General features: G+C 47.4%; 1 protein-coding gene and 1 non-coding gene across 2 annotated transcripts; one reads left to right on the forward strand and one right to left on the reverse strand.

Moving 5' to 3' along the window:
* Positions 1 to 4308: 4308 nt before the first annotated feature.
* CHRNA5 (cholinergic receptor nicotinic alpha 5 subunit) lies at positions 4309 to 31206 on the forward strand. The gene is made up of 6 exons (XM_056135386.1): positions 4309 to 4555; positions 20429 to 20580; positions 23395 to 23439; positions 26388 to 26497; positions 28481 to 29312; positions 30522 to 31206. The coding sequence occupies exons 1-6, from the start codon at positions 4453 to 4455 to the stop codon at positions 30681 to 30683; spliced, it is 1404 nt and encodes a 467-aa protein (XP_055991361.1). The 5' UTR covers positions 4309 to 4452; the 3' UTR covers positions 30684 to 31206.
* On the reverse strand, positions 25723 to 25939 carry LOC130043117 (small nucleolar RNA U3). Its single transcript, XR_008795315.1, has one exon. It is a non-coding gene; the product is annotated as a small nucleolar RNA U3 (small nucleolar RNA).
* Positions 31207 to 71828: the final 40622 nt, after the last annotated feature.

Below are 71828 nucleotides of genomic sequence, written 5' to 3' on the forward strand. Positions count from 1 at the left end.
AAAAACATTTACTTAAAGAGTTCTATCAATCCCAATATTTGTTACAGCTTTAGTTATTTACAGTAGCTCTATTTAGTAGCTAATTTTTCCTTAGTTTACAATAGCTCAAATATGAATGCCCATAAATGTTAGGATAAGGATGTGAGGCACTTAGGAAGTAGATACCCATTTACACACACAGCGGTAGGGCGTTTGCCTTGCATGCAGCCAACATGGCTGACCCGAGTTCGATTCCTCCGCCCCTCTCGGAGAGCCCGGCAAGCTACCAAGAGTATCTCGCCCGCAGGGCAGAGCCTGGCAAGCTACCCGTGATGTATTCGATATGCCAAACACAGTAACAACAAAGTCTCCAATAGAGACGTTACAGGGCCCGCTCGAGCAAATCGATGACCAACGGGAGGGCCTTTACCTTTACCTTACCTTACCATTTGCAACAAAATGAAAGAAGCTGAAGGAAATTCCATGAAGTAAAGTCACAAGGAAAAAGTTGGATGGTTTTATGTATCATTTTGAGGATATAAAATTGATGAAGAGATAAAACAAAAAGACAAAACAGTGGGCACTGATAATGGAATTAAAGTTATGCCAGAAGGAGTGCGAGAGTGATATGTATGTGTTTTAATGTACTAAGTATAACAGGCAGGGCATTTGCCTTGCACATGGCCAACCTGGGTTTGATTTCCCAGCATCCCATATTCCCCTGAGCACCTCTAGGAGTAATTCCTGATTGCAGAGCCAGGAGTAACCCCTGAGCATTGCTGGGTGTAATCCATCATGATCATGATCATCCTGTTGTTCGTTGATTTCCTTGAGCAGGCACCAGTAACGTCTCCTTCTTCCTAGCCCTGAGATTTTAAAAGAGCCATTTCAATGCTCTTTCAGGATTAGGAGAATGAGACCCATCATTGTTACTGGTATTTGGCATATTGAATACAACACGGAAAGTTTGCCAGACTCTGCTGTGTGGGCAGGATACTTTTGGTAGCCTGCCAGGTTCTCCAAAGGAAAATAAGATTATAAGATGTCGCGTGGCTGAGAATGCGGGTTTTATAGTCTCTGCGTCTTGGGAGCTGGGTTTTATAGTCTCTGAGTCTTGGCCGTTGATGGGACCAACCTGGTGCTGGTGGCAGCTAGTGGGTGTGACGCCTACCTACTGGAAGATGGAGGGTCTAGGTGGAGAAGGCCCAGTCCCAATCCGAGCAGGCTTGGAGACATCAGCCCCGGGATCTGCATGCCTGGGTTCCTCTGCCAGTTCTTTCATGCATGAGGCCTCTCCGGATGTGTGGAGAGTGGTCCCAGCATGGCCGTGGCTGGCTCCGGAGGTCCTCAGCTGCTGGGGCTCTGCTTGGGGCGGGGGGGGGGGGGAGAGAAGCTCAACCCTCCCCCCTCCAAGGGGCCCTGGTGAGGACAGCCAGGCGCGGGGGCAGGAGACTCTTTATGGGTGTAATCCATAAAGCCAAAAACAAAATTCTACCAACTACATACAGAAAGAGTTATAGAAAAAATTAAGGAAGTGATGGGATTCTGAGTTCAGAGGAGGTTGTGCCTGGTGTATAACCTGAGGACAAAGCTATATACCTTGTGGAGCAAGTAACATTTGAATGGATCTTAAAAAAAGAGTTACTTTGGGTATTCAGAGACAGGGAGAAGGAGTAGAATGTGTGAAGATTAAAAAAGTGACAAAAATCACAATTTTCAGTTACTGAAGAGAGGGCTTGATCAAAGGGCTGGAGTACTTGTTTTGTATGCAAGAGCCCCAGCTTTGATCCCTGACCCTGCTCATACACCCTGAGCATTCCAGGGAGTGATCCCTGAGTACCTCTTGATCCCTGAGTACCACTGGGTGTGACCCCCAAACAACAAGGTCACAGATTTCAAGGGAAGACACAGTGTTTGGGATACAGGTGCACTGTAAAGACTATATTGCACGATTGTCTCTTTGGTCAAGTCTCAAAATTGGTACTTTCATGGGCTTTATAAGCCATCACCCAGGGCTTATGCAAATGTCTTCCCCTGTGAGGGGCAGGTGTGGCCACCACATTCGGGAGAATAATTGGAATATCTTCTAGGAAAAAAAAGAAAAAGTATTTAACATACATGCACTATATCCAATAAATTATTTGCTTGGATTATAAGTGCCTAACAAATTACACACTTTGCCATTCCTGTGAAAACAATAAGAACAACTAGTGCATTTCACAGAATATGTAAATCGCTGTTGACCTCATAGTTATTGATAGAGGACTCTAGGGAGGTGTTGGGGTTCCAATTTTGTTTGCTGTGACTAAGCAAAGAACCATTTAATCCCATTTATTCCACTGACAAGTACTGTGACCTTCAACTATTATTTAACCACTCTACTTCAAATCCCTTAGCTGTGAAAGAGGAATAACACTTTCCTTTCTCCAGACACTGTTAAGGGTGAAATTGCATAATTGTCTATATGTCTCATAAATTTTTCAGAGAAAAATGTAAATTTGCCACAAACAGGTGGCAAGTACTATTTTTTCTTCCTGTGCAGAACTATGATTAATGACTGATCTGGTAATCCCATGTCTTATATGATATGATATGTCAGGTAACATATGTATTATTATTATTATTATTATTTTGGCTTTTGAGTCATACCAAATGATGCTCAGGGGTCACTCTGGCACCATGACAGGATCAAACCTGGGTCTCCAGCATAATTCCAACCCTTTAAGCATCTTTCCTGCCTGTAAAGAATCTCATGTTTTTGTTTGTTTGTTTGTGGGATACACCCAGTGGTGGTCAGGGGTTACTCCTGACTCAGGACTCAGGAATCACTCCTGACAGTGCTTTGCGAACCACATGGGATGCCAGGGATTGAGGCTGAGTGGGCCATATTCAAGGCAAGCACCCTATCACTACCACTGTACTGTCTCTCCAGCCCTGTATTTCATCCTTTTAAAAAATTTATTTTAATGAATCACCTTGAAATACATGCATGTCATCCTTTCTTCCTTTTATGGAATATTGTTTCTCTAGTCTAAGAAATACCTTAGTCTAAGAAAAAGATACTTAACTGAATATTACTGTTTAGATTCAATTAATTTTGTCTTGTTTTGTTGTCACCCCTGCCTTTAGATAGTGCTTACTCCTGAGTCTGTGCTCAGGGATCATTCCTGGCCAGCTTGGGGTATTATATGGGGTGCCTGGAATTGAAGTACAGTCAACCATGTGCAAGGCCTGTGTCTTACCCTCTGTACTATCGCTCTGGCCCCTTTTTGCAACCAATTTTAAGGTTTTTGATTTGTTTTTTTTTAAACAGATTTTGTTAATCTGGAGCTTGGAGAGAAATTTCTGCTCATAAGAAGTCTTAAAGGTGTTACTTGCATAAAGCTTTCTGTGAAGAATCAGTGAAATGCTCTACCTCTAAAGTTTAAAGATAATTCGACTCTCTTCAACCAAATTAACTTTAAAATCAATTATTACTGTGAGATTGAAATTCCAGGGCCTGAGGCATGTGAGACAGGATTCTATCCACCGGGCATCAATCACTTGTAGGTATTGCAAGTGTCTGTGGCAGCGGAAGAAATAGTATTCATAGATGTTAACTGATGCCAACACAGAGGGCATTTCAATGAGTGTATGTCAGAGCGGGGCATTCCAAGACCTTTAGGAAGGAAAGAAACGAACGCAGAGAAGGAAGGTGCTCTGTCCCAGGTCGCCTCACAGGTCCAGGAGAAGGCACATCTCTTCTTGAGACTCTTACAACCACTCCAGGAGACATCCTGCCTTTTACAGTTCTGGCGTGGAAGTTTTCAGAGCTCAGCTGAGAGGAAAGCGACTGCAGCCAGGAGTCCAGGAGCAAGCCCCTTCCACCGGCTTTATTTCAGCCTCCCTTCTCAGCTCTGATGACAACTATCCTCTGATTTCCTATCTGCTGGGAGCAGCCTGTCCTCGGGCTTCCCTCTTCGTGCTGAACACAAGACACTAATGAACGGTAATTTTAGGTCGCCAGTGGTTAGGCTTGGGTCCCGTCTTCGAAGCCGGCCTCGCACCTTTCTTCGGCTGGGACCGGATATGCGGCAGGGACGGTCTAGAAGAATTGCCCGGAGGTGGGGCGGGCCCAGGGCGGGGCTAGATATGAAAAAAGGCGGGCCTAGACGCAGATGGGGCGGGGCCAAAACCGGGAATGGAAAAGGCTCGCCGGAAAGGAGGCGGGGCTAGGCGCCGAGGGGCGTGGTCAGGGGGGACGAGTCCGGGTCGGGGGCGGAGCAAGCAGCAGAGGGGCGTGATCTGGGCGGGGCCAGGCGCCGGCGCTTTCTCCAAGCTCTCCGCGAGCCGGTCCGAATCCCGGAGGCTGCGGTGGCTGCCCTGGGGCCCGGAGCCGAGTTGCTGCAGGCTCCCGTAACCGCAGCTCGTCTTCCCTTCACGCCCGCCCAGACTGCCCGCTCCATCCGCAGAAAGCCGCGCGGGTGCCGGACGATGGCAGCGCGGGGGTCGGGGATCGCGCTGCGCCTCCAGCTCCTCTTCCAGCTGGTGGCCGGGCTCTGGGGTCCGGCGGGCGCGGGGCGCGGCGCGGCCAGAGGTGAGCGGGGGTGCGCGGGGGGCTGGCGGGGGGCAGGTTTCCGCGGGAGACGGTCAACACAGAGGAAGAGGCCGCGCTGAAATCTGTGCTAGAGCCTGCGGCTTGGGCACCGCGGGGCCACCCGGGCACAACTTTTCCAAGAAAAGGTGCGCTTGATGCGGGTGCGGCTCTCGTGTCCTGGTCGCGGCCGGGCTGCTCGCAAGCTAGCTCGAGTCCCCGGGAAGTATGCAGGCTCTTGGGGTTCATTTTAAACGAGGGCTCGAGGCGTCCTCTCCTCCCCTTTGTTCCCTCCAGCCCCACGCCCCTGCCCCCTCGCGGAGCCTTTGGAAATTTGCACGTGTCCGGCGGAGCGCGTAGGGGCAGTGGACACCCGGGTGATTGAATTCTTCGTTTGCACCTTGAGCTTTTCGAAATGTCAAGATGTCTCAGACGGGAGTAGAAACTAGGAAAGATGCTTTAGCGCCTCCGAATTATACACGCCCCCCCCCCCCGGTGGGGGGTGCCTCACTCCTGGCTCTGTGGTTTTCTTATAAAACTTTGTGGCTCAGGGATCAATCACTCCTGGAGGACTCGGGCAGCCTTATGGGATGCTGGGGATCAAACCCGAGCTAGCCTGGCAAGGCAAGCGCCTACTACCCCCTGTACTATCTCTCTGGCCTTGCTCCTGAGTTTTAAGTGCTCCTGAAACTTTCATAAACCAGTACTCTCAATATCTTGCAGAAAAGTAGCAATATAGGATCCTTTAATCAGAAGATGAACTCGAAGTTTGCTGCATCAGTATTTCACTTTCTACCTCTGGTTTTTTTTTTAGGGAACCTTTAAATAAGAACCTTTCTAAGATATAAGAACTACAAGTTCCGAATTCCTGGAGGTAATCGTCTTTAAAGCCAACTTATTGCAGGGATGCATTGCTTAATATATCAGGAAGAGCAATAATGTGGAGAAGTAATGTAATCAAACAGAGAGAATCCCAGGCAGATTGTCCCAATTTAACAGAAAGAGAAGAATGTTATTTTGCAGTCAGACAAACCTGGGTTAGACCAATGACTTCCAGGGTATCTAGACTTCAATAGACTTGTCTTAGCTGGTTTCCATTTTTGAAAATTGGGATTACTGCTTACCTCTGAGTCATTCCCAGGATGAAATAATATATTGCAAATGCCAGGCCCTCAGTTTGAAACTCTGTTAAACAGTAGTGCTCTACCCACTTTGGAGAAAATGGAACTTTCTCATACGTTTTCTTATGAAATATTGTGGCCAAGCTGAAATGGCTTTCAGAGTTCTTTATTCTCGCTTGTATTCAGGATTCTTAGCAGACAATCACAACTGATTAATTCTCCTTTCTGCCGGCACTCTATTTTAGAGTGAATGAATATCTCTAATAATAACGATTAGATTTTATTACATTTGCTTTATTTTTGTCCACAGAGCTCCTAAGAACTGCCTTGTATCCTGTTTATTTTTGTATTTCCAAGCCCGCCAATATTATAGGAGCCAGTGTTTGTGGATGGAACGAATGGAACCGTAATCTCTCTGTTTCATCTGCAAAGCGCGGGTCTCAGAAAAGGTTTCCCTCCAGCTCGAACACTCCAGTATTCTGTGTTCTTTGCAAGGAGTCGTTTGAAGAACAAATTAACATGGAATGGATTATGAACTTGGACGCTCGCTCCTAAATGTTAAGCTGTGGCGGAATGGCTGAGGCTCTCTGTAGTCAGAAACCCTGCCAGGACCTTGCTGAGTTTCCTTAGGGCTGATACTTGACCTTGCTGATCCTTTACTTCTTCTATACAATGGGAGGGGCAATAGCACTTTTTTTTTCAGTCCCTTCCTACCATTTATATTTCAGAGTTTTTATATTCATCTTAGTCTTAATGACTCCTCTTACTGTTTTTGTGAGCCAGTTCCCAGAAAAAGAAAATGTCTAGTCTGCCAGCAGCCATACCTACTTGGCTGAGGGAAGGTCATGGAGCTTTAAAAGGGACTCAGGAGCCAATTTAGCCCAGATTAAAGAATAGGTAATTAACTAGCACAGGGAGATAATGCAAGCCTTCTCAGCTGATCTGCCCGCGACTGTCCAGTGATTTATGGAAACGAGCTTATTTCCCAACTGTGCTTTTTGGTGACTGACTTTGTTCTTAGTAACTATAATCACTAAGCTCTTTTTCATTCAAACAAAAAAATAGTTCTTTATAGAAAATGTGAATTAAGAAAAGTTTTTCTTCTCATTTCTGTTAACATTTTCAGTAGCTAACAGAAGTGCGAATGTAGTGACCTTTATACCTCAGAGTACTCACATGCCTCATGTCCTTAATTTCACACAACTTAATTTTTTTAAATGTAGGAGTATTGCTATTTATTCAGCCATTGGCTAGGCTGATTGAATTGGGTGTGAACTCCACCTTACTTTTTTCTTCTTTTTATAAATTTATTGAATCACTGTGAGAGCAGTTACAAAGTCTTTGGGTTTAAGTCTCAGTCATACAATGATGAAACACCTGTCTCTTCACCAGTGCCCAATTTCCACCACCAAAAACCCCAGTATGCACCCCGTCCCACACCCTCCTACCTGTGGGGCAGATGATTTCCACATTACTCTCTCTCCACGTTGATTTCATTCAATATTTCAACCCCATACCCACCATTATTATTTGGGATTTTACACCAGCACTCAGATCTGCCGAAAAGGCAACCGTAGACAATTTGTTTTCTATTACTGGTTCTGAATAACATATGATGCTGCACCGCCACAGTAGTGGCTGCACGATTTTGGAATTCCGAAATTTTAACAATTAAATCTGGAGGGATTTCTGTCAAAATCTGCAGGTTCCAAGATTTGTTTCTGAGTCTTTGGGATTATGGCTGTTAAGCAGCTTGATCAGGAGCCAGAGAGGCCGTTCATCGGTGGCGACTCGGGGTCTAGTTGGGGCGGGGAGGAAAGGGCCCAGCTCCACTCCCATCCCATGAGGCCCCACGTGTTTCATCCCTGCGGGCCCAAACCTGACTGTCCAATGGCCTCTGGATGGTGGTGGCCATCAAGCCGCCAGGGGGAACAGGCCAAGGCACGAAACCTATTCCCATCTGGGGTGGCCTGGTGCCGGTAACCTACTGCAGGGACCGGATGCATTTCTGCCAAAAGCCGCTGGATTCCGAGATTTGTTTCCGAGTCTCTGGGATCATGGCCATTAAGCAGTTTGATCAGGAACCAGAGAGGCCTTGCCTCTAATTATATAGTTGAGCCGGAGGTGGTTTGTAGGTGTGTCTCCCACATGCCTAACTTTTGGACGTTTACTTTCTTGGTAAACTTGGTCCCAAGTTGTTGGGGTCTGGCCAAAGGCGCACAGCAGCAATTTTGGAGTATCTAGAAGTCTGAAGGCACCATCAGGCTGCTGATGCACTTGCCTCACAGGTATAGATTGACCTGCTGCTGGCATCATACCCCCAGACTGTTAATTTTTTTAAATTAAAAATGACTCTGGTTTGGGATGGAAACATCTGAAATATGACGGTGGGAAGATGTAATGGTGGTGGGATTGCTGTTTGAATATTAAATAACACCGTAGCACTGCCCTCCCTTTGTTCATTGATTTGCATGAGGGAGCACCAGCAATGTCTCCATTGTGTGACTTGTTACTGTTTTTGGCATATTGAATACATCAAGGGGAGTTTGCCAGGCTCTGCCATGTGGGCTGGATACTCTTGGGAGCTTGCCGGGCTCTCCGAGAGGGTTAAATATTAAATGTAATCAAATATTGTGAACTACTTTATAAAATACAATTAAATTTAAAATAAATGAAAATATAAGAAATATGCAACATAAAGAACTCAGTAAAAGAAGTGAATAATAGAATTGAAAAATTGGAACTGGAAAAAAACAGTTTCTCTCCTGTTTCCTTTCTTTGTGGCCAGTATGGAGTGTGAAAGACTATCTTTTTTCCCCCTCCAGATCAGGGATTCTCGGGGCTGGAGCAATAACACAGTGGGTAGGGCATTTGCCTTGCACGCAGCCGACCCAGGTTCGATTCTCAGCATCCCATATTGTCCCCTGAGTAATTCCTGAGTGTGAAGCCAGGAGTAACACTTGTGCATTGCTGGTTGTGACTCAAAAGGCAAAAACAAAAACAAACAAGACTTCTCAACCTCTGACATTCAGAACCTGATGACTCTTTCTTGTGGGAGACTGTCCGGTGTCTCATGGAGTTATCTGGCCTCTAGCCATGAGATGCCATTAGCGCCTGCCCCCAAGATGTCTACAGACATGGGGCAGGGATATGGCTCAGTGAAAAGCACCTGCTCTGTGTGTGTGTGAGGCCTCAGGTTTGATCTCAGCACCAAAAAGCCAACCAACAAAACCAGACAAACCAAAAACAAACCAAAAACAACCCGTCGAGGTGTTGTCAAAGGGGGTGTTGTTAGAATGTGGATGTTAGTTCAGTAGGTGAGTGGTGAGCCTGTAATTCTGCATATCTAACAAGTGCCCATGATACAAATGTTGAAGGTCAGATTACCACAGCTTCTCTAGCCACTGTGTGCAGTTTCCCACTCATATTAATTGGGTCACTTTTCAAGAGGTTCCAGTGGGAGTAATTATGGAAAGTGTGCATTTACAATGAATTGTATAGCCTGAATGACATTAGATTTGTAGAAACTAAGGAAACAAATCCTTTCCCATCATCCTAATGAAGAAGCATTTTCTGCATACTTCTGTATTTCCTTCCAGTATTCAGTATTCTCTCATGACTGAATAATCCTGAAAGAGAACTTTGCGAGTCCTCATACAGGTCACAGCAAACTGAGACAAGTTCATGTACCACCAGGTGTTTTGGTTGATCAATATAGGAAGTGGACTAGCTCGTAATCTGCATTTATTGGCTGTTGAGAGGTATTTATAATGTCAAATTAAGATAATAAATTCTGCATTTGATCTGTTAATGCTATGTATTTTTTTCGAGTGTGAAAGTTGTTCCCTCTCTTTGGGGACTCTAGACTGGGCCTAAAATTAACATCTGCCTTAAGGTTTCTTTTCTTATGTAAATGTTGAGAGGGTTCAAGGTGAGGTATTAGGATTACTAAAGCATATCCATTAGAGACTTTGTCCTATAATTCTGTGATAAAAATCAATAGAAAATATAATGAAATTTCTGGAGTTTAAATGAAAAGTCCTCCGTATTTCATTTGTAGCACTTCAAAAATGATTGCTAAGCATTTTTGTCACTCTGAAATTGTTGGATATAGTACATATTTTTTATTTTAAAAATAGTTGATTGTGTCTGCTGCTTTATCTTGCTTTGGCTTAAAATAGCTCTTCTAGGACTGCTGCAAAGGGAATTTTGAAAAAAGAGATACAAGTCATTTTTTGTAATTTAGGAAACAATACAAGGAAAATTGGGGGAGAGATTAACTAGTCTAGCATGCCTTAATTAGAACTGGGGCATATAATATATGGCACTTCTACAACCCTTTCTAGATCTATTTTTTATTGTTATCACAATCTTGGAAGAGAAAAGGAAGGCTGTTGGTAGTATCTAGCAAATTTAAAACATGTATACCCTTGAATCCTCAGCTCTGCTTCTAAGAGTCAGTACAATAGAAATCCTTGTGTAAGTGTAGACAAAAAACTGATGGGCAGAGATGTTAACTATAGCATTTTTTACTTAGTCATATAAAAAATAAGTAGAAACTAAAGAATATATAAATACCCATCAGTAGTGAAAGCTTAAATTTTTATACATCCATCATGCAGACCACTTTGTAACTTAAAAAGAAAGGGTAGAGATAGATATGTATGGACATATTGTACTGCACAAAAGCACTGTAGCACTGTCCTCCCATTGTTTGTCGATTTGCTTGAGTGGGCACCAGTAACGTCTCCATTGTGAGACTTGTTGTCACTGTTTTTGGCATATTGAATACACCACAGGGAGCTTGCCAGTCTCTGCCGTGCAGGTGGGATACTCTTGGTAGCTTGCCGGGATCTCCCAGAGGGAGGAATCAAACCCTGAATGACCACGTGCAAGGCAAACGCCCTACCCGAAGGGGAAGACATTCTGTATATGTATGTATTTCAAAGGTACTTTAAAAAGTGCTACACACCAAACTTAACAGTAGTAACCCCTGAAGGAAGATGATTGGAGTGGAGGAGAGGGAAAATTCCTACACTCTTCCAATTCCGTGCTTGGGTTGCTCATGGTGATGCTGAGGATTGAACCCCGGGCCTCTTGCCTGTGCTCACAGCCTATTGAGTTATCTTTCTGGTGCCCTCACCCCCCAGAAATTTTTTTGGTACAAGAAATATAACCCAGGACCTCACATATGCAAGGCAAGTGCTTTACTACTGAGTCACATCTTGATTCCTTACTTGAATCTTGACAGTGATCAAATAACACTTTTGTAATTTAAGGTATTATTTTGAGGGGAAATAAATCTGAGGTCTTGGTTCCACCTCTGTTACTTACAAGCTACTCTTATTAGACTAGTGATTCTCAAGCAGAGGAGATTTGCAATTTTGCAGTGTTTGGAGACATTTTTAGTGGTCACATAGAGGTTTTGGTGGGGGATTATATATGCAGTGGTAGCAGTCAGAATATGAAGCATTCTGGACAACCCCACAATAAAGTATTGTCCAGCCCAAATACCAACAGTGCTGATTTGAGAAATTCTGTGTCAGATTCCAGGACTGAAGCCATCAGAGGTGCCGTTACCATTTTACCATTACGGGGTATTCTCTATACACCATAATACATGTTTATGATTATGATATTAAATAAAAGTATAAATTTGAGGGCTGGGTTAAGGAGTTTACCTTGCGTACAGTTACTCCTGTCCAACCATATGGTGCCGGGGATTGAACCTGGGCCTTCTGCACGCAAAGCACGTGCTCCAGCTTGCTGAGCTATTTCTCTAGCCCAGTCTATGAGCACACTCTGAGAGCTACACCACCGTGTTGAATGCTGGGTCGTTTGGCATCACTGATGTTTCTCCCAGGGGAGGGATCATGCCCATGACTAAGGAAGTAAAGGTGTCCTTTTGTGTTATTTGAGATATTAGAGTTTAACATTTAACTATGCAGAATCCCTTATTCTTATTTTTCATCCCCTCGAGATCCTCTCTGTGTTTCAGGATGTTGTTCTGAGCTGCAGTCACCACTCTGATGCACTGGCACATAATCAAACAAGGTGGGATCAGTTGATAAGGAAAAAACGTGGGCTTTGGTGGCAAACCTGGTTTCAAAGCTTGGTGACAACTCAGCTTTGCAGCCTTCTACTGGATAACCCTGGACAGATGACAACCTCATGGAAAATTTTGTTTCTTTACCTAAAAGAAGCAAAGACCTAAAAGTCTGCATAGTTGCTGTTTCCATTTTAAGAATGTACAATCGCATCCTTATTACTCAGTGCTGCCTCAGTTCATTGGGACTTCTAGAATAGCAGCCATTGGGTGGCTTTTAAGTTGGAGAAATTTATTTCTCCTGGTTCTGGGGGCTGGATGTCGGAGATCAAGGTTCAGCCTGGTTGAGTGGAGACTGTCTTTCAGATGTCAGATTTTTTTTTTGTTTCTTTTGGGCCACACCCAGTGATGCTCAGGGGTTACTCCTGGCTCTGCACTCAGTAATTACTCCTGGCAGTGCTTGGGGGACAATATGGGATGCTGCAGATTGAACCTGGGTTGGCCATAGGCAAGGCAAATGCCCTATCTGCTGTACTATCTCTCTGGCCCCAGATGTCAGGTTTCTTTCTGAGCCTTCAGTGGAAGAAGGTTCTAGGGAGCTCCTTGGAGCCTTTATGACACACTAATCCCATTGTGAGCTTTCTACCCTCTGAGTTTAGGCACCCCAGGGTGTGTGTGTGTGTGTGTGTGTGAGAGAGAGATAGAGAGAGAGAGAGAGAGAGAGAGAATAGAGAATAGTGGGTAAGCAGACTTGTTTCACTCCCCGCACCAGAGATGGTCCTCTGAGCACCACCAGGAATGATCCCTGACTGCAAGGCCAGGAGTAAGCCTTGAGCACCACCAGGTATGACAAGAGCAAGGAAAGCAGGGAGAGGGGAAGAGGGGACATAGGTATTGCCCCAATGGCCCACCTACAAGTGCTGTCACCTTTGCTCATTAAGTTTAGGACATGTATGGAAAATAGGCTGCAAAGGCTGGACTAGTGGTAGTGGGTATACCTTACATTTGTGAGACTCTGGATGTGATCCCAGCCTTATGGAGAAAACAAAAATGGCATAACCATGGAGACAGCAAAGGATTAGTGGTTACTAGGGATCTGGAGGCTTGGAAGAGGGTTGAATAGGGAGAGAACAGAGGATTTTAGGAAAGAGGAACTCTGTATGCTGCCATATTGTTAGACCATGTCACATTTGTTCAAAACCACAGAATGTATACTACAAGAGTGAGCTATCATGTAAACTCTAGGCTTAAGGTGATAATTATGTGACTATGTGGGTTGATCAGTTTTTTAAAAAACTGATGGGGGATAGTGATAATGGGGAAGCTATGCATAAGGGGCAGACAAGGGAAATTTTGTCATCTACCCTCAAAAACAATTGAAAAATCTTTTAAAATTTGATCTATATGATTTGTAATATTATTAGTGAATGGTAAGGTTCTACATGTACAATTTCCAGAGCCATACCCTATACCAGTGTCCACTTCCCTCCACCATTGTCCCTCTTCCCCACTTCGTCTGTAACCACACTGTACCCCAGTCCCACACCACACCCCTGTCATAAGCTCAGTTATGTAGACCTGTTCTCAGTTTCTATTGCCTTTGGACATTTGTTATTCCCTCACTGTTTCTTTATATCCCACATGTGAGAGAGATTATTCTGTATCTGTCCCTCTCCTTCTGACTAACTTCTCTTGGCATGATATTTCCAGATCCATCCATGTAGCAGTAAATTGTATGATTTCATCTTTCCTTACAGCCAAGTAGTATTTCATTGTTTTTTTTTTGGTTTTTTTGTTTTGGGTTTTTTTTTTTTTTTTGCTTTTTGGTCACACCCGGTGATGCACAGGGGTTACTTTTGGCTCATGCACTCAGGAATTACTCCTGGCAGTGCTTGGGGGACCATATGGGATGCTGGGAGTCAAACCCAGATTGGCCATATGCAAGGCAAATACCCTACCCACTGACTATAGCTCCAGCTCCTAGTATTTCATTGTGTATATATACCATAGTTTCTTTATTTTCCTGTTTTTTTTTCTTTTTGGGTCACATCCAACAGTACTCAGGCTAACTCCTGGCTCCACACTCAAGAGTCATCCCTGACAGTGTGCAGGAGACCATGTGGGATGCTGGGGACCTAACCTGGGTTGGTCACATGCAAGGCAAGTACCCCATCTGCTGTACTATTGTTCAGGCCCCAATAGTCTCAATTTAAAAAATAGAGATATTGTGGCTGCAAGGAAGAGCCCCCTTGCCAATGGTGGAATTAAGAAAACTGGGAAAAAGTAAGCCATTCATTGTGCCAGATGCAGGCAATGGTGATCTTTAATTCTATTACTGATTAAACATCTGGATTCCCTCTGTAGTGTCTATTGCCAGCAGTACCTAGAAGAAAGTGTTTTGGAACCTGTTGAACAGTTAAGAATAAACTTTTTTTTTTGCTTTTTGGGTCACACCCAGTGATGCACAGGGGTTATTTCTGGCTCTGCACTCAGGAACAACTCCTGGCAGTGCTCAGGGGAACATATGGGATGCTGGGAATCAAACCCAGGTTGGCTGCGTGCAAGGCAAATGCCCTACCCACTGTTCAATTGTTCCAGCCCCAAGAATAAACTTTTGTAAAAAGAAAAAGAACAAGAATTAGTAAGATTGCTCATCCTTTGATTTTCAGATGTTTTTATCATAGCTGTGAGGTCAGTAAACCTAGCCCAGAACCCTGCCAACGTATATACTCTTCTGAAGTGTTTGATCTATTCCATATTCTGTACGATCTGGAATTAAACAAACTCATTTCAAAAAATAAATAAAATTAAAGAAAAATATATTGATACTGGAAAGACACAAACCTCAAAAAATACATAAGAAAAGTAAAAGCAGTGACATTAATTAAACATTTGGTTCTATTTTGATTATGCAAAAAATGTTTATGGGATAACTATAGGTTTTCTGAAAGTTTATACTGATTTTTATAGTTTCTAAATTCTGATCTGTTGTCCTAAGTTCTCAGTCATAAGTCAGTCATGGCAAGTTCCTTTTCTTTTATTTCATATTAAATTTTTGGTTGTAGGTTAGGTAGCTGGTTACAGTAGTAGTAATATTTATGGTGATGATGTGCATTGTTACTGTGCTCATACTCCACCACTACCAAATTGTTCAAACCCCACTTTCTTTTAAATAATGAAGCTATTGATGCATGATCCATCTCCCATACAGTTCACCCATTTAAAGTATCTACTTCACTGGGTTTTAATATATTTAGAGCAGTGTGACCATTACCTATTATGCTGCATTATGCAATTATGTCACACAAGTCTCAGCTCTCCAGTGGCACCAGAGTCCTGGAAGGTAGGAAGCATTCCTGTAGCACTGGATATAATGCTTAAAATATTTCACTTTGGGGCTGAAGTGATAGCACAGAGGGTAGGGTGTTTGCCTTGCACACTGCCGACCCAGGTTCGATTCCCAGCATCCCATATGGTTCCCTGAGCACCGCCAGGAGTAATTCTTGAGTGCAGAGCCAGGAGTAATTCCTGTGCATTGCTGGTGTGACCCAAAAAGAAAATATATTTTTTACTTTTCCTTTCCTTTGTTAACTTAAAAACAAAGGAACTAAAATATTAGCAAATATGGGCCAGAGTGAGAGCACAGTAGGTAAGGCGTTTGCCTTGCAATCGGTCGACCTTGGTTCCTCCCCTGGCATCCTGTATGGTTCACCTGTGCACCACCAGAAGTAATTCCTGAGTGCAGAGCCAGGAGTAACACCTGTGCATTGCCGGGTGTGACCCCCCCCCCCAAAAAAAAGAAGTAAAAAATTTGCAAATATATATCTGATAAGGACTGATATCTGTTATATTTAGAATGATTTATATTACAAATAAATGATTTTTTCAGGAATGTTTATTGAGACACCGTGATTTACAAAGTTGTTTATAATAGAGTTGTTTTAGGGCTACAACATTCCAACACCAATCCCATCACCAAAGTCCCCGGATTCCCTCCCACACTCAATCTACCAACTTGGTAGACATATAACAAATTTATTTTATATTACTTGGTTCAATAAAGCTTAAAGGAATGGCAAATAGAATTATCAGAAGATAAATCAATGAAAGCCAATTTGTAATGATTGTTTTTAACCTTTCTTAATCTAGTAGAGGACAATCATATGCACCATTAGTGAGTGCCCTACTCAGTGCTACATGTTGGGAAGTCTCTCCTTTCCTCTTGAGAAGCTCTTTTAACGCTCTGATTTCAAGGCTATGAATTCCCTAAGTACTGTTGCTTGCCCATGAAGCTCTGTATTATTCCTTTAAATCAGAATGATAATCTAGCTGGATAGAGTATTCTTGGTGAGGTGTTCATTCCATTGAGTTTTTGGACTGTATCCTTCCATATTCTTCTGACTCGTAGATTCTCATTAGACAGATCAGCTTTACATCTAATGGGCTTTTCTTTGTATATGTTCTTTTTTTGTTTTTTTTTTTTGTTCTTGCTGTATTCAGTATTATGTCTCTATCTTTGAATTTTGTCATTTTGAGTATAATGTGTCTTGGAGTTTTCCTGATTGTGTCTATTTTCACTGGACATCTTTAAGCCTCTTGGATCTTGATGCCTGTAATCCTCAACTCTGGGAAGTTCTTATCAATGATTTTTTTGTTTGTTTTTTTGGGGTCACACCTAGCAATGCAGTGAGTTACTCCTCACTCTATGCTCAGGAATTACTCCTGGTGATGCTATGGGGACCATATGAGATGCTGTGGATTGAACCCAGGTCAGCTGCATGCAAGGCAAGTGCCCTATCTACTGTGCTATCCCTCTGAACCCTCAATATTTTTTTCTTTTTGGGTCACACCGGCTATACACAGGAGTTACTCCTGGTTCTGCACTCAGGAATCACTCCTTACAGTGCTTGGGGGACTATGTGGGATGCCAGGAACCGAACCTGGGTCGGCTGCATGCCAGGCAAATGCCCTACCCTCTGTGCTATCACTCCAGCCCCTCAATATTTTCTTTAACTAATGATTTTCATCATATTTGTCTTCCTGTTCTTCTGAGACTGATGATTCTTGTATCATTTCTCTTAAACTCATTCCATAGTTCTCTGGTATGTTGTTCTTTCTTTTCAGGCTATTTTCCACCTCCCGTTGTTTTCTACTCATCTTGGAACTCCTCAGTCTTTTGCTCAGCGCCTGCTATTCTGCTGCTCCTATTGACTTTTTAATATCGCCTACCATGTTCTTTATTTTTGTCATTTCTGACTGTTGTATTTTTTTCCTTTCTATGCTCATACTTTCTTGTGCTTTGTTGACTACCAGTGCTATCTTTTCTTTGGGCTCATTGAATATCCTGATCATAGTGTCACTGAAGACACTGCCTGAGGATTTTCTGGTGCTGTTTATGTCTTCGATGTTGCTGTTTTCACTCATTGAGCTTGGTGGGCTTCTGCATGTTTCCCGCATTGGTTTTCTACTATTCTTGCTGTGCTAGGGGTGAATCTTTGTAGTCAACCTCCCTGGAAGATACTGAGGGATTAAGCTGGAGGTTGCTCTCCATCTTCTCTGCCTGTGCTCACAGAATGACAGGAAGAATAATTGTGAGCAGCATGTAATTTGTTGAGTAGATCTGTCAGCTTCAGGAGCTGTGTTTGGGCCCTTACTATGGGTTGGGTCAGGTGTGGAAGCTGCCGGGCCCCACCTGATAGGGAAGGGTTCTGGCTGTCTCTGGAATAGATCCAGTGAGCTGGAGGCAAGCCTCACCTGGGATGATGGAGCAGCAAGCAGATGGTCAGGCAAAGCAACGATTTTTTTTTCGCTTTTTGGGTCACACCCGGCGATGCACAGGAGTTATTCCTGGCTCATGCACTCAGGAATTACTCCTGGCAGTGCTCCGGGGACCCTATGGGATGCTGGGAATCGAACCTGGGTCGGCTGTGTGCAAGGCAAACACCCTACCCACTGTGCTATCGCTCCAGCCCCAGCAACGATTTTTTTTAAAACCCAGTAACCTAATCAGTATCCATTGATTAAAAAGATACTCACAAGACAGCAGTATCTTAAAGGTTCTCATTAGGTACATAGCACTGTAGAACTGTCTTCCCGTTTGTTCATTGATTTGCTCTAGTGGGCCCAGGAACGTCTCCATTGTGATCATTGTTACTGTGTTTGGCATATCGAATACATCACGGGTAGCTTGCCAGGCTTTGCCGTGCGAGCGAGATAATCTCGGTAGCTTGCCGGACTCTCCGAGAGGGGTGGAGGAATTGAACCTGGGTCGGCCGAGTTGGCTGTGTACAAGGCAAATGCCCTACCCGCTGTGCTATTGCTCCAACCCATTAGGTACATACTGGGATTTATTTCTTTATTTTATTTGTATGTATCCCATCTACTTTATTTTAGACAAGATTTGAGGTAGTACAAATTAGTATTACTCCACACAAAGTTCTTAGCTGCTATTAAAAGCATTTACTTGGGGGCTGAAGTGATAGCACACAGAGTAGGTTACTTGCCTTGCATGCAGCCAACCCATGTTCAATCTACGGCATCTTATTTGGTCTCCCAAGCACTGTCAGAAGTGATTCCTGAGTGCAGTATCAGTAGTAACCCCTAAGCTCTGCCAGATGTGGCCCCCAAAACCAGGAAAAAAGCATTTACTTGTTATTTTTTGAACAGGTTTTAAATTTTTGGAATTTCAAATACTACAAAAAATCAAATAAGATTAGAAGAGAAGAAATGACTCAGTAATGATATTTCAATGTGAAACTTTAAATTAATGGGTTTTAAACATTAAAACAAATGACTCTCCAGTGTATAATATTCTGACTGAATTATTTGCTGCACTGTGCATTTCCGTGAAAGGAGATTTTTATGGGAGGCTTAACAAACTCTATGGCATTTACAGATTAAATTAAGTGTAAGAAATTGCTCAGGGAAATAAGATACACAGCTAATCTATTAATGAAGAAATAGGCTCTGAAAGAAAACCCAGGGGATGAATTTCCTCAGCGAAAATAGTCAGGCTTTTTTGAATGGCTCCATATCTGAAATAGCCTGGCATTTTTTTAATAAAATAAGGTTGCTTTGTAAAAGTATAATTTAAAAATAATTTTTTTCTTTTTTTGGTTTTGGGGCCATGCCAGTGATGCTTATTCTTGACTCTGCGCTCAAGATTCACTCCTGGTGGTGCTCAGGGTACTATATGGGATACCAGGGATCAAACCTGGGTTGGTCTTGTGCAAGGCAAGTGTCCTACCTGCTGTACTGTTGTTCCAGCCCTAAAAGTCAAATTTTCTATCAGAAATTGTTTATTCTTTATAATAGTTCTTAGGGTTGGAGGAGCCTCACTAGGTATGATTCATCTAAATATTTTATGATGAGACTGTGATATTTTGTTTTGAGTAGTTCTTTTTTAATCATAAGTCTGGAGTAAATGTCATGCTTGTATTTCACACATTTCACATTTCCTTTACCGAAGCTTTAGTCCATACAATACTGGAAATTTTCAGTTATTCAAGAGATTTTTCTAACGGAGCTGAGTAGACAAATAACTGAAACATTGATTCATCAATTTGACTGGTCTTTAATTATTAGTTGGTAGTTGAAACTATCAATATTTTTGTCTTTGTCTTATTTGATTATAATATCAGGTCCTGAGGTTGTTTTATATAAATGCATAGCAAATAAAAGTAAGAAAAATATGAATAATTTATTCAATACTTACATGTATACTATAATCATGGCAATTAAAACGTGACAATGTGGTTGGTAAATGAACTTTAATATGTCTTTTTTCTTGGTTTGGGATTTTATGACAAACAATCTGCCTAGACTTAGAAATTTAAAGTTATTAAGTAGATTTAAAATTACTCTGTACTGGGGCTGGAGCGATAGCACAGCGGGTAGGGCATTTGCCTTGCACACAGCCGACTGGGTTTGATTCCCAGCATCCCATATGGTCCCTTGAGCACCGCCAGGGGTAATTCCTGAGTGTAGAGCCAGGAGAGACCCCTGTGCATCGCTGGGTATGACCCAAAAAGCAAAAATTAATAATAATAATAATTACTCTGTACTAAGTATTGTGTGATTCTTAAGGCTCTCAATATATTTCCACAGTGAGCAATTTGATTAAACTAAATTATGAACAAGCTGATCAGCTGATCACAAGTATTAATCACAAAAATATTTGATTTGCATTCATTTTTATCTGTTTTTGTTTGTTTTTTGTTCATTTTTTGGGCCACACCTGACTATGCTTGGGGCTTATTTTTGGCTCTGTGCTCCAGGAAAACTCCTGATGGGACTTGGGGACCATATGTGGTGTTGGGGATTGAATTTAGGTTGGGTGCATGCAAGGCAAGCACCTTGCCCTCTATATTATCTCTCCAGCTTATCATTTTAAAAACTGTATATTAATTTATTTTATTTTTTGTTTTTTGGGTCACACCTGGCAATACTCAGAGGTTCCTCCTGGCTCTGTGCTTCAGAATTACTCCTGGCAGTGCTTGAAGGACCAGATGGAATGCAAAGGATCGAATCTGGGTCAGCTGTGTGCAAGGCAAACGCCCTATCTGCTGTACTATCACTCTGGCCCCCCCAAATTGCATTAATTTAAATAATAGTTTGATTCATTAATAATGATGACTTTTTAATTAAAACATAAGTGCTTGATGGGAAAGAAGTCAGTGCACTAAGTTAATTTTTTTTTTAACTTCACAGGATTAGCTGAACCATCCTCTATTGCAAAACATGAAGATAATTTGTTTAAGGATTTATTTCAAGACTATGAAAAATGGGTTCGTCCTGTGGAACACCTGAGTGATAAAATTAAAATAAAGTTTGGTCTTGCAATATCTCAGTTGGTGGATGTGGTAGGTGTGCATATCATTACATATAATATGTGTTAAGAAATACACTTAAAGGGGTAGAACAGAACCTGGGGACATTGGTGGAGGGAAGTCAACCCTGTCAGACCCTGTGTAGAACCTTTCAACTTCCTAAAGCAGCCTCACTCATCTGTTCTCATAGCCCTTGCACTTTTTAAAAGTTTGCTTTGTTTTGGGGCCACACCTAGCAATTCTCAGGAATTATTCCTGGCTCTATGCTCAGGAATTGCTTCTGGTGGTGCTCAGGGGACAATATGGGATCCCAAGGATTGAACTCAGCTCAGCCATGTGCAAGGCTAGCACCTTACTGTTGTACTATCACTGCGGCCCCAGACCTTGAACTTTTTTTTTCTTTTTTGGGTCACACCCGGCGATGCTCAGGGGTTACTTCTGGCTCTGCACTCAGGAATCACTCCTGGTGGTGCTCAGGGGACCATATGAGATGCTGGGAATCGAACCTGGAAACGTTCGATCCCCACTGTGTTATTACTCCAGCCCGGACCTTGAGCTTTTTAATGTTGTATCCCTTGCGCCCTGATTGGTTTCCATGTGCTCTGGGCTGACATCCTGAGATTGGGGTGAGCTTGTTCTGTCTGTCTGTTTGCCCGTCACCCAGCAGAGGGCATTGTCTGGCACAGAGTAAGTGCTGAGGGAAGAACATGTAGGAAGCACAATAACATCAATAAATTCATGCTTGTGAGGAATCAGAGAATAGACACTGGAGAGGCAACTTAGACGGCCCTGTCAGAGTCACGGGGTTGACCAAGTAGTGGGGTGGTGTTGAACTTTCGCACCTTGGCGATGGGAAAGAGGAACAAAACACAACAAGATAAAAATTGGTGTCATAGGGGCCAGTCAGAGAAAAAAGAAGCATCCCATTGTGATAAGAGGTGATGGTGGTGCTATCAAAAGCAAAAGCTTCTGAGGCCATGGGAAGGCCAAGCTGGCCGGGAGTGGCCAGGCCAAAGTGTCTATCAGCCTATGGAATCACTGGTTCGAGGCTGGGAGTTAACAACTTTGAATTGATGAATTTTTAAAAAGTAAGCAGGAGCCCCATCCTTGAGAAATAGTTATGGAAAGTGGTAGCAGCAAGGGTCAGCCATGCAGAGCACTGGGTCGAGAGGAGAGTACAGAAATAGAATATGTCAGTGACTCTGCCAGCAGAGAGGGCTGGAGTCAGGGAGTTGAGCCATGAGTCCTGGACCCTGAGCAGAGGTTCGCTGAATTGTTTCACAACTGCTTTTTGGTCTTTTTATCCTAAGGCCTTTTCCCTTCATCTGCGTCTTGTATTGACCCATCTTCATGTATCCTCAGATTTTAGCCTTCTTTCCTTGGCTTCTTCCCTCATTTGAGAATTTTGTATTGTTGGTCTTTTTTTTTTTTAATATTCAGGTTGAAAAAACCCATTGTTGTGACAAACGGTGCTCCGGTTCCTTGTGGCTCTCTCCTGAGGGCCATCCTACGTCTATCCTTATGCAATTTTATTTGTTTCTTCCTCTTTTGTGCTACATGGACTATAGGTTTGCCAGAGATGTTTGAGCTTACCTTCAGTTAGGCCGTACCCAAAAGTAATGGCTGATGCTCACATCTTTGGGATTAGCTGTGAATGGATGGATGATTCTTTAACCCGTGTCACGTGATACAGTTTTCAATTGGGTTCTGTTTTGCTCCCATAAAACAAGATATGTGTGTGTTCATATTTTTCTGGGGGAAAAATTTCTGTAATTTTCATTCCGTTCTCAAAGGTGACCCTCTTCCAGGTAGCATCACAGGTAATGTTTGCCTCTTTTCCTATTAATGCCTATGCTCAGAATTTCTACCTCACAGATATTCAGATATTTTACCTCCCATATTCAGATATGGGATCAACAGTTCTTATGAATGGTGTGTGATTTGGAGGTGGATGAAAGAGCTGCCAGAGCAGGGTTTATATTAAGGTGTTTTGGGTTCTAGACCCACCAACTGCCGTGTAACCCCATCAATGGCCAGGATCCAGAGACTATAAAACCAAGCTCCCGGAAGCACATGGCCATATTTGTGGCCATGCAACCTCTTATTCTCTAGTTGTCACTCTCAGAGAACCTGGCAGGCTACTGAGAGTATCCTGCCTGTATATGTGCCTGACAGGGAACACCTGTAAAGGTGATTAGAGGCTACCCCAAAAGCCTCCATCCCTCTCAGAGAGCCCAGCAAGCTACCGAGAGTATCCCGCCTGCACGACAGAGCCTGGCAAGCTACCCATTTTTGGTATTTGATATGCCAAAAACAGTAAGAATGATGGTCCTCATTCCCCTGACCCTGAAAGAGCCCCCAATATGCCATCAGGCTACAGTAGCACGTGACAGGGACAAATGGAGACGTTACTGGCACCTGCTCGAGTAAATTGATGAACAACGGGGTGATAGTGATAGTGATAGTGAGTTCTAGACTATTCTACTATAAGTTGGTAGTGTGAATTTTGACAAGTTCTTTTTTTTTCTTTTTCGTTTTGGGGAAACACCCAGCAGTACTCAGGGGTTACTCCTGGCTCTGCACTCAGGAATTATTCTTAGTGGATTTGGGGGATCATATGGGGTGCCAGGGATCAAACCCAGGTCAGCTGCATGCAAGGCAAACACCCTCCCTGCTGTACTATCACTCCGGCCCCCTAAAATCATGTTTTTTGAGAAGGTCAGATGGATGGGTAGAGTGTAGGTACTATTATGAAAAGGACAATCTATATGAAATTGAGAAAAATGCAAAAGAAGTTTTGCTTCTGTAGTTGAAATAATAAGGCTTATTTATATTTTTATTTTATAGGATGAGAAAAATCAATTGATGACAACAAATGTCTGGTTGAAACAGGTATGTGTAAAATTCAAGGCCCACCCACCTGGTGACTGGCACTGCTGATACAAGATTGTAGCACAAGGGGACATGAGGTCTCTATGGACTGACAAGATGCAGACAGAGGAGGGCACATGGAGTTCCTATAAGCAGCCAGTAAATACTCTTATTGGATATTTTTGTTTTGTTTTGGGGCCACACCGGCAATGCTCAGGAATTACTCCTGGCTCTGTGCTCAGGGATTACTCCTGGTGGGCTCAGAGGACCATATGGGATGCCAGGGATTGGACCCAGATTGGCCATATGCAAGCAAGTGTCCTACTCACTGTACTATCACTCCTCCTTTTTTTGGGGGGGGGACACACCTGGCAGTGTGCAGGAGCTACTCCCTCTTCTACTTTGTGGGTCATTCCTGTCAGTGCTTGGGGAAGCATGTGATATGGAGGATTGAACCCAGGCCTCTAGCCTGCAAAAGGTGCACATGAGCTCTTTGAATTATCATCCAGCCCATCAGTCAGTAAATAGTCTTTGTGTAACCTGCTATGTACCAGTCACTAGAGAAATGGCAGTGAGCAAAACAGACAAAGTTTCCCACCCTAAAGAAAGTTCACTGCAGTGGGGAGAAATAATAGGTAAGTTGTATAGTGCCTTAGAAACTCTTTTTTTGTTTATTTGTTTTTGGGCCACAGTTGGTGATGCTCAGAGGTAACTGGTGGCTCTGCATTTAGGAATCACTCCTGGCAGGATCAGGGACTATATGAGATGCTGGGGATCAAACCTGGATCAACAGCATGGAAAGATAAGCACCTCCCTACTGTACTATCTTTCCAGCCCAAAGAATAATCTTTTGTTTTGTGCTGTAGTTTTTTTTTTTTTTTTTTTTTGGCGGGGGCACATTCAGTGATGCTCAGGGGTTACTTCTGGCTCTGCATTCAGGAATTACTCCTGTTGGCGCTAGTGGGACCATACAGGATGCTGGGAATCAAATCTGTAGAAACTGTTAAGTTTGGAGGAAAATTATCCGGGGAGATCGGATAGGGCATGTTGGGAGTTGTATTTTTAAATAGGATTCTCAGGGAAAGCATCACAAGAAGAAAATTTGAACAAAGCAATAAAGAGGAAAGGAGAGGGGAATTGAAAGAGGGAAAAGTAGTACAGATAGTATAATGTGCAGGGTACTTGCCTTCCACACAGCCAGTCTAGAACTGATCTTTAGCACTACATACGGTTCCTGGCTCCCTTCAAAAATGACACCTGAGCATGGTCTGGTGTGTCTCCAAGACCAAAACAAATAAATAAAATATAAACAATAAAATTTGAGGAAAAAATTGAGAGGTAAACTAGTCTGGGTGAGTGAATATTCCAGGCAGCAGGAACTGCAAGTTCAAAGGTCGTGAGGTTGAAGGGACCTGTGTTTCAGCTCGCCAAGGCGGCTCATATTGCTGGGATGAGTAGGCCAAGGGGAGGGATGGAAGGGAAGCAACGGGAGGTCAGGCCACTGTGAGGATTTTGGCATTTTCTCTGGGTGAAATGGGAATGGGGAAGTATGTAAAGAAAATTATTTTTATATTTATAGTTCCTTTTATGTAAAGTACCTCCCCCACCCCGGGCCATTATACATGTCTTCACCTGCTGTTAAGTGTCTCCCTTTGTTTTTGTTTTTTTCTTTTATTTTATAAAAAAATTATAAAATTTGAGGAAAACATTGAGAGATAAACTAGTCTGGACGAATGAATAGTCCAGGCAGTTCACAATATTTGATTACATTCAATATTCAGACTCTAAGTCCATCACCATTACACCTTCCCAGCATCCCCCCCTTTTTTTAAAAATATTATTTACTTTTTTTGCTCCTGACTCAGCAGTCCTCAGGGCTTACTCCTGACCCTGTGCTCAGGGATCACTCCCTGTGATCCAGTGCTTTGGGGACCATAGATGATGCTGGGGCTAGAACCCAGCACCTCTGTGCAAGGTTAGTGCTCTACCTGTACTCTCTTTCTCTGCCCCTCCTTTGTTCTTTATTATCCCTGACATTTAATACCTGTACCAGCTCCCAAACCCCAAACTTCTAAAAGGCAAGCATGCTTTTCTTGGAACACAAGTCCTACCACACCTGGCGATGCACAGGGTTTACTCCTGACTCTGCACTCAGGAATTACTACTGGGGGTGCTTGGGGGACCATATGGGATGCTGGGAATCGAACCCGGGTCAGCCACGTGCAAGGCAAATGCTCTACCCGCTGTGCTATCACTGCATCCCCAAGTCTTTCCCTTTTTCTAAAATCTTTTTTTCCCCACAAAACCACTCAGACTACAGCCTCTCCCTCAAACTCTTCCAAAGGAAGAAGAGAACGAGCATCTATGGTAAAAGGCGGTTGCAAAAACAACACCTAGAACCAACCTCACACTCAGGAGAGAAAGCTCTGGCTCCTCCTTGTGGTTTGGGGCACTCCACGTGATCAGAGAAACTTCTCCAATAACGAATTATAGAGAGGAGGATCCCTGAAAGTTTAGTCTTGGAACACCAAATCTTGACATCATAGACTTGTTACTGTGTGAAGGGCGGACATCATGCTTAGATATGTGGAATATGTAAGAAATCCGGTTCCCACAGAGCTGAGCAATGACTGAGAACACGAGGAATGAGATAGTGCTCCTTAAATCTGGTCTCTAGGTGCCAGGGCTGCTGCCCCTGGACACAGTGAGTTAGCATGAGAAAAGGGGATGGTCTGAGTTCTAAATGTGCCCAACTCTGGTCCTAACCCGTATCCCACATGAACCAGGGCTAGAGCCAGCCTGGGAGACAGGCCCACCTCTGGTGCCTGTAGAATGTGAGTGGGGTGTGTGTGTGGGGGGGTGGGGGGTAGAGAGCTGATTTCATTTGTAGAATTTCTGGGTTTGCCCAAAGAGCGTTTGTTTTCACTGTTCACGTCACTGAAATTGAGGCTGGTTTATTTGTTTTCAAGGAATGGAAAGACGTAAAATTAAGATGGAACCCTGATGACTATGGTGGAATAAAAGTTATACGTGTCCCTTCCAACTCCCTCTGGATCCCCGACATTGTTTTGTTTGATAAGTAAGTTACTTTCCAAATGTCATTTTCTGCTTTCAAATGAGAACATATGTATCGCCATTAGGCACTGGTACGTTTTCTCCCATTTGAACATTGGTCGGAAGTTCTTTTGTTTTAGGGCTCTACAAATAGGTGTGGTTGGCTCTGCATTTTTGGGGGCATATTGTTTTCTGGTCATAAAAGTGTTCCTTGATTGCTAAAATGTGTAGAACATTTGAGACACCTGGAAAGGTACATTGAAGGTGTGGGGTTGGGGAGCGCCTTACCTATAATTAAAAGAGGGCAGCCACTCCGAGGCTCCTCCTCACAGTTAGCTCTGTGCCTGGTTTCACTTACCTTTATTTTCTTGTTCATATGTTTAGCAGACTCTCTCCCAGTCTCCCATATGGTTTGGGTGTTGTTGTTTTTTTAATGTTTTGAAAATAGTTGAGGTCATACTTTATGTTTAACTGTGCAGCCTTCTGATTTTGCATCTGCACGGTGTCATAACTTTTCTACAATGAGAACTGTTGGGTTAATTTTGGGGGGGCACTCCTTGAAGTGCTTGGGACCCTGGTAGGTGAGGTGACATGAAATATGGGGTCTCAACCTAGGGCTTCATATATGCAAGGCATGTGCTCTACCAATTGACCAAACTCACAGCCTCTACCTCATAATTATAGGCTAAATGTGTGAGATATTTTGATTGTTATCAGTATAGAGGTAACCTGCCTTCATATTATTGTTTTGTGCTTGTAATGCTACTTCACCACCCTCATACCAGTACCTGTCACTAAGCTCCCATCATTATCCCAAGACCCCTTCTCTCATGTCCCTTTGTAGCCTCAATTCAATATTCTGTTGACAATATCTCAGGGTTTGTTTTCATTGGACACTGTCAAATCCCTTTATATTTATATCATTATATTCCATACATGAGCAAAATTATCCAGAATTTATCTTTTTTCCTCTGATTCACTTCACTTAGCATGCAAGCTTCCTTTTCCAACCAAGTTGCAGAAAATTGTTTGATTTCATATTTTGGGGGGAGAGTTTGTTTGGGGGCCATACTCAGCAGTGCTCAGGGCTTTCTCCTGGCTCTGTGTTCAGCGATCACTCCTGGTGGTGTCCAGGGGACCACAGTGCTAGGGACTGAACCTGGGTTGACAGCATGCAAGGCAAAAGTCCTAACCCACTATACTATCTCTCTGGCCCTATTTCATCTTTACTCAGAGCAGAATAATATTCCATTGTGTACATACACCGCAGTTTCATCTGTCATTGGGCACTTATTCCAGATTATGGCAACTGTGAGCAATGTTGTGATCAACATACTAGTAGGCTGCATGCAAGGCATATACCTTAACCTTTGTGCATTCTCTCTCTCTCTCTCTCTCTCTCTCTCTCTCTCTCTCTCTTTAGCCCCCAAATGTGTTTTAAAGATGTTTTTAACTTGAGATGAGACAGGATATCAGTTTCATTAATTTTTTTCTTAGGATCACTCCAGGACAAATCTGGAAATTTGTGCTTGTCTTAAAGTACAGTTATCTTGGTTGCAAGAGGGCCTATGATGTAAGGATAGAGCTAATGCTAAGCGAAAGTATCTTTCCTCTTGAACCCTTTACCTTCACCCTAGTCCATGTGTAAGGTGTGAACAGAGCAATCAGGTAGCAAGATACAGCTTCCTGGAATGGAATTCTACACCATCAGTGTTTTCCCAAGTGGGAGACACTGCCCCGAAGTAGGTAGGTGAACACTGAAACAATGTGGAGAAGGCAGTAGTAGCCCTGATACAACTGGGGAACTCTTTCTAGCGGTGTTCAGGGCATCATATTTGATGCTAAGGATCCAAATCAGGTTAGGTCACAGGCAAGGCAAGCACCTAACCCTGCACTCTCTCTCCAGTGACATCAAATGCAGACATTTTCAGCGTTTCAGCTCTGGGATAGACTCTGCGTGCTGCCCTCTCCGCATCATATTGTCTGTGTGTGTCTGTATGTGTTCCAGTGCAGATGGGCGTTTCGAAGGGGCCAGTACGAAAACAGTCGTCAGGTATGATGGCAGCGTCACCTGGACTCCACCAGCAAACTACAAAAGCTCCTGCACCATAGATGTCACGTTTTTCCCCTTTGACCTCCAGAACTGTTCCATGAAATTCGGTTCGTGGACGTACGATGGCTCCCAGGTCGACATCCTTTTAGAGGACCGCGAGGTGGACAAGAGAGATTTTTTTGATAACGGAGAATGGGAAATAGTGAGTGCCACCGGGAGCAAAGGGAACAGAAGTGACAGCTGCTGCTGGTACCCTTATATCACGTACTCGTTTGTGATCAAGCGCCTGCCTCTCTTTTATACCTTGTTTCTTATCATACCCTGTATCGGGCTCTCATTTTTAACTGTACTTGTCTTCTATCTTCCTTCCAATGAAGGTGAAAAGATTTCTCTCTGCACTTCCGTCCTTGTCTCCTTGACCGTCTTCCTTTTGGTTATTGAAGAGATTATTCCCTCCTCTTCCAAAGTAATCCCTCTGATTGGAGAGTATCTAGTATTCACCATGATTTTTGTGACCCTGTCAATTATGGTGACTGTCTTTGCCATCAACATCCATCATCGCTCCTCCTCGACACACAGTGCCATGGCGCCCTGGGTCCGCCGGATATTTCTCCACCAGCTTCCAAAGCTGCTGTGCATGAGAAGTCACGTAGATAGATATTTCACTCAGGAGGAGGAGGCTGCAAGCCCCAGCGCCCCATCGGCTTCTCAGAACACATTGGAGGCGGCGCTGGATTCGATTCGTTACATCACAAGACATGTGGTGAAGGAGAATGAAGTGCGTGAGGTCTGTGCTGTGGGCACTTACAAATATACTTAGCCACTTCCGTGCTAAGTATGCTAGATAGCATGGCCCTTAGCACTAGGAACACACACCCGGGGGCCAGAGAGGTGGACACACCACTTTATAAAAGGTGTGGCTAGCATTTGCTCTATTAAAAACTCTGAAACAGGCACCTACACAAAGGCTGGTATCTCTGCTTCTGCCACATTCTCATCTTAGCTTTTTTATTTGTTTGTTTGTTTGGGGCCACACCCAGTGATGCTCAGGGCTTACTCTTGGCTCTGCACTCAGGAATTATTCCTGGTGGTGCTCAGAGGACCACCTGGGATACCAGGGATCGAACTTACGCCAGCTGTGCCAGGCAAACGTCCTACCTGCTGTACTATTACCCTGGCTCCTCAACTAGCACTGGTTTTGCCATGAACCTCAGGTTCCTTGTCTTTCATCATTTAAATAAGATGGACATGCTGCATGTCTGCATGCATGAGATCTGGGTTTCATTCCCACAAAACAGGATGCAAGCAAACACGCATGCCCACAAAAACATTAAAATAAGAAAAGACTACTAGGAAGAAGTAACAGAGCTATTAGGTGTTAGAAGATCCATGTACTATATATATATATATAAATTTATTTATTTTTTCTTTTTGGGTCACACTCAGCGATGCACAGGGGTTACTCCTGGCTCTGCACTCAGGAATTACTCCTGGCAGTGCACAGGGGACCATATGGGTTGCTGGGAATCAGACCCAGATTGGCCACGTGCAAGGCAAATGCTCAACCCGCTGTGCTATCACTCAAGCCCCTGTACTATATATTTTTGTTTTTTTGTGTCACACCCAAGCAGTGCTGGTGGAGGGCGGGTTTGGGTTACTCCCAGCAGTGCTCAGAGGATCAAGCAGCACCACGGATCTAACCAGGTTCCTACAGGCACTCAGTTTGTCCAGCTAGTGCCCTGGTTCTAGAAATATTTTCGAGCGTATGGTGAAATCTATCCAATGCTGGGTCAGGAATGAACTGTAGCTCCGGAGTTCTCAGGGGGAGGCAGTCAGGGGACCACCTGCCTTGAGCGGGGAGTGCCACTGACAGCTCATTTCCTCATCCTGAGCCCACGGGGCCACAAGTTATTTGGCCACAAGCTTGGTGTGTTATGTCTTAAATTAATTCCATATTGTCTGTGGATTTAACGTTTTATTTATTTTTTTCTGACAGGTTGTTGAAGATTGGAAATTCATAGCCCAGGTTCTTGATCGGATGTTTCTGTGGATCTTTCTTCTGGTTTCAATTATAGGATCTCTTGGGCTCTTTGTTCCTGTGATTTACAAGTGGGCAAATATAATAGTACCAGTTCATATTGGAAATGCAAACATGTAATACTTCTCAGGGAACTGTAGGAGGAATTTAGATACCAGAAGTCCCCTTTAGTGTATGGTACTGGTAAAATTATGAAAACGTAGATGGTACTGGACATCTGAGATTAGCTTTAGCAGATTAATAGCCACTGACATCAATTTGTCTTCGTAGAGTGCTGGTAGATTGTCTACCTGCATGTCTGAAGTAGTAATTCACCCAGTGACATATGATTTCCTAAAAATGGCTATATATTAGTCATACTAGTGAAAATCTGTATTTTGGCAAATACTAGTTTGTAATCAACAATGATAATTATCTTTTGATTGTGCTGGAAAATTGCTGTTGTATTGGAGACTGATTTTTTTCAGCAGCTGGTATAAGTATACATTTTTTAATTGCTTCTGTTCTGTGCTCACTGGGAAACAGCTCATTTGCATATTCAATTATTGCCATCATGTTAAGTAGGTTTGATTTCTTGATATAATGATGTATTGTGATGTAATACATTTCTATAACCCATGCTTTTATAAATGAAAAAGGGAAAACTGGGAACTTCAGTAAGACTATATTCTTGAGATGGTCTTTATTAGTTATATTAACTAGCTTTATTGCTAAAACTAGTTAACAACTTTTCTAGCTTCCTTTATAAGATTTACACAATAGACAATTCTGGGGCACATATACCAGCATATCAATAATATTAATTTCAGTTCCCCCATTCCAGTTACCTTTTGTTTTGGTGGGGGACATACCCAGCAATGCTCAGGGGTTACTCCTGGCTCTGCACTCAGGAATTACTCCTGGCAGTGCTGGGGAACTGTATGGGCTTGTGGGGATCAAACCTGGGTCGACTGTGTACAAGGCAAACATCCTACTTGCTGTACTGTTGTTCCGGCTCCAACCTTTTATGTAACTTATAGATATTCTTTTCTCTTAATCTTCTAAAAGTTTAGTACAATTAAGTAAATTCCATTGAGGGTGTTGGGGTAACTCCTGGTGGTGCTCCGGGGGCCAGTTGTGGTCCAAGGATTAAACTGGGGTTGGCCATGTGTAAGGCAAATACTTTAATTCCTATGTTTTCTCTCCAGCCCATGGATTCCTTTTTTTTTTTTTTTTGCTCTTTGGGGTCACACACACCCAGTGATGCTCAGGGGTCACTCCTGGCTCTGAATTCAGGAATCACTCCTGGCGGTGCTCAGGGGACCATATGGGATGCTGAGACTTGAACCCGGGTCAGCCACATGCAAGGCAAACGCCCTACCTGCTGTGCTATTGCTCCAGCCCAGAGAATTCCATTTTTTAAAATGTGTCTATAGATATCACTAAACGGATCTTTGAGAAAACCATCTTTCCAGATGAAAGAAGGTATGTTAATGAGGTGTAAGTACATGGTCCCATTCCTGTGTTTCCATTTTATTTCTTGAGTCCCAGTACTCAAATCAATACTTATAAGGCATTTACAGAGACTGGACTCCCCTTAGAATGGCTTTGCTTTGTGTGGTTTCAGTTATACACAGGTGAACTGTAAGCTTACAGTAAGCTATCCTGAGAGATAGAACAACATTGCTATTACTATCACTATCACCCCATTGATTATTGATTTGCTCGAGCGGGTGCCAGTATCATTTCCATCCCTGTCATGTACTAGTATAGCCTAATCGCATATTGGGGGCTCTTTCAGGGTCAGGGGAATGAGAACCACCATTGTTACTGTTTTTGGCATATCGAGTATGCCATGGGTAGCTTGCCAGGCTCTGCTGTGCGGGTAGGATATTCTCGGTAGCTTGCTGGGCTCGCAGAGAGGGATGGAGGCTTTTGGGGCAGCCTCTAATCACCTTTACAGGAGTTCCCAGTCAGGCATATATGCGGGCAGGATACTCTCGGTAGCCTGCCTGGTTCTCTGACAGTGAGAACCAGACAATAAGAGGTTGTACGGCCGCAAATGCAGCCACGCGCTTCCAGGAGCTTGGTTTTATAGTCTCTGGATCTTGGCCATTGATGAGATTACACGGCAGTTGGAAGGTGTAACTGTCTAGCTACTGGAAGATGGAGGATTTGGGTGGAGGAGGCCCAGTCCCAAACCGATCAGGCTTGGAGATCTCAGCCCCGGGTCCTGCACACCTGGGTTCCTCTGCCGGTTCCTTCATGCATGAGGCTCATCCTTGCGTGTGGAGAGTGGTCTCAGCATGGCTGTACATTGCTATAATTCTATGTTATTATAGTATATTGTTATGGGGCTAAGAGTACAGGCTAAGGTGCTTGTTTTGCATTCAGCTGACCCTGGTACCACATGTTCCCTTGAGCCCTACCAGGAGTGGTCCCCAAAATCAAACATAATATGTTATAATTCTGTTTTATTATTATTGTTAATCTTTTGTTTTGGGGGGCCATACCTAGTTTACTCCTGGCTCTCCACTCAGGAATCACTTCTGGCAGTGCTCAGGGGATCATATGGGATGCCAGGGATCAAACCTGGGTCTACCACGTGAAAGGCCAGTGCCTTACCCACTGTACTATCTCTTCAGTCCCTATTATTATTAATCTTAACTATATTTAATTTGTGAATTAAAGTTTATCATAAGTCCATTTGCATGGGGAAAAGTATAGTATAGGGTTGAGGACTACTGTGAACTAGTTTTACCCATTGCTTCTTCCTTAATACTGTATCAGCACCACCGGAGACAATTTCCTGGATTCAGCCCAAACCAGGAAGAAGACACTGATAGAAATCTTGCCTTCAATTTAGAATTATGAGCTCTTGTGGGAACAGATGCCTTGTTTATACTATATAATCCCGCTAAATTCAGATCATCACTGTGGCAGGTGGAGGGGAATCTGTCCAATCTGCATTTCAGTGTAGCCAGGTATTTAATGCCACTTAATGAGTGAAACTCTGATTTGATGAACCTAAATTGCCTGTTAGTTATCTTCCCATTTGTACATCCTCTCTCACTCCCTCATTACTGTTAATTCAATTTTTAGATGTAAATAAAGTAACAGAAATCTTTTTTGATTTAAACAGGAGTCACACTGGGCTAGTTTTTTTTTTAAGCTTTATTTTTTTGCCAAGGAAATACATTATCACAAGAAGATAAACAGGCTCTGGGGATTCATTGGCTCCTGCAAGGTGTTATTCAGACTCAGAAGTGTAGGATGGGACACCATCTTCCTAATAAAACAGTCCTTTGAGCAAATAGGTAAAGGTTGCACCCGAGGGAACACCGGACAAGCTTTGGAGGTGTTTTTGATTGATACAACTAGGCTGGATTGATAGCACAGTGGGTAGAGCATTTGCCTTGCACGTAGCTGACCCAGGTTTGATTTCTTCGTCCCTCTCGGAAAGCCTGGCAAGCTACTGAGAGTATCCCGCCCGCATGGCAGAGCCTGGCAGGCTCCCCGTGGCGTATTCGATATGCCAAAAACAGTAACAACAGGTCTCACAATGGAGACGTTACTGGTGCCCACTTGAGCAAATGAGTGAACAACGGGAAGACAGTGCTACAGTGTTACAACTGGCAAGGGATAAAAGTTTGTTATTGGGGGCAAAGAGATAGTACAGTGGGTAAGGCGCTTGCCTTGCATGCAGTCAACCTGGGTTCAATCCCTGATACTACAGATGGTCTCCCCAAAGTAGTTCCAGGACTGATCACTACCAAACAAAACAAAAAGTTACTGGCATTCAATGGGTAGAGGCCGGGGCAAAACTCACATCTGCCAATGTACAAACAGACATTCTCTTCCCACCCAGTGCAATGACCTAAAGGTTGATCAGTAGTGAAGGGGTGACTGCTCAGTTGCTCAATGCCTCATGCTTCAGAGTTTCATGAATTCGTTAAGGGTCTGGAGATGGACATGGCCCTCAGACTCTTGCAAATCTGTCAAGGACAGAATTTTCTGGTAAGAAATAGAGTTATTCCCAAAACAGCATGAAATGTCAAGGAGATTATGGACTAAGAGAAACCATGGTAAATCTGTTGTGCTACTGAATCAAATGGATTTTCACATTTCTGATCCGAGTTTTCTATTTAGCTGTGTCTCAAAGACTGAAAAAAAAACCCCTAGGTTTTTATACTTAGCCCATTTTTACATTCTCCATAGCACAGCATACTTATCATGTAAAAGAATTATGTTTTGACTTCTATTTTGTACTTTGGGGGCCACACCTGGTTGTACTGAGGACCATGAAGTGCCTTGGATGAACTCAGGTCATCTGAATGCAAAGTATGTACTCAGTTCATTGAGCCATTTCTCTCTAGTCAGAGTTTTTCAGTATCGGGGGATAGGAGGGATGGTTGGGCCATAACAAGCAGTGCTCAGGGTACTGTGCCAGGGATTTGAAGCGTTTAGCCTGACAAGCACTTAATCTCCTGAATTTTCTCTTCATCTCTTGGCTTCCCCCTCCCCCTCTACCTTACCCAAAAATACTGGTTAAAAGTTCATTTAAATCCATCCACAATAAATACTTGTACATTTCCTCCGTCCCTCCCTCCCTCCTTTCTTTATTTCCTTCCTTCCTTCCTTCCTTCCTTCCTTCCTTCCTTCCTTCCTCCTTTCTTTTTTCTTTTTTCTTTTTGGGTCACACCCAGTGATGCTCAGGGATTACTCCTGGCTCTGCACTCAGAAATTACTCCTGGTGGTGCTTGGGGAACCATATGGGATGTGAGGGATCAAACCCTGGTTGGGTGGCTGCATGCAAGGCAAATGCCCTACCCACTGTACTATTGGATTTGCACACTCCCCAAGGTGGCCAATGTGTCTTTCAGACCACAGCATCCTGACATTACTGACTTGGGAGCTCAAAATATATTAATTTCAGGGGCTTCTCGGGGGTTTTCCACGGTGCCTGGTGTCTGCAGCCTTCTTCAAACATCGATCTTAACGGAATCTCACACAAAAACCAAAGCTATAACTGGCGTTGGAGGCTGGGCCATGAGAGAATCCCGACTGGGATATGCGCAGTAGGTCACAACTCCCATAGCGTTTGGGACCGGCTCTTCTAGAGGCTGGGAATGCGGTGGTGCGAAGAGATGGTGCTAGGAGAGATATGGGGTGATGAATGACAGGGAAGGAAATGGGGAAGGACTGGGACCGGGACAGCCGATGGGCATGATGGGAAAGTTGATGGGTTACATTAAAATATTTTTTAATGAAAAACTGTATTCCATTCATCGAAGAAGAAAAATAAAATAGGTGAAAAATAACAGGTCACATACAAGGTCCGAGAGAGCTCAAAGAGCTGAAGGTCGTTCTGGAGCTCTTACTGGAACGTGGGCAGACAGCCTGGTTCTCCCAGCATCACCTGGTGTGACCACAAAACAACCACCAATTGTTAAACATGCAAAGAAAAGAGAAACAAAAATCAAGCTGCAAACATTGAAGTGCTGAAGGGTTTTTCTTTTGGGGGGCGGTGGGAGAGACTTTGAAGTGAAGAGTTGTAAGTATTTCCTAAGGAGAAAAGAGTAAGAACACCTTGGCCAGCATAGGGATTTGAGGCCCAGAGTGGAGAATCTGAAGTCCTATTGCTAATGTGAAAAAGGTAAGGTGTAAAATCCAAAGTTTTTTTCATGGGATCCATCATTTAAGACAAATTTCAGTGGCATTTTCTATACTTGCTAGTTTTGCAACTATTAACATTATTTTATCAATGGGCTGGAGCTATAGCACAGCAGGAAGGACATTTGCCTTGCAAGCGGCCAACATGGGCAACCCGAGTTCGATTCCTCCACCCCTCGCAGAGAGCCCAGCAAGCTACCAAGAGTATCTCCCTGCTCGGCCAAGCCTGACACGTTACCCATGACATATTTGGTATGCCAAACACAGTAACAATTGTCACAATGGAGACGTTACAGGGCCCGCGTGAACAAATGAATGAACAACGGAAGGACAGTGACAGAAAGAGTGACCCTTATTTTATCCATAACAGTTTCATCATTTCCAAAAACAGCCTCTTCACTACACACTGACCTCTAAATTCTCTCTCTCCTCTGGTTCCTGGCAATACTCCTCTTTTGTCCATATTAATTTTCTTTCTCTAAACCCTTCACATATATGGATCCTAAGATATGTGACCTTTTTGGCAACCTTTTTTAATCCCTGATGCTTTCAAAGTTCATCTGTGCTACAGTATGTCATTACTTATTCTGACTGATATTCTGTTGTATGGATCTATCATATTAGAGCGGGTTCCACACGTTATAAATGCACAAACCCCTGGAGGTGTCATAAATTGGCAAAAAGAAATATTGATAGTGGTTGTCCACATAGTATAGATGGTAGGGTGCTTGTCTTCAACACAGTAGGCCTCCTTGGCTTCCTGGCACTCCAAATGTCCCCTGAGCCCTGCCAGGAGTGATTCCTGAACAAAAAACCAAGAGAAAGCTCTGAGCACCATCAGGTGTGGATACAACACGCAAAAAATCAAAGCATTCACACACACAAAGATCTAGTCCCGTTCATGTAATTTTTTTTAATAGTTTATTTCTTTATTGAATCACTGTGGGAAAAGTTACAGAGCTTTCGGGTTTAGGTCTCAGTCATGCAAGTATCAAACACTTTTCCCTTTACCAATACCCATTTTTAACCGTGAACCCCAGTAGAACCCCACCTCCCACCCCTCCCAATTCCTGTGAGGCAGATGAGTTCTAGTTAATACTCTATCTACTTTGACTAGATACATTGTTTCGATAGAAGATGCACAATTATTGTTTGGAGTTTACGACCCCCCCCAATCAGATATGCTGAAACAGTGTTGTGAAATGATTTGCTTTCTACAGCTTGGTTTAAGAATAGAATGATGTCGCGCGGCCGCTATCGCGGTTTTGGATTTCTGCTGTTTCACTTATTAACCCTGGAAGTATTTCTATTAAAAGTTAGATAGTTAAGAGATTGGTTTCAGTGCTCTGGAGTCGTGGCCGTGCCGGAGAGCCGCTCGTGGGGGGCAGATGGTGACCTCGGTCGGGCGTGAAGGACGGCCCAGAACGCCCCCCTTCCCATGAGGCCCCTGCTGCCCCCCGCCCCCGGCTCAAACCTGCTGTCCACAAGGCTCCCGTGCGGCCGCCATCTTTCTTTCCAGAGAGGAGCAGGCGAGCGGGACAACACCCTTTCCCCCAGGAGTAATAATTCCTGAATGCCGATGTAGGTTATTCCTTGCATCTCCAGGTGTAACCCTGAAAGCCAAAAACAAGCAAACCAACCAGAACAAGCAGTGCTTGCGTGGAGGCGGGGACAGGAAGCCTCGTGCTCACTGCTGGGGCAGTGTCTACTGGCCCGGACATTTAGGGAGACAGCAGGGACCTTTCTCAATAAACTAGGAATTGCACTTCCATATGACCCAGCAGTAGGTTATATACTGGGGCCCAAAATCACAATGCAGAAAAGACTTCTATGCTCCTGTGTTCATTGCAGCACTAGTCACAGGAGCCAAAATGTGGAACCAACCCAAGTGCTCAAGAGCCGATGCGTGGATCGAGGAACCCTGATACACAGTGGAATACTACTCAGTCATAGGAAAGATGAAATCATGTCATGTGCTACCACATCAGTGGTTCTGGAGAGTTTCAGGCAAAGTAAAATGCGTCAGAGGAAGAAGCACAGGCATGAATGGTCTTCCTACCATGCAGGATATGAAGAAACAGAGTCAGGGAATAACACAAGGCAACCGAAACAGAGAATGAGATCCAGTTTCCAGCAGGAAACTTGCTAGTTGTAGGGGCTGGGGCAGGGCAAAACAGGCTACAATAGAACAGGCCATTGGCGGGGGCAGCGGTCACTTGGAGCAGAATGCAGTGCTGAAAAGAGGCAGACAGTTTGTCCACGAGAGACAGGCTCAGGACGGAAACTGGGGACACTGGTGGAGGCACGTGAGCACTGGTGGGACTGGGATGGAATATCGTATGCCTGAAATTCAATGATGAGTAACTTTGCAATTCACCATGACTAAAAAAGTACGAAAGGAAGGAAAGAAGGAAGGAAGGAAGGAAGGAAGAAAGAAAGAAAGAAAGAAAGAAGAAAGGAAGGAAGGAAGGAAGGAAGAAAGAAAGAAAGAAAGAAAGAAAGAAAGAAAGAAGAAAGGAAGGAAGGAAGGGACACCATCATTTTGGCTACAAAAGGATAAACCTGCTGTGAATACTAAACAATCAAATTCTCTACTATTGTTTGTGATTATAGAGAACAGCGTGTAGGGTAGGTAACCATCTCTGAAGCAATCGCCTTAAGGACACATGCCAGGAGCACCCAGTGCAGAGTCTGAGGTGGGTTCCCAGTGTTCCCACAACCGTCATGGACATTGTGAGAAGGTTCATGTGGATGCTGGGTGCGGTGGGGAAGGGCAGCCATCGACGGGGGTGCAGGGCAGAGGGCGCACCCATCCCCTTCCCCGCCAGCCCGCACTGGGGAGGTACAACCCCTGGCACTGGAAGAACAGCCTAACTCTTCCCAGCTGCAGCCTCTTCCCGCTTTGCAGCCTGGATGCGGGGCGTTTTCAAGGTCATTTAATGCTGAGTTTCCTGCAGACCAGTCACGCAGCCCAACCTGCCCCCCCAAATCCGAGCGGCTGCTCAGTGGAACAGGAATATATTGGCATTGATGGGAAGGGGGAGCCGCTTGGCTGAAGGGCAGGTGCTGTTCCCTGCTGAGCGCCCCTGGTGGGCTCTAGCAGGAGGAAAAAGGCCCGCAGTGTGGACAGCAGCCACTGAAGGCTCCTGCTGGTGGACGCACAGACCTGTGTGTGGACACGATGTTCAGGGGACAGAGAACATGCCTGCGCGGGCATCCCCTCCAGGTGTGCGGGGGCGCACTGAGGTGGAGACAGCCACCATCTGCCCCCTACACGGGGCCACAGAGGTCCCGCACCATGGACACTGAGGCCACTGCCGGGTCGGACACCCCGAGAAACCACCCGCAGCATCCTCATCCATGGGTGCAGGACTGAAGGCACAGACACGCCCACCCACAGCTGACCAGGCTCCGGAGTCTCAGCAGGGCTGGAGCCCCCAAACACTCGGTACTCCGTGCTCAGGGCTCAGGGTGGGCTCAGCTGGCCTGGCTGGCACAGAATTTCTGGAATTGGGGTTGGGGCTGCCCTGCCTCAGACAGACATACAAGCCAAGGAGAGAGACGCCCTAGGATGGATGTGGGACCGTATTTAGTGCCTTTACAGCCCCATGCACGGATTTTTCCCACTGAAGACAAGTAATGGCTCAATCGTTTTCTTGGCAAGACACGGTAAAATTGCTTCTGTTTTCTTGGCGTGTGGGGGTGGGTTTTCCTTCCTTTTTGGTGTTCGCATTCATTAGGCTGATTCTTGGTTTCACAGGTATGCCAGTGGCTGGGCATTCTTACTGGCTTTCCTGTTGAGTTTGCTGTGCTTGTGGGTGTGACAGTGTTGTCAGTGCTGGTGGTGATATTTGTGTTGCTGGTGGTTGTGCTGTTGGTGTTAGTGTTATGGGTGTAATTTTCATTGTTGGTGGTGTCAAACCGGGCCGAGATCTCCCCAGAGCACTCACACGAAGACAAGTTGCGATACAATAAGCAAAGGGTTTTTATTAGCTAGCTCGGCTAGCTCAAACTGGGGCCCTCATCAAGCTCACCGACACAGTGGTAGCCTTCTCAGAACGAGTGGCCCCGAGTCTCAAAACTGAAGGACTTTTATCCCATAGCATTATGTAACAGGGACTTTCCGCAGACTACCATTTCAGCTGCAGTATGAGTGGTTTCTCACTACTTGTACTTAGCTGATTGGGTATAAGTTGGAGTTACATAGGGAAGCTTCCCTACCTGCACCTGATTGGTAACCCTTCGTTGACCTCACCCAGGCTATCTCGCTTCAGGGAAATCATGACTCAGTTCCAGGTATCTGTGCCCAATTCGCAGGAATTCCAGAACTGAAACCTACGCCCAGCTTTTTCTGGCTTCTGTAAGAGCCTGTCATGGCGCTGCCTTTGCTTCTCTGTCTCTCATTCCTCCCTTTTCTTTTATGCCCGTGGTTGGGCAGGGTCAATCTTGACCCCTACAATTGTTTCAGAGGGAAATACTTTTCTGAGTACCTTAAGCTGAATGGTACTGACACGTTCTTTCACAAACTCCATGCCACCAACTCATCCAGGAAACAGGGGCCCACAGTCAGGAACAGAAGCAGGAGCACTAGGGGTCCCATGAGGGCTGGGATCAGGGTGAGAAGTTGACCTTCCCATCTCCCCTTCCATAACAATATGCCTGTACCGGAGTCAATGTGATAGGAAGGGTACAAGCCAGAGGTTAGGCCATATGTGCAAACAAACCAACTCTTCTAGCTGACCCTTGGTACAATTGCTGGGAGTCTATCCTATACTTCTGGGTTACAATAGGCTCAGCAGGGGGAATCTTACAAGTTATAGGTCCCTAAAGAAACACAATTCCCAGGATGGGCCATACCTGGTACAGATCAAGGTGAAACTGTGCAGCCTCTGTCCTTCCTGAGTATCATTGGCTATAATTCTACCCATCATAGTGGCAGAAAATACCCAGTGCCAAAATTTGGGCTCGTAGTGAGTTTTGCTTCACAGCTGAGCAAACAGAAGCAGAGAATAATCCGTGCCACTTCAGTTTTATCTTGGAGGGAGAGTCTCCAGTTGTCAGGACACACCACTGGCCATTGTCATCCTGTCTTCAAGGGGGGAGGCAGTTTTCACATGTGAAGCATGGACCCAGGCTTTGATTCTGTCCCCCTCCAGAGCGAACGGCATAGTCAGGATCATGGGGTAGGGACCTCTCCACTGAGGTTCAAGGATGGCAGTCTAATGTCACCGAACCTAGACCAGGTCTCCCAGTGAGTATAGGTGAGGAGTTACCGATGCCCTCTTCGCTTTGGTAATGCTCTCAAAGTCCCGTATGGAGCTGGACCTGGATGACCTCTAGGGCCTGTCATAACCTGAGGAGAGAGTGACCCTGCATTTCAGGCTACACTTCCTCTTTTAGACTAAGTTGGAATGAATGGTGGCAGCTGACCAAGAAGAATTTCAAAGGGAGTGCAGTTCTTCCAGTAGGGGGCTCTCACGCCCACAATATAGACAGGTAGGAATCTACCACCTCTATCCCCTAAGATTTCACCACCTGAAATCTTGAAAGGGAAAATGGTTGAAGATCCGACTTCTGGAATTTCTTCCTGCTGACAAAGGGATGCTGTCCCTGACTGCAGAAGGGGTGAAACCTCATGATAACTTAGTTTTTAATGGGCCCCAGACAATGAATGGGTTGGGTTCCTGGAATCATCAACCTCTGAAAGAAAAGATCAGACAGATTAGGCTGAGGAATATTATTAGAGAGTCTTAGACCCTGGAGGAGTAGAAGGTCTTCTCTGGCTTACTGAGGGCAAAATGGTTTCTCGTTTCAGAGAACATGAAAGTTAACAAACACAACCGTCCATCACCAAAGCAGCATAATGGCATACCCAGTCTTACCGTAAAAATGAAAAGTAATAAGTCCTTCACCCATGCCTTTGGTTGATAGAAAATGACTTCCTGTGTCCACATCTGTCTAAATTACATAGAAACACCAAGCCACCTCTCTGACTTTCTCAGTACAGATCGGAAAAGCTTCTGCCTATCCATGGAAGCTATCAATAAGAACCAATGGATATTTATACCTTAAACATTTGAGCATTTGATCCTTTGCATGAAGTCAAGCTGCCAGTTGTACCCTGGATAAGTCCCTGATGTTGAACAGTTGTGTTAGGGGGCGGTTAGACCCGAGATTTCCAAGATTTGTTGGTGTTGTTGGTGTTTGGATGCCTAGCCATCAGGGATAAGAGCAGGCCGTGTCAAGAGTCAGCCCTAGGGCCCGATGCATATCCAACCGTTCTATCCACTCCCTGACTCTGCTTCCTGTTTTTAATCAAAGTAGCACTGTAGCACTGTCCTCCCGCTCATCGATTTGCTCGAGGGGGCACCAGTAACGTCTCCATTGTGCGACTTGTCTGTTACTGTTTTTGGCATATTGAATATGCCGGGGGAGCTTGCCAGGCTCTGCCGCGTGGGCAAGATACTCTTGGTAGCTTGCTGGACTCTCTGAGAGAGGCCGGAGGTATAGAACCTGGGTTGGCCTCGTGCAAGGCAAATGCCCTACACGCTGTGCTATTGCTCCAGCCCGTTAATCAACGTAGTCTCTTCAAAATTAGGGAGACATATATTTATGTCTTTATATCATTTCTGATATATATATCTGAGATATAAAGCCCTAGCCAATCAGGGCGTACAAACTCAATACATCAGGATCCTTCGTGAGCTCTATTGCGGATTCACTACCAAGATCTCACCATTCTACAAAGAAGTAATCATCCATATCAAGAGAGGGGTTCGGCAGGGTGATACCATTTCACCAAAACTCTTCAGTGCCACCCTCGAGAACATCATGCGACGACTAGAATGGGAAAACATGGGAGTGAAGATAGATGGTCGGCAACTACACCACCTCCGCTTTGCTGATGACATCGTTCTAATAACACCAAACATCAGCCAAGCGGCACAAATGCTGGCGGACTTTGACCGTGAGTGTGGAAAGGTCGGACTACAGCTGAATCTTACGAAGACAATGTTTATGAGAAACAGCCTTGTTCCTGACGCTCCATTCGCTCTCAACGGAACCACCATCTCCGAATGCAACAGTTATATATACTTAGGTCGAGAAATCAACATGATGAATGACCTGGCACCTGAGTTGCGCAGGAGGAAGAGAGCGGCTTGGAATGCCTTCAAGAGCATTGAAGAAATAACTAAAAAGACAAAGAACCTCCAGCTACGAGCACATCTCTTTGATTCCACTATTCTTCCTGCATTAACATATGCCTCAGAGACCTGGACCCTACGAAAACAGGATGAGAACGCTATTCGGGTCTCTCAAAGAGGAATCGAAAGAACTATGCTTGGAATATCACGATTCACTCAAATGAGAGATAGAATCCGGAGTTCTGATCTTCGTCAACGCTCAAGAATCAGGGACGCTGTCTCATTTGCCAAGACATCAAAAATCAGATGGGCTGGACACGTAATGAGGTTTACAGACAACCGCTGGACTAGAGCCATTACTGATTGGATTCCACGAGACATCAAAAGATCACGTGGATGCCCACCTATAAGATGGTCAGACTTCTACATCAAGACCCTAAATGATCGGTTTGAGGCTCTACATGTTCCTAAAATGAACAGATACCATTGGGCTACGCTAGCACGCAACCGGGATGAATGGAGACGTTACTGGCACCCGCTCGAATAAATCGATGAATAACGGGGATTAAGTGATTAAGTGATTAAGTGATCATTTCTGATATGAAGGGCCTGAATATGTGGTGCTGCTCAAACCCTACAGTGCTAGGGATTACGGGGCTCTCCTGGCAGTGCTTGAGACTCCTGGGCTATACCCAGCCATGATGCTGGGAGAGAGTGGAGTAGACCATGACGTGCTAGTGATCAGACGGGAGTCAGCCACATAAAAGGCGTCCACACCTCAAGCATTAGATTATCTGACCCAATGATAATGGATTTTTATCTGTTCATACCTTATTCAAAAAAGCAGAGTATGTATATTAGATGATATATGTGGAAACTTTTTGTGTTCTTGTGTCCATTTTTTATCACATCACAAATTATATTAGGGCAAAATATGTCATTGATAACAGAAATTCATAAAACAAGACAACTTTGACATGGTTCTAACCAGACAAAATTTTGTAAAAAATCTGCAAAGTAGAACCATTTATTAAAGGGATTATATAATGTATTCTGACATTTTGTCTAAAGTATTTCACTGGATTTGTTTATTTCGCCTGTAAAGGTGATTAGAGGCTGCCCCAAAAGCCTCCGTCCCTCTCGTAGAGCCCGGCAAGCTACCGAGAGTATCCCGCCTGCACAGCAGAGCCTGGCAGGCTACCCCGTGGCGTACTCGATATGCCAAAAATAGTAACAATGATGGTCCTCCTTCCCCTGCCCCTGAAAGAGCCCCCAGTATGCCATCGGGCTACAATAGCACGTGACAGGGACGAATGGAGACATTACTGGTTGGTGCTCACTCAAGCAAATTGATGAACAACGGGATGACAGCGATACAGTGACAGTGATATCATTTCTGACTTATCCTTCTTTATTTGGAAACATGTAATTTTGGAGAACTATAAATCATCCCTTAACTTCAAGTTGTTTTTTTGTTTCACCTACGTCCTTTACCTTCCATTGAACACAATGCCTGCCAAGACCAACAGCCTTCCTGTTTATTCTTAGTGATATTGGCAGTGTGAATATTATTCCTAAAAAATAAAAAATAATTAAAAAATATTTTTCATTCTGGGATGATGCTATGAGCTCCAATCATGTTAATTTAGTATGAAATTCAAACTGTTAATGTAAGCTAGTACTTAATTAGTGCTATGACTAATCCTCAAGTCCCTATATATTGAAATATCCATCACCCTCCTCCTTCTTGATGGGGAAACCTGGAGAAAAGTCCTTCAGTGTTTCCAGCATTTCAGACGTTGTTTAACCAGTTTCTGCTGTGTCTTCTTCTAGTCGTGCCAAGGCTCAGCTATTTATGATGCTGCTTCCTCTCTCCAGAAAGAAGAAAAGACATTTCTTATATTCCACTGGACCTCTCACCACAAGCCATTTCCTGGGTCTTGTGTTGGAAATTTGAAATTTTATCTGATGCTTCCTTTACTTTAAGAATACTGGGGCGGGGCTGGAGCGATAGCACAGCGGGTAGGGCGTTTGCCTTGCATGCAGCTGACATTGCCAGGTGTGACCCAAAAAGCAAAAGAAAAAAGAAAAAACTAACTTTTACTGTTCCAATTTTTTTCCTCCTTTTTGATTGCTTGAGCTTCTGTGATTGACAGGCAGTTAATGGTGCTTTGCGTGCATATCATCCCAACACACATCTGGCACTGGGTACCCATCTCCCTCCCCCAAGGGCCGGGCTCATTTCCCCCACGTGGTGCCTTTGGCCCGTCTTGCTCCCTAGCTGTGTCACTGTAAGTCCTGCCGTGAGAGATCACCGTGTCAGCCCCTGTGGCTCCGTTCATGGGGCTGCAGGCTGCATGATTTTGTTCTTAGTGCAGCGCGGGTCCCACTATGTCTATGTCTCACAAGTTCATCATCCCTTGGTCCGTGGTTGAGCCTTTGTGTGGTTTCCATGTCTGGACTTAGCACTGCAATGTACACAGGCGTGCAGGGGTCCTTTTGAATGGAAACCTTTGTGTTTGGGACGAATCAATACCTTCACAAGGTGAAGACTTGTGTGTTAATAGTTTCTTTTCTTTCCTTTTTTAAAGATTTAAAATAATTGAATGACTGTGAGAGAGACCCTTACGAAGCTGTTCCTGATTGGGTTTCAGTCATAGTGTTCCAACATGCATCCCTCAGCCAATGCACATTTCCTGGCACCAGTGTCCCCAGGTTCCCTCCCACCACCACCCCCTGTAGCCCCCTCTCTCTCTCTCTCTCTCTCTCTCTCTCTCTCTCTCTCTCTCTCTCTCTCTCTTCCCCTGCCTTCCTCCCTCCTCCCCCCTTCCAAAATTAACACTTTGCTTCCTGTTTGTTTTGCTGTTTGGGGCAAGGATACTGGACTCTATGCTTGAGGATGGGTTGTGATGGGAGCACTCCTTGCATTGAATAGGGCCAGGGACCAAACCTGACTCAAGCTATTTGAGCCCTCTGAGGCCGTGTGTCCTGAATTTATTATTATTAGCGGTCACATCTAGCCGTGCTCAGGGCTTACTTACTCCTGGTTCTGTGCTCAGGGATCCTCCCTGGCGAGATCAGGGAACCAAGTGGGGTACCAGGGACTGAACCCGTGTCGGCCATGTGCAAGACAAGCACCCTACCTGCTGTACTATGGCCCCAGCCTGTCTCCTGACTTTAAACAGCGCCTCCCTTGCATTCCTTCAGGATGCAATCGAAGTGGATATACAGCCAGCAAAGTGCTTAGGATCACTGAAGCGTCAGGAGCAACTGGCTCCCACAGACAGGTTCCAGTGCCACAAGACACCAGGGCTCCTGCACACTCCTCTCCCTCCTTTTGTGTGGAATTCTCCCCCAAACTCATCAATTCTTTGCCTTTGCTACTGGAACCCTCCCCTCCATGCTCCTTATTTTCTCGGTCCCTAACCGCGTCCTTCCCTATCTACTCTTCCTCCCACTGCCCACGAGGTCATGGGTCTCCCCCTGTCCACTCCCCTCTGGTGCTCCCCAAAGGTGAGGGTGCGAACAATCACAACCTCTTCACATGGAAGATCCTTGGAGGCTCGAGTTCAACCTGTTTCCAGCTCTGTTTTCCACGATTCCTCTCACCCCCTTAGAACGGAGCCCAATGGCAACAACCACCCACCAGAAATAGAGAGAAGAGCAGGGGCTAACTAATGTCGCTATGAGTGTTACTTTGGGTTTGGGGGACACACCTGGTTGGCAGTATCTCCTCCCATCTCGGTCCTTCAGGACTCCCTGCATTGGGGATCCGATCCAGTCTTCCTGCATGCAAAGTGTGAAGTGCAAGGAGTGGTCTGCTATCGACCCAAAAGCCCAGCCCTCAGACACAGATTTTTCTTTTGTTGGGGGTCACCTCAAGCAGTGCTCAGGGTTTACTTCTGGCTCTGCACTCAGGGTTCACTACTGGTGGTGCTCGGGGGACCCTGTGAGGTGCCAGAGATTCAGCTGCACTCCAGACAGCAAGTGTCTTAACCCTTGTACTGTCTCTCTAGCCCCAGCTTACAGTACATGTTTAACAAGCAGGAAGCTCTGGGTGCAATCTCGATGAAGATGTAATAGGTATTAATGCTCAGCACCACCTGATGAGACAGATACTGCTCTTAATGGAAACTGGAAATGGAGTATCCCAGCCCAGAAGCTGCAAAGCTGCAATTCCCAGTCTATGACCCTGGACCTGCCCTTCTTGTCAGCTACATCTCCTTCTGCCCGCGGGTGCCAGGGTCTGGCTCAGGCTGTCCACCGGCATGGCACTTTCAGCCATTCTCTCCCACCTCTCAGCTCTGCTCTGCAAGACACAACTCAAGGGCTTCCTGCTAGAGCCGTGGAGCAACAGCCTTTGTGGAATGGCTTGTCCTTCCACACTTGCATTCACAGCACTCACGTCCTGTGGTGCCCTTGGCCAAAGCACGGACGAATATTGAACCATGGCTTTTACTGGAGGGAAATATGGATATCAGTCCCTGCAGCCACTGTCAAAGTTCCATCGATTCTGAGATATGAAACTGGCCTTATGTGAGTTCCTTTTCTGAGACACCGTGTGTATGTGTGTGTGTGTGCGTGTGTGTGTGCGCGCGCGCGCGTATGCGCGTTGTGGTGGGAGGGGGGCAATACCTGGCTGTGCTCAGAGCTTACTACTCCTGATCTGCATTTGTGGATCACTCCTGCTGGCTCAGGGGGTCTATATGGGTGATGGGGATGGATCTCTGGTGGCTGCATACAAGGCAGATGCCCTACTCACTGTACTATGGCTCCAGCCCCAAGACGCCTCTGTTTAATAGAGATTGTTTAATATGCCTCTGAGCATATGGAATTTGTGGCCAACACTGTGAGGCACTTGGTGGCACTGCAATGTGATTCATGGCTGGAGAAAGGATAGCATCAGATGTCCCTTCTCCCCAAGGACTAGTAACAGCCTTCTCATGTCTCGAACACTTGGCTCTTCAGTGTTATTGGTTGGGGGTGGGTGAGGGCGGGGGGTGGGGGGAGAAACTGTGTTTGAAGCAAGGAGAGCAACAACATAAAAAGAGCACATATAGGCTGTGAAAAGGACACGGCTTATAGTCAGACCTGTGTCAAGAGACACAGCCTTTCCTGCTGTGCTCGCGTGCTCCAGAAACACCCGGATTCCAGGGATATAAGTACATCTGTTTTGAGCAGTGAATCTGGAGGTTTCCTGCCCTCTACCCCCAGTATTTATTTCTTATTTCAGTTACGGTGACTGTTGCTGATGCATTATTGTCTCCAAAGGGGAAAGGGCTTTTATGTCCTACCCTAACTTTGCTCCTCTCTGCCACCCAGCTAATTCAGTGGAAAGCACTCAATACATTATTTATGAATTAAAAGAGTAGGAAGTGCCTGCAGGCTCAGAGGGCCACTGTGAAATTTCTGTGGGCTTGCCTCTGGCCGCTCTTCATTGGATATGCCCTGGAGCAGACTCTGACAACTGCCACAAGATAAAGAAACTGATTTGGTGGGGGTGGGGGGGTGGGAATGCAACTCAGCAGTCGAACATTCACCCTGCACTCATGTTTTGAGTGATGGGGTGCCAAGGATCAAACCTTACAGGGTGCCAGAGATCAAACCCAGATGAGCTACAATGCAAGGCAAATGCCCTATCAACTGTACTATTGCTACGGTCCCTCAATGCAGATTATTTGAAATTCTTGCCTATTTCTTGGTGTAAAACCTCTTACATTGGGCGAGACGGGCACGGAGGTCCAGCTCTGGGCAACAAAGCTGAACGGCTCCAATTCCAAACAGGTACAGCCCGCCCCCAAGGGCCTGGGACCCTCTCTGGGCATGTGCAGCTAGATCCAGCCCCTAGAAAGCCGATTTTCAACCCCTGAGCTGCGCGGGACGGGCACGGAGGCCCAGCTCTGGGCAACAAAGCTGAACGGCTCCAATTCCAAACTGGAGACGTTCCCAACTCCTCGCCCAGTGCCAGGGACTCTTTCCGGAGAAATATTTTCCCACTATGTATGCCATAGGAACCATAAGCTACCTTCTTAGATGGAAACTTCTCTATATTATCTCAGCCACTAGAAACACAGTAGCTAATAACTCATAAGCCTATCTTAACTCACACTGCATATCAAGCAGAATAGTAACAGTGAACGTGAAGGACTAAACCACACCTCTCACAATGGTAAAGCAACGCAAAAGCCCACCAAACTTTCATATTGAAGAGTCTAGCCCAGATGACACCAACAGTACTGTAGTGTTAGACAACCTCTCTGACAAGGAATTCAGGAGGGAGCTACTTAGGATGCTTAGGGAATTAAAAGAAACAATGGAAAGCAATGCCAATAGAAGACAAGAGGATCTGAAGGCAGAAATGAGGAAAATGCAATCAGAAATGTCAGACCTGAAAAATCTCGTAGGCGAATTGAAAAGCTCAGTGGAAGGCCTCAGCAGCAGAGTAACAGCTGCTGAGAACAGAATCAGTGAACTCGAAGATGAAGTTCAGAGACTCTCCAGAAAAGAGCAGAAAATGGAAAAGAGACTCACAATTCGGGAACAGATGGCAAGAGAAGATCGTGATGAAGCCAAGAGGGGTAACATAAGAATTATTGGAGTCCCAGAGGTACAGGAAGAAAACCTTGATGAAGAAGAAACTGTCAAAGACATCATTGCTACAACGTTTCCAGAGCTGAAGAAAACTTGTGACCACATTCAGGAGGCCCGAAGGGTACCAGCTAGAAGAAATCCGAATAAAAATACCCCAAGACACATTCTGATCAAAATGACCAAAACCTTAGACAGAGACAAAATTCTGAAAGCAGCAAGATTGAAGAAAGAAATCTCTTACAAAGGAGCATCCTTAAAATTCACAGCTGATTTTTCTGATGAAACCCTCATGGCCCGAAAACAGTGGTGGGACATAGTGAAAAAACTCAATGAAATAAATGCCTCCCCAAAAATACTTTTCCCAGCAAGACTTTCATTCATAATAGAAGGAACAACACACAGTTTCACAGACAAACAACAGCTCAGGAACTTCATAGACTCAAAACCATGGTTACAAGAACAACTAAATGGGCTACTTTAAGGCAAGAAAGGCCCCTCAAATACACCAAATTTTAACAGAACAATGGGACAAAATCCCATAACAATAATCTCTCTCAATGTCAATGGGCTAAACGCACCAATTAAAAGACATAGAGTGGCAGGATGGATTAGAAAATTGAACCCAACATTCTGCTGCCTGCAAGAAACGCATCTCAATAGTCAAAGCAAACACAGACTCAGAGTCAAAGGCTGGAAAACAATCCTACAGGCAAACAGCTCCCATAAAAAAGCTGGGGTAGCCATCCTTATATCAGACCACATCGATTTCAGAGTGAGGAAGGTCATAAGAGACAGTGAAGGCCATTTCTTATTGATCAAAGGATCTGTACAACAGGAAGAACTTACAATAATAAATGTATATGCACCTAATGAGAGACCAGCAAAGTACTTAAAACAACTACTCATAGATTTGGAAAAAGACATCAATAGCAACACAATACTAGTGGGAGACTTCAACACTGCTTTGTCACCTCTTGATAGATCAACCAGACTCAAGCTTAGCAAGGACATACTTCATTTGAGGGAAACAATGGAAGAAAGGGACTTAGTAGATATATACAGGACACTTCATCCACAAAAAGCTGAATACACATTCTTCTCAAGCGTACATGGAACATTCTCCAAGATAGACCACATGCTGAGCCACAAAACATGCCTCCATAAAATTAAGAAGATAGAGATTGTATCAACAATCTTCTCAGACCATAATGCACTGAAATTAGAAGTAAATCACACACAAAAACAGAAAACTAAATCAAACACCTGGAAATTAAACAGTGCACTATTGAACAACGAGTGGATTAGACAGGAAATCAAAGAGGAAATCAAAAGATTCCTAGAAACGAATGAAAATGAGAACATGAGTTACCAAAACTTATGGGACACAGCAAAGGCTGTGTTAAGAGGAAACTTTATAGCTCTACAAGCATTCCTCAGGAAGGAGGAGCGAGCACACATAAGTAACCTAACCTCACAGCTTAAGAGCTTGGAGAAGGACCAAAAAAAGGAGCACAACCCGAACAGGAGAAAGGAAATAATAAAACTCAGAGCAGAGATTAACGAGATGGAAACCCAAAAAACAATCCGAAAGATCAATGAAACCAAAAGCTGGTTCTTTGAGAAAATTAACAAGATCGATAAGCCTCTAGCAAAACTCACAAAGAAAGGGAGAGAGAAAACCCTAATAAACTGAATCAGAAATGAAAAGGGGGTCATTACAACAGAAACCACAGAAATTCAGAGGATCCTCAGGGAGTACTTTGAGAAGCTTTATGCCACGGAACATCAAAACCTCGAGGAAATGAATAAATTCCTAGACTCCTACAGACTCCAAAGGCTGAACCAAGAAGACCTGGAATACCTGAACAGACCTATCACCATCAAGGAAATTGAAATGGTAATAAAAAGTCTCCCCAAGCACAAAAGTCCTGGCCCGGATGGATTCACTAGTGAATTCTTCCAAATCTTTAAAGAGGACTTACTCCCAATGCTCTTTAAGCTTTTCCACGAAATTGAAATATCAAAAAAACTTCCGAACAGTTTCTACGAAGCAAATATCACACTGATACCAAAAGCAGACAGAGATACCACAAAGAAAGAGAATTACAGGCCGATATCCCTGATGAACACAGATGCAAAGATCCTCAACAAACTACTAGCAAATAGAATCCAACTACTCATCAAAAAGATCATACACCATGACCAAGTAGGATTCATCCCAGGGATGCAAGGATGGTTTAACATTCGGAAATCAATCAACATAATCCATCATATCAACAAAAGTAAAGATAAAAAGCATATGATTATATCAATAGATGCAGAGAAAGCATTTGACAAGATCCAGCACCCCTTTATGATGAAAACCCTCGCCAAATTGGGTGTAGAGGGGACCTTCCTCAACATAATTAAAGCCATCTACCACAAGCCTACAGCAAGCATCATCCTCAATGGGGAAAAACTGAGAGCCTTCCCTCTAAGATCAGGGACGAGACAGGGATGCCCACTCTCTCCACTGCTGTTCAATATAGTACTGGAAGTACTTGCAATAGTGATTAGGCAAGAAAAAGATATTAAGGGCATTCAGGTAGGAAAGGAAGAAATCAAGCTCTCACTATTCGCAGATGATATGATACTCTACTTAGAGAACCCAATAACCTCCACCAAAAAACTCCTAGAAACAATAGACTCGTATAGTAAAGTTGCAGGTTATAAAATCAATACCCAAAAGTCCATGGCTTTCCTATACGCAAACAGTGAGAGAGAAGAAAGCAACATGAAAAAAACAATCCTGTTCACAATTGTGCCCCAGAAAATCAAGTACCTAGGAATCAGCTTAACTAAGGAAGTAAAGGACCTGTACAAAGAAAACTACAAAACGCTACTTCAGGAAATAAAAGAGGACATGAGGAAATGGAAAGATATCCCCTGCTCATGGGTCGGGAGACTTAACATTGTCAAAATGGCAATACTACCAAAAGCATTGTATAAATTCAATGCAATCCCTATAAGGATACCCATGACATTCTTCAAAGAAATGGAGCAAACACTCCTGAAATTTATATGGAACAATAAGCCCCCATGAATAGCTAAAGCAATTCTTGGAAAAAAGAAAATGGGAGGAATCAACCTCCCGAACTTCAAACTGTACTACAAAGCAGTAATAATTAAAACAGCATGGTACTGGAACAAAGGCAGAACTGCAGACCAATGGAACAGGGTTGAATACACTGACATCTCCCCTCAATCATATGCTCATCTAATCTTTGATAAAGGTGCAAGTAATGTGAAGTGGAGTAAGGAAAACCTCTTTAATAAATTGTGTTGGCATCACTGGACAGCTACATGCAAAAAAAAAATAGGCTCAGAACTCTGCCTAACACCATGTACAAAAGTAAGATCAAAATGGATTAAAGACCTCAACATCAGACCAGAAACCATAAGGTACATTGAAGATAAAGTTGGCAAAACCCTCCATGACATTGAAGCTAATGGTATCTTCAAAGATGCCACGCCACTGGCCGAGCAAGTGAAAACAGAGATAGATAAATGGGACTATCTTAAACTAAGAAGCTTCTGCACCTCCAAAGAAACAGTGACCAAAATACAAAGACAGTCGACAGAATGGGAAAGGATATTCGCCGAATACACATCTGACAAGGGGTTGATATCCAGGATATACAAAATACTGGTTAAACTCCACAAGAAGAAAACATCCAACCCCATCCAAAAATGGGGCAATGAAATGAACAGAAACTTTCTCAAAGAAGAAATCCGAATGGCAAAAAAGCACATGAGAAAATGCTCTACATCATTAATCATCAGAGAGATGCAGATCAAAACCACAATGAGATACCATCTCACACCTCAGAGACTGGCCCACATTCAAAAGAACAAAAGCAACCGATGCTGGCGTGGATGTGGCGAGAAAGGGACACTCCTTCACTGTTGGTGGGACTGTCCACTGGTTCAGCCCTTCTGGAAAACAGTATGGACGATTCTCAAAAAATTAGAAATTGAGCTCCCATTTGACCCAGCGATACCACTCCTGGGAATATATCCCAGAGAGGCAAAAATGTATAGTCGAAGTGACATCTGCACTTGTTTGTTCATTGCAGCACTCTTTACAATCGCCAGAAACTGGAAGAAACCTGAATGCCCAAGAACAGATGACTGGTTAAAGAAACTTTGGTACATCTACACAATGGAGTACTATGTAGCTGTTAGAAAAGATGAAGTCATGAAATTTACATACAAGTGGTACAATATGGAAAGTATCATGCTAAGCGAAATGAGTCAGAAAGAGAGGGATAGACATAGAAAGATTGCATTCATCTGGGGGATATAAAGTAACAAAGTATGAGATTAATACCCAAGAATAGCTGAGATCAGCACCAGGATGATTACTCCATAACTTAGAGGCCAGCCGGGTATCCTAAGAGGAAAGGGCAGTTCAGATAGAGAAGGGAGCACCAAATAAAGGATATTTGGAGGATCCTCCCAGGAGGGGAGATGCATGTCGAAAGTAGACTATGGACTGAACATGTTTGCCACTCAATGTCTCTTTTGCAGACCACAACACCCAAAAGGAGAGAGAGAACACAGGGGATTGCCCTGCCACAGAGACAGGGGAGGATGGGGGGATGGGGGTGGGGGGATATTATCCATGGTGGTGGAAAATGGGCACTGGTGGAGGGATGGGTATCTGATCATTGTATAATTGAAACCCAAGCACAAAAAATTGTAAATCTACAACTGTAAAAAAAAATAAAATGAAGGGAAAAAAATGAAAAAAAATTGTAAATCTACAACTGTACTTCATGGTGTTTCACTAATAAAAAGAAAAAAATGAAAAAAAAAACCTCTTACACTGAAAAGAAATGTTCTGAAGGATCCTGGGGTTGGGCTAGCGAGAGTTTTCTACAGCAGATAGGGCTTTTGTGTTGTATGTGGCTGATCCCGTTCAATCCCTGCACCCAATACAGTCCCCAGAACACCCCAGGAATGATCCCCAGAGTGCAGAGCCAGGAGGAAGCCCTGGGCACAGCTAGGCTTTGGTTTTGAATTCTAGTCTTTTGGGAGGCGGGATGGGGTGGGCACACGCAGTGGTACTCAGGGTTTACCCCCTGCTCTGCACTAAAGAATTCTGCTGGGCTGGGGGTTCATGTAAGATATTGGGGATGGAACCCAGGTCAGTGGCTTGCAAAGCAAGTGTCCTACCCGTTGGACTGTCACCCTGGCCCACAACGGATTTTTTTTAACTAGGCATACATACTCGTCTAAAATATCTAAAATAGTGGAAAAGAGCAAAATCTAAAATATCCAAATAGTGGGAAAGAGCAAGTCTCCTGTGCTCCGGGGCAAGCCAAGTCCCCACCTGGAGGCAAGCCCCGGGTCCCTGCTTGAGTTTGGTCGCATGCTCCCAGAGACCTATTTTTCCATGCATAGACTTGGGTGGGCTCCTCAAACCCCCTTCCGTCCCCGATTTCCTCCAGGCCCGCTGTTCTCTGGACTGGGTGTAAGCAGTGAGCTGGCAGGGCTGGGGAGGGAGGGCTGGCGGGAGGATGATGCGGGGGATTCTGCAGCTGGGCCTCTGCTAACGGAGCACTGCAAGAAGGAGCCTGCAGGGAGAAGGAGCAGGGAGGGACCGGGAAGAGAGACGAGGGCGAAAGCTGTGTGGCTGGGTACCCCAGCGTCCTCCTCGTCCCCAGGGCCCGGCCACACAGCCCTGGGCTCGGCCTCGGGGCGGCCCGTGACGTCACTTCCGCTGGCCATTAGCACCATCACCGTGCGCATGCGTGGTGCGAGCCCGAGCAGGTGTGGTGCCGAGGAGGGACGCGACGCGAGGCGAGGCAGCAGCACGGTGCGTTAGAAGCGCGGCGCAGAGCATAAGGGGTGGTATGCGGGGCCTGTCAGGGCGCGGGCCGTCAGGGGTGTGAGAACCTGTGAGGCGGCGGAGTCTGTCAGTGCGCCGGGCATCAGGTGTGTGAGACCCTGTCAGGAGCATCGGAACGTGTCGGGGGCGCGGGGTCTAGCAAGGAGTGGGGCGTCAGGGGTGTGAGACCCTGTCGGGGGCGCGGGGTCTGTCAGGAAAAGGGGCGTCAGGTGCGTTGAAACCCGGGGCTCAGAGCGTGTAAGGGGGCGCGGGGTCTGTCAGGGCGCGGGCCGTCAGGGGTGTGAGACCCTGTCTGGGGTGCGGGGTCTGTCAGGGCGCGGGACATCAGGTGTGTCAGGGGCGCGGGGTCTGTCAGGAAACGGGGCGTCGGAACGTGTCCCCTGTCACGTGTCGTCCGTCAGGGGTGTCGGAACACAGGGCCGCAGAGTGCGTCAGGGGTCGCGGGCTCTGTCAGGAAATGGGGGTCAGCCGTGTCAGAAAGTGGGCTGTCAGAGCCAGGAGAGCCGCCGAGAGCCAGCGGATTTGGCCCAACTCCCCCGCCTCCACGAGAAAGGAGATGCCAGTCGGGGTCCCACTGTAGCTGGCAGATGTGCCTACAGGAGTGCCTATGAGGGGGCGCAAAGAGAAAGGAGCCCCTTTGTTTGGGCCTTCAGGCTCAGGGCGCCTTGGAGCTCCCAGCAGCACCAGGGGGAGGAGTCTGAGTCCCGGCCTTACTGCCTGATGGAACACCTGTGTTGGGAGATTTGCAAGGGAAAGGGGAAAGCCAGGGCTGAGGGTCTTTGGCCTCGATCCCAGGTGCATCCCTTTGCAGGGAAGTGCCGCTGTTTGCGCTATGGCTGGGATCCCCAGTGGTGGGGCCCGCCATGAAGCCACCGTGTCCAGTGGTGCCTCCCTCATTCCAGCCCGTCTGCAGTTACAGGAATAAACGGTGGCAATCCAGACCAGTTCCATTCAGGCTGAGGCATTTTCTCTGTTTGGAGCATTTAGGGCCCTGAATCCAGGTGCTCTGTGCCAGGGTTTTCCCATTTCCTGGGCACATACCTTGTTGTTTGGGGGAAGAGTTGAAGAGAAGGATAAATCCTCACTCAGCCTGATTTGGGATGCCACTTTGCACAAGCTGGACCCACGCATCCCCCCTGGGTCCACAGAGCCTTTGGCACTGTGGGCAGTGGAGTGAAATGTTTACTCGGTGGGTGTTTATAGCAGACTCCATCCCCTCTGTTCCCTGGGAGGCAGCAAAGCTAACCCCCACCCTGTCTCCCTGTTAGAACGACCTGTCATCTCTCAGCCTCCCAAGAGAAAGGGCTGGCCAGAAGCCTGGGACATAATTTAATCCATCACCCTCAAGTATGGCCTTGGGGGAACGACACACTCCCTCAGTTTCCAGGCGAGACCAGGGCTGTGTGACTATGGGGACCCTGAGGCTCCCTGCAGTCAGCGGGCAGCTCCGGTGCTGTCTGAGGCTGTGCAGATCCACAGCACTGGTGGAGAAAGCCATTCCCGAGACCAGCCTGGCAACTTGCCTTCATCTCTGGGCTTTGCCTCCAGTTGAATTTCTGCCTTGTTGCCAGCTGCTCCTCTTCCTTTACCTGCTGTGGCAGAGGAGACACAGGGCACTGCTCCCACCCCATTCAGCCCACTGTACTGGCATGCCCAAACATGGGCAATGTTGGAACAAGTGTCTGTGTTTGCTTGGTTGGTTTTGTTTGGGGGACATACCCAGTGATGTTCAGGGCTCACCACTGACTCTGTACTCAGGAATCACTCCTGGCGGTGTTTTGGAGGACCATATGGGGTGCCAGGATAGAACCCCAGTCAGCAGTGTGCAAGGCAAATATCACATCACTCCAGCCTTGAGCGCATCTTTTAATACAATTTAAAAGCAGCAGAGGCCAGGGAGATAGTAGATTGGGGAGGGTGCTTGCCTTGCCTGTGACCAACGTGGATTCAATCTCCAGCCTCCCACATGGTGCCCTGGGCCCCACCAGGAGTGACTGCTGAGCACAGAACTAGGAATAAGCCGTGAGTACTTATTCCACCGCCACCAAAAACCAAAAATTAACAAACAAAATCCAAAACCGACCTCGTCTCCCCCCAAATATGGTTAGTCAAGCAGACTTGGGGATTGAGATGGACTGGAGCCCAGGTTTGACACATGGAAGCACCAGGTTCCATCATTGCTATGTCATGTTCCTTTAATCAGGGGTGGCCCCCGGCTCAGAAAATAGAGCCATAAAAGCAGAAGCGACTTGCAACAGGCTTCAAGTAGTGGTTCTCACCTGGTGAGTTCTGCCTTCTGCAGGAGACTTTGTGGCAGTGTCTGGGGACTGTTTTCGTTGTAACATTTGAATGGGGAACTCCTTTTGTCATAGGGATGTGGCTCAAGGACTCAGGAAGCACAGGCTGACCCACAACAAAAAATCCTCCAGCCCCAAACACCAGTAGTGCCGGAGTTGGCTTCATTGAAAAAATATTAAAAAAAACCCAAATTTGTATCTCCCCCTACCCCCAGTTCCACCCCACAGCCAGAATCATGTGATATGATTTCGTCCCAAGGAGATGCTCCCCTGTGTTCCAGTTTAGAGTATTTGTCAAGGGAGAACAGCGCCCCCAAGGTGATAAAGGCTGTGTGTGTGCTTGTAGGTTTGGATTTTTGGGTCACAGCTGGCGCTGCTCAGAATTTCTTCCTGACTCCATCCTCAGGGATTATTCCTGGCTGTGTGTTTAGGAATCAGTCTACTTGGCTCAGGGCAGCAGATGAGATGCTGGGGGTCGAACTCACCTTGGCTAGTGCAAGGGAAGCACCCTCCCCACTGGACTAGCACTATATCCACTACGGATTTGTTTCTTATGAAAGGAGTCAGAGCATTGATTTCTTTGAGGTTCCATAAAAGGAGAAGAAAAAAGAAATGGGGTGTTGGCAATGTCTATGGGGGTACAGTTTGGTTCTTCATCTTCACTGCATATTAGAATCCCCGGGAGCTTTCAAACTGTGCGGTGTGTCCACATCCCAGACCAAAGGAATCCGCATCTCCACAGTCAAGACCAAGGACCGAGATATGTAGGCTAGACACCAGGGGACCAGGACATTTCAGTATGTGTTTGTGTGCGTGTGTGTGTATCGGGGTTGGGAGGATAGGGCGGGCTCAAGGGTGTGCACAGTTGGCAACAAAGCCCACAAGCTGCATCCTGGATGGTTTCTGCTTTCTCTGGTGACAGTGACAAAGCCGAGAGATGGGGTGAAGGAGCAACATTCCAAAGAAACATAAGTCTGTGCAGGAGGGAGCCCGGCAGGGTGGAGGTCCTGGGCAGATGTGGGTGGGGAGTGCCAAATGGACCACAGGGATGGGGTGGAACACTCAGCACTGATGGAGAAGGGGAGCCAGGAGGAGGAGGGGCTGTGGGCTCAGACAGCACCTTTGTCTCACACTTCTTTCTTGCTTTTGTTTTTGGGTCATCTCTGGCGGTGCTCAGGGCTTGCTTACTTCAGCCTCTGTGCTCAGGGAACACTCCTGGTGGACTCGGGAGACAGTGTGTGATGAAGGGGATGGAACGCAGGTTGGTCACGTGCACGGCAAGCATCCTACCTGCTGTCCTATCGCTGTGGGCCCCTCGAAACTATTCTGATCCTCACTTCCCTGGCGACCTGCCATGTGTCCAGGAAGCCGGTTTAGAAGAGGAGAGTGTGTTTAAAAGAGGGGCGGGGAGTGGATTGTGAATCACAGGGACATGAGTCTCCTTCAGGAGTTGAGTAATAGACACCTGTGCACTGTCACCTCGGCTGTCTCCACTCACCCCCACTCCGCCCTCTGCCCTCTGCCCCCTGGGGCCTGTGCACTGCAGCACTCTGGCGTATGAGGGCAGTCTCCCCATCCCTACCAAGCCCTGCCCTCTGCTTCCTGCCCCCTGGGCACTTCAGCGGCCAGCTGTCCGAGGGCAGTCTTCCTCTTCCCCTCTGCTCCCCTTCCCAACCAGGACCAGCATCTCATCTGTGCTTCTGTTGGCTGGGAGCTGAGTGGTGGCCACTGAGGAATGACCATCGGTGGTAAAAGTGGCAGGGGTGCAGTAGTAGGGGTGAGTTCTGTGGGGTCCCTTAGTGACAGTTCTTCTGCTGTATCTCAGACCTTCTCGGGGCCTGGAGACTCTGGAAGCTTCTAGGCTGCACACCAGCTTTAGCAGTGGACATTGGAGTCTGGGGCATCCTGTCCAGGTTGTGCTTGGTTGAGGCAGGGGTCTGGGCAGCACGGGCTCAGGGCCAGACCAGTCCCTTCACATTGGCGACCAGCACCGTGTGTCTTGGCCAGTGCCTGAGTCTCTTCCGCAGACAGAACGTTTCCAAAATCAGGTGGGCGGGAGGGAGAAAAAGTCACTCAAGTGATCCTTTGGTTGTGAATTCAGCAGTAGCACTGTAGCACTATCCTCCCATTTTTCATTGATTTGCTTGAGCAGGCCCAGTAACATGTTTATTGTGAGACTTGTTGTTACTTTGTTTGGCATATCGAATGCGTCATGGGTAGCTTGCCAGACTTTGCCGTGCGGACAAGATACTCTCCGTAGCTTGCCGGGCTCTCCGAGAGGGGTGAAGGACAGGCCGGCCATATGCAAGGCTAACTCCCTACCGCAGAGCTGTTGCTCCAGTGTAGGTGGAAATTCAAGGTGAAAAAAAGTGAAGGTGATCCTACAACCACCACCATGTAGAATCATTCAACTGCTCAGCTTTATGATTAAATCTCGAAAGGGGGTGTTTGGGAAAAGGAGCACAATGGGGGAGGGAAGTGGTGGGATTGGATTATTGAATGCCCATAACCAATGCCTCATGAACAGCTCTGTAAACCATGGTGTATAAATACCGGGAGGAAAGTGAAAGTGCAAAGTAAAAAAATTGCAGGCCAGGAGCTGACTCAGTGGGGGCCCGGCAACTATGCTTGCTGGTGGTAGGTTCGAGTCTAGCACTCGATATGGTCCCCTGAGCCCATCATTATTATTATCATTGTTTTATTATTATTGCTGTTGTTGGTTTTGGGTTCTTACTCAGCAGTGTTGTGGGACCCGGGCCACGCCCAGTGGTGTTCAGGGACCACCAGGATGGTGATACTGGAAGAAAGGAATTCAAATGTGCCAAGTACCAGAACCAGGGCGTCACACACACCTCACGTGCTCCCTACTGTTTGCTGCATCACACAGCTTGTTGTTGCTTTGTATTAGAGGGTTGGTGACTTGGGCCATGCCTGCCAGTGCTCTGGAGTCCTGACTCTGTGCCTAGGAGCTACTCCTGGCAGTGCTCAGGGGCTGGCTGAAGCGACTGCATGCAAGGCTGGCGCTTGCCTTGTGTGGAGCAGCCCCAGGACTGTGTTCACTTGTCTTGGGAACCGCATCATGCCCAGTGTGCTTCCCCACCTCAGACACCCATGTCCCTGCTGTGTGACCCCACGTCACAGCCCCCTTTCCCTGCCTGTGTGACCTCAACTAAAAGCTCCCTGTCCTGCCTCTTCGACACCACACCAGTGTCCCAACCCCTGCCACAACAGATTCACTACTCTTGCCTGCATGAGCTGACCTCAGCGCCCCGCACCTGAGTCCATGGGACCCCACCTCAGATGTCCTGGTGCATGCCTTTGTGACCTCACTTAAGAGCTACTAGTTCATGACTCTGTGACCCCACAAAGACCCACACATGAGGGCCATTGTCTCTTGCATGACCTGCCTCAGAGTTCTGGTCCTTGCCAGTGTGACCTCACCTCGTATCCCCCTCTCCTTGCCTGTGTGACTTCACCTCAGAGCCCAGGTTTCTGCTTGTGTGACCTCTCCTCAGAGCCCTCTGTATAACATCACCTCAAAGTCCCCTACGACCCTGCTTGTGTGACCTCACGTCACAGCCCACTGTCCCTTATGTTTGTGATTCAATCCGTGTTGCTTGTCCCGGCTTCTTTGTCCACTTTAGAGTTTGTTTTTGCCTGTGATGCCCAAAGGAGAACTGTGACCCACCTCCGATCTTCCAGAACTGCCAGTGTGGGCCCATGTCAGAGTCCTTCTCCGTGTCTGTGTGACCCTCTTCTGTCCCTGTCACCGTCATTGTGCTCCATCTCACAAGACCTCATTCCTGCCTGTATGACCCATGCCAGAGTCCCTATCGCTGTTGGTCTGACCCTCCCAGGGACACACGTCTGTCAGTGTGCCCACCTGACAAACCCTTGTCTCACTTGTGTGACCCTGTCCTGTGTGTGTTACTGTGACCGAACCCAGGCCTCTGACTACTTCCCTAGCTCAGAATCTGCTGTCCTGTCTTGGGTGACAGCCAACAGAAGCATGTCTCTGTTCATTTAACCCCACATCAGAGCTTCTTGTCATGGCCCTGCTGACCCTATGTAAGACCATCACTAATTTGACCCAGAGCCCCCGGTCTCCACTGTGTGACCTCAACTCAGTGCCCATGTCCCTGCATTCTGGCATGATCTCAGAAAAGAAACTGATCTCAGCATAGGCCTCTCCCCACAGGCTACTCAGAATCCTCATACCTGACTTTGTGACCCTGCCTCAGAGACATTTCCCTGCCTGCGTGACACAGGTTTGTACTCTATCTTTGATGTGACCCACCTTAGTTCTTGCTGTCCCTCACCTACCTTACCTCAGTAACCTGTGCCCTTACCTTTGTGACAACCCCTCATGCTCCATGTTTTTGCCTATGTGACCTCCACGGGGACTTTTGAGCATGACCTTTGTGTGACACACTTCAGATTCCCATGACCCTGCTTGTGTAACCCCACTTCAGACCTTCTTATCTCTGCTTGTGTGACCTCACCTCAGAGCCCAGTGCCCTGCCCATGTGATCCTACCTCAGAGACCCTTTTCCCTGCTCGTGTGACCTACCTCAGAGCCTCGTATCTTGCAGTTGTGTCCCCATATCAGAGCGTTGTTTCGTGCCTGTGTGATCAGAACTCAAACCTCATGTTCTTACTAGTGTGATCATCCACTTCAGATCCAGTCAATGCCACCTACGATCCCCACAGCCTTGCCTGTAAAATCACAAGTGAGCATCCCATGTTCCTGCTTTTATGACCTCACCTCAGAGTTGTATGTCCCTGCTTGTGTCACCTCAACTCAGAGCCGTGTACCCTGCTTGTTTATCCCCACTTTAGAGTACCACGTCCCTGCTTGTGTTTGAGGTTCCTGTTCTGCGAATACACCTCAGTGCGCATATTCCTGCCATGTGGCCCACCTGAGTCATTTTCTCCTGTCCGAGTGATCCCACTGTAGTGCCCCATGTCCCTGCTTGTGTGACATCTCCTCAGAGCCCTATCCCAGCTTGTGTCGCCTCACCTCAGAGCCTTGCTTTGTGACACCTCATCCCAGTGTCCCATGTCTCCGCAACTTTGACCAACCTCAGAGCCCTGTGTCCCTGCCCATGTGACCTCAGATTCCCATGACACTACATAAGAGACCCTACCTCAGAACTATGTACCCTACTCTTTGCCCATAATCAGAGCGCATGTCCCTGCTTGTGTGACCCCCCACTTAGAGTCCCACATCCTAGACATGTAACCTCCCCTGTGTTCTGTGTCCCTGCCTGTGTGATCTCAACTTGGATCTCTGTGTCAGAGCTGATGTCAGTGCCCTATGTCCCACACATGTGACCACTCCTCAGAGATCCTTGTTCTTACTTGTGTGCCCCCTCCACAGATCATGAGTCCCCAACCATGTGATCCAACCTCAGAGCCCTGTGTCCCTCCAAACTTGAGCCCGTCTCAAAAGCCCATGTCCCTGCCTTTGGCCTCACAGGGAGTGAGCCCAGGGCTGTCTCTGCCATGCGGGTGTCCCCCAGAAGCCCCCAGCCCCATCTCTTCCCCTGGTCCTCAGCCATTCTGCTGCTTGGCTGGAGGGCACAGTGGTACTTCAGATGGGGGAAGGGTCTGGCCCTGGGCAGGGCTCAGTGGAACTGAGGGTCCTCCCCGATGGGCAAGGGCCCTCAGCATGGAGGAGAGGGGAGCCACGCTGAGCATCCCAGTGCTCAGCATGGGGTGCACTGCAGAGCACCCGGCTCCTCCCTGCCCTCCTTCACCCTGACAGGGCGATGCCCACTCACCTCCTCAGAGAGAAAATCACAGTGCAGGCGCCACACAGATTGCAACAACTTTATTATAGAACAAACATTATGCTATAGTATTTTCTAAGTTAAACTATAGGCAAACATATTTCATTATGTGAATCATACAGAGGAGTCGATCTAAGGTAATTGAGTATCCTCAGTTATTGACCTTATGTGATGACAGTCCCGGTACCCTTCTGGTGACACTGTAGGACCAATGTTCCAATGTTAACCAGGGGAGAAAACTGTGGGGCAGTGGGAGATGGGTCGGGAGGGCAGGGTGGAGTGGGTGCCCAGATGGTGTCGGGCAAAGCACATGTCCATGGTGGGCAGCAGAGATGGGTACCAGATGGTCATGGGGAGACATTTCTGGAACAATATGAATGGTAATGGGAGGTGCTGAGAAACTTTTCAGACTGGGGGGTCCCAGGGTGTCTGAGTGGGGGTGTCTGACCGTGAGGCCTCAGGCCAGAAGGGCCGCATGGGGCAGTAGGCCCTGAACCCTGTGTCCCCTAACGCCTAAACTTCCGGGCTGGGGCACCCTGACCCTGCTACCCATAGGGGGCAACAAGTGATCGCCGGTGCCATGCCACGCGGGTGGCACCACCGCTCGAGCCCTGCTGGGGTGTGGTCAGGTGTGGGAGCACACGCTGCCATGCAGGTGGGACCTGGTTGGCGCGACCTATTTGGGCCCCCTGGTGCCACACTCGACCCATGGCACTGCTGGTCAGGCCCTGCTGGGGTGCGGGCACATTGAGGGCACACGGTGCAATGCAGGTGGGACCTGGTTGGCATGATTGATAAGTGGCTGCTGGTACTGGGCGTGCTGGGTGGCACTCCTTTTCGAGCCCTGTGGGGGTGCGGGCACATAGGGGGGCACAGGATGCCCTGCAGGTGGGACCTGGTTGGGGGCAGCCACAAGTGGCTGCTGGTACCACATCAGCCAGGTGGCACCACTGGCTGAGCCCTGCTGGGCTGCGGGCCTAGGCTTCAGAGTAGCAGGAGCCACAAGTGGCCGCTGGTACCACCCCTGCTGGGTGGCACCACTTTTCAAGCCCTGCTGGGGTGCGGGCACATAGCGGGGCACAGGGTGCGACACCTGTGGGATCTGGGTGGTGGGTGCAGGCACAGGTGCCCCCTGGGTACCGCTTGGCCCTGGTGCCTTGGGAGGCACAAGCAGCCTAGGGGGTGCAAAGTGGAAGGCTGGTCCGCCCTGGGGACCACTTAGTCACGGCATGTTGGGAGGCCTGAGCTGCCACGGAGGTGCAAATTGGAAGGCTGGCTTGGGTACAGGGCCACCTTGGGTGCCACTTGGTCCCAGAACTTTGTGGGCCACGGGCTTCGGCGCCGAAGGGAGCTGCATGGCAGGCACAGGCACAGGGGCGCCCTGGGTGCCATTTGGGCCCGGTCCAGCTCCCGGCTGGTGTCTCTTACTTTGTGGGCCTTGCAGCTTCGCACGGTTGTCTCTCTTCCACTTCGAGCGCTGCTGCGATATGCCTGCGGCCTGGATGCGGGTCACCTGGCCCTGGGGTGCAGCCATCGCAGCGTGTGGCTGTGTCATGGGGACACTGGGTGGATCCACCTCCATGTCGCTGAGTGGTTCCCCTTGGGATTCAGCGTTCATGTCGCTGAGTGGTTCCCCTTGGGATTCAGCGTTCATGTCGCTGAGTGGTTCCCCTTGAGATTCCGCATCCATGGACTGAATGCTGCTCCCGCAGGACACAACTTCCATCGATTCCACGTCACTAAGACAGGCCTGCGTGTCCTTGGTGGATACAACCTGGCCATCATCAGGGGCTTGTGGCCACCCTATGACTGCGGGTGCAGCTGGGGCGGGCACTGCCGTCGGGAGCGGAGGCGGAGGGGCCTCCTTCTGGGGCGCTGGGGCCCCCTTCTAGGCTAGGGCCGGGGTCACCACCCGGCCATGAGGAGTCTTCTGGTCTAGCAGGGCCTCACAGTGATGCGTTCCCCTCTGGAAGGAGGGGGATTTCCGTGGACATTAGACCATTGCCTCGCCCCAGTCCTCCTCCTGGCGAGTGGGGCATCCGTGCTGGTCAGAGGGGACTAACTGCGGGCCCTGAGGTCGAGCCTGCTGGCCCTAGTGGCCCTGACCATAGTGCGGGCCAAGCTGGCTATGGGAGACAGGCCCCTGCCCATAGGCCCCTGTGGGCTGACCACTGGGCCCTGGCCGTGGGTACTAAGTTGGTGGGCCGTGGAGATAAGGCCCCGGGTTGTAGGGATAAGGGGCGTGGGGCTGAGGCTGCCCTGGGCCCACAGTACCCCCATGTGCATGGTGCCTAGGCTGGTCGCGGCATCCCCAGGTCCTGGTGGAACCACATGTTGGACAGTCTCTGCGTCATCTTGGGTCAGGACTCTGCAGATCACAGGCCACACTCAGACCCTGGCATCCCAGAGACGCACACTCCCTCCCTGCCAGTGGGGCTCTTCCTCCACCTTTGGGGTCCCCAGGGGTCACACAAAAACCATTTTATTGTTTGGTTGATTTGGGGGCTACACCTCATGGTGCCCAGGGCTGAGTCCAGGTATGCCTCAGGGGTCCCTCCTGGTGGGTCTGGGGGCCCATCTCTGGAGCCTGGGAGCGAGTTTGGGTCATGCAAGTCATGTGCTGTCAGCCCAGAAGACTCCTCCTATCTGGGGAGTCCCATCCTCCTCCCTAGAGGCTCCCTGGACTCCTCCCTCTGGACTCCCACCTTTCTCCCTTGGGATTTTCCACCCTCCTCCCTGGGGACTCCCACCCTCCTCCATAGGGGCTTCTCTACCCCCATCTTGGACTCCCACCGTCCTCCCTAGGGAGTCCTTTGAGTCTTCGCCCTGGACTCCCACCCTCCTCCCTGGGGATTCCCTCCCGCTTCCCTAGGGGCTCCCTGGACACCTCCATCTGGACTCCCACCCTTCTCCCTAGGGACTCCTTGGACTCTCCCCTCTGGACTCTCACCTTTCTACCCTTGGGTTTCTCTCCCTTCTCCCTCGAGACTTCCACTCTCTTCCCTTGGGATTCCTTGGAGTTCTCCCTCTCTTCTCCCACCCTCCTCCCTAGAAACTCCCAGCCCTCCTCCCTGGGGATTCCCAGTCTCCTTCCTAGTGACTCTCACCCTCCTCCCTAGGTGCTACCCGCACTCCTCCCTGGGGACTCTCAACCTCCTCCCTAGCTGTTCCCCATTCTCCCTGGGAATTTCCATCATTTTCCTAGGGACTCCCCACCCTCCTCCCTTGGCTTCCCCCCTTCTGTCCAGGGGCTGCCACACCCCCTCCCCTGGGGCCTCCCTCCCTCGGGCTGGTCCCATTTCCCTGACCCCTTGTCCCCCATCCCTGCAGCCCCAAGTCTCTGTCCCCCCCCTTGTGCACTCACTGTGGGTGGAAGGGTCGAAAAGGCGGGTGATCGAGCTGCGGACAGGTGCGGGTCTGTCACAGAACAGTCAGCCGGCAGCCCCAGGCGCTGGGTAACAAGCTGGGCCTGGTCTGTCTCGGGAATTCACGTCCAGTGTTGGTGACTAGCATCCCAGCGGGAGTGTGTCAGTGCGATGCATCCCTAGGAACCAGCGTTCCCTCCGGGATACCCTTAGTCACGTGGCCCGTGGCCTCAGAACTTGGGGTTCGGGGGTCCTGCGTGGTGGAACCTCCCCTTCCCCCGCCATGTGCGTGCATGGGACTGTCGGGAGCACAGAGCGGAGGGCGTGTAGGCTTGGGCGCGTCCAAGGAGTGCCCGGGCGTGGGGTCCCGCAGAATTCGAACCTCCCCGGTAGCCTCACGCGCCTGGTACCGGGTCAGGCTTCGGCCGTTGGTCCTGCACGTGCCGGGCCTTCGCCCCTAACCACTCCCCCAACTCAGAACTTTGTGCCCTGGTGCTCAGCGGCCGCCTCTGCATACTCTTGGGCATCCTCCGAGCAATGCGGAGTGCGCCCAAGGGATGCACGTATTTAAGACACGAATCCTTGAAGTAGGGTCCCTTGGATTCCCTCTTAGGATTTGGGGCGGGTTTGGGCGGAGATACTCAGGGGACCACAGAATAGAGGGATCTCTCTGGGTCCTGATATGGTATAGGGTCCCCCTCTTTTCGTCCTGGGGCTTCCACGCCCCCTCCCCTGGGCTGCCACTCCCTCCTTGGGCCTCCCTCCTTCCCTCCCTCCCTCCCTCCCTCCCTCCCTCCCTCCCTCCCTACCTCCCTCCCTCCCTTCCTCTCTCCCTCCCTCCCTTCGGCTCACCCCGTTTCCCTGACCCCTGGTCCCCCTTCCTGTATCCTGGGGTCCCCATCCCCGCTGTAGCAGGTCTCTGCCACCCCCTCGTGGGCATTCACCGTGGGCGGAGGTGTTGGAAAGAGGGTGATCAAGCTGTGGGTGGGTGGCGGGTCTGAGGCGAAACACACATCAGGCAGCGCCAAGCACTGGGCACCAAGCTGGGCCTGGTGTGTTGTGGGAATTCACGTCCTGTGCTGGCGACTAGCATCCCAGCGGGAGTGTGCCCGTGTGGCGCATCCCTAGGAACCAGCGTTCCTTCCAGGATACCCTTAGTGATGTGGTGTGTGACCTCAGGATTTGGGGCTCGGGGGTCCCGCGCATGTGAGTCCGGCTTCCAAGCCGTGGTCCAATCCTCTGGCCCTTGTCTCTACTGGCCGTGGGTGTTGGTCTGTTGGAGGGCTTCTTAGTCTATGGACTCTATGGGCATTGGAAACTAATGTCTCCTGGACTTAGAAGCGGCCATAAAGCCATAAAGACCGCTAGAATATATGCTCATTTAGATGCAAATCAAGTAGCTGTGAAAGGTTCAGTCCTTAACACTCACTTAGCACCCTGAGCACTGCAGGAGTTGACCCCAAGGAGTGGGGCGTGTCTCCAGCCTTTAGCAGCATTATATTGCCAGGGAAAATCACCACATAACCAGGGGAGTATGGTTGGAAAGGGACCCAGAGTAGTGGAATGTCACAAGGAAGAAAAGAAAGAACAGCATGTCAGGTCACCTGGTCATCTTCTGATTTATTTGTTTATTTTTTTGTCAAACAGATGTGGGAACAAGCTTGTTTTGTCTCCATGTTCTTGTAAGTGTCAAAGCCTCCAGACAGAGGTATGTATGTTAAAAAAAAAAAAAGGTTGGGGGGAGATAAGTACAATCAGTAAGCAAGAGCGCAGTGGCTGCCAGTGGTCACGTGTGTTTTGTTCACTGTTTTCTGCCACTCTGAGAGGAAGCAGAGGTGCATGGTGCAGGAGCCCGGGCCAGTGAGGCCACTGCCCCAGCATGGTTGGAAGGAGCCAAAGTGACCCCCGGTCCAGGAAGCTGTGGCCACAGAGTGGGCAAAAAGATGTGGGGTGCTTCCAATACAGCCAGCCGTGGTCCCAATGGGAAATGAAGGAAGGAGGTGGGGGGAGGGCAGGCAGACATGGACACAGAACCCACGCAGCCAAAGGGGTTTGACCCCTGCATCACAGATTTTCAGTCACAAAGAGCAGAAGTCAAAGAACAGTCTGGAAGTGACACAATGAAGGAGGTCGGCTCTACACTGCACCCTTTCAGAGCGAAGTGCGAAGTGTGGATGAGTTCATTGGATGAGTTCCTTTGTCACCGCCTCGCCATGAGGGCTCTTCTGGCCTAGCAGGGCCTGACAGTGATGTGTGCCGTTCTGGAAGCAGGGGGCTTTCCGTGGACAGTAGACCACTGCCTCGCCCCAGTCCTCCTCCTGGCGAATGGGCCATCCGTGCTGGTCAGAGGGGACTAACTGTGGGCCCTGGGGGTGAGCCCGCTGGCCATAGTGGCCCTGGCCAGAGCACAGACCTAGTTGGCTATGGGAGACAGGCTCCTGCCCATAGGCCCCTGTGGACTGGCCACTGGGCCCCGGCCGTGGGTAGTATGTTGGTGGGCTGTGGAGATAAGGCCCCGGGTTGTAGGGATAAGGGCCGTAGGGCTGAGGCTGCCCCAGAGAGCTGGGCCCACCGTAGCCCCATGTGCATGGCGCCTGGGCTGGTCGCGGCGTCCCCAGGTCCTGGTGGAACCACATGTTGGATGGTCTCTGCGTCATCCTGGGTCAGGGCTCTGTAGATTACAGGCCACACTCAGATCCTGGCAGCCCAGAGACGCACACTCCCTCCCTGCCAGTGGGGCCCTTCCTCCACCTTTGGGGTCCCTGGGGGTCACACAAAAACCATTTTATTGTTTGGTCGACTTTGGGGCCACGTCCCATGATGCCCAGGGCTGACTCCAGGTCTGCCTCAGGGGTCCCTCCTGGTGGGTCTGGGGGCCCATCTCTGGAGCCCGGGAGCGAGTTCGGGTCATGCAAGTCAAGTGCTATCAGCCCAGAAGACACCTCCTTTCTGGGGACTCCCATCCTCTTCCCTATGGGCTCCCTGGACTCCTCCCTCTGGACTCCCACCTTCCTCCCTTGGGATTTCCCACCCTCATCCCTGGGGACTCCCACCCTCCTCCATAGGGGCTTCTCTACCCCCCTCTTGAACTCCCACGCTCCTCCCTAGAGACTCCTTGGCGTCTTCCCTCTGGACTCCCGCTCCTCCTTCCTAGGGGCTCCACACCCTCCTCCCTCGAACTCTCACCCTCCTTCCTAGGGACTCCTTGGACTCTCCCCTCGGGATTCCCACCTTCCTACCCTGGGCTTTCCCTCCCATCTCCCTCAAGACTCCCACTCTCCTCCCTAGGGACTCCTTGGAGTCCTCCCTCTGGTCTCTCACCCTCCTCCCTGGGGACTCCCTCCTTCCTGCCTAGGGGCTCCCTGGACACCTCCATCGGGACTCCCAACCTCCTCTCTGGGGACTCCCACCCTTCTCTAGGGGATCCCCTCCTCCTGCCTCAGGTCTCCCACCCTCCTCCCTGGCAACTCTCAGGCATCCTCCCTGGGGATTCCCACTCTCCTTCCTAGTGGTTCTCACCCTCCTCGCTAGGTGCTCCCCACACTGCTCCCTGGGGACTCTCAACCTCCTCCCTCGCTGTTCCCCATTCTCCCTGGGAATTCCCATCATTTTTCTAGGGGCTCCTCACCCTCCTCCCTTGTGGCTCCCCACCCTCCTCCCTTGGCTTCCCCCCTTCTGTCCAGGGGCTGCCACACCCCCTCCCCTGGGGCCTCCCTCCCTCCGGCTGACCCCGTTTCCCTGACCCTTGGTCCCCCATCCCCGCAGCCCCAGGTCTCTGTCCCCCCCTTGTGCACTCACCGTGGGCGGAAGGGTCCCAAAGGGGGTGATTGAGCTGCGGACAGGTGCGGGTCTGTTGCGGAACAGTCAGGAGGCAGTCCCAGGCGCTGGAACCAAGCTGGTTCTGGTCTGACGAAGGAATTCACGTCCCGTGCTGGCGACTAGCGTCTAAGACTAGAGTGCCAGTGGGACTGTGCCAGTGCGGCGCGTCCCTAGGAACCAGCGTTCCTTCCTGGATACCCTTAGTGATGTAGGGCGTGGCCTCAGAACTCGGGGTTCAGGGGTCCCGCACAGTGGAACCTCCCCATGCCCCCCCTGCTAATGTGCGCTCATGGTACAGTCGGGCACACAGAGCAGAGGGCGCATGGGCTTGGGCTCGTGCACAGAGCGCCCAGGTGAGGGGTCCCATTGAATTGGAATCTTCCCCGGGAGCCTCACACACCTGGTACCGGGTCAGGCTTCGACCCATTGGGCCTTCCCCTTCCCAATAGGAACTATTTGCCCTCACGCTCTGTGGCCGCCTCTGCGCACTCTTGGCATCCTCTGAGCAGTGCAGGGTGCGCCCAACGAATAGTCATGTTTACGACAGGAGTCCTTGATGTAGGGTCCCTTGAATTTCCTCTTAGGATTTTGGGCAGGGTTTGGGCAGTACCGGCCACTGCCCCCAGAGATACTCAGGGGACCGCAGCACAGAGGAAATTGCACGGGACCCTCTGTGATCTCTCTGGGTCCTGATATGGTTTAGGGTCCACC

The sequence above is a fragment of the Sorex fumeus genome, unplaced genomic scaffold, assembly GCF_029834395.1.
Source record: "Sorex fumeus unplaced genomic scaffold, SorFum_2.1 ptg000111l, whole genome shotgun sequence".
Classification (NCBI taxonomy): domain Eukaryota; kingdom Metazoa; phylum Chordata; class Mammalia; order Eulipotyphla; family Soricidae; genus Sorex; species Sorex fumeus.

What these genes read in the sequence shown, in the direction of transcription:
- CHRNA5 (XM_056135386.1), top strand. Translation starts at nt 4,453, where the DNA reads ATGGCAGCGCGGGGGTCGGGGATCGCGCTGCGCCTCCAGCTCCTCTTC. An exon ending in GGGGCGCGGCGCGGCCAGAG is followed by an intron (nt 4,556 to 20,428) that starts GTGAGCGGGGGT and finishes TTAACTTCACAG; the next exon opens with GATTAGCTGAACCATCCTCT. An exon ending in GACATTGTTTTGTTTGATAA is followed by an intron (nt 26,498 to 28,480) that starts GTAAGTTACTTT and finishes TATGTGTTCCAG; the next exon opens with TGCAGATGGGCGTTTCGAAG.